The 63,159-nt window shown below is 44.3% G+C and overlaps 1 protein-coding gene across 2 annotated transcripts; it reads left to right on the top strand.

Annotated features, from left to right (window-relative positions):
• Positions 1 to 7,849: 7,849 nt before the first annotated feature.
• On the top strand, positions 7,850 to 48,926 carry LOC112570971. 2 transcript variants are annotated; one of them, XM_025249732.1, is made up of 13 exons: positions 7,850 to 8,070; positions 16,635 to 16,810; positions 17,377 to 17,451; positions 21,586 to 21,740; positions 22,057 to 22,209; positions 23,970 to 24,227; positions 24,812 to 24,946; positions 25,264 to 25,416; positions 39,434 to 39,691; positions 40,100 to 40,221; positions 41,438 to 41,534; positions 43,823 to 43,984; positions 47,931 to 48,926. In XM_025249732.1, exons 3-13 carry the CDS (start codon positions 17,387 to 17,389, stop codon positions 48,128 to 48,130), a joined length of 1,758 nt encoding a protein of 585 aa, XP_025105517.1. In that variant the 5' UTR covers positions 7,850 to 8,070; positions 16,635 to 16,810; positions 17,377 to 17,386; the 3' UTR covers positions 48,131 to 48,926. The 2 variants fall into 2 exon arrangements, with proteins under 2 accessions (XP_025105517.1, XP_025105516.1); XM_025249731.1 differs by having other exon boundaries at positions 21,574 to 21,740.
• Positions 48,927 to 63,159: the final 14,233 nt, after the last annotated feature.

The following is a 63,159-nucleotide window of genomic DNA, read 5'->3' as shown; positions in this document are numbered from 1 at the left end:
CACTCTGTCTGTCTGTCTGTCTGTCCTTACTTACTTTTTCCATCTTTCGATTCCTTTATATCTTTTTCTTCACTCGTCACACACTCTTTACTCTTACTATACAGTTTTCAAGAAAAGAATATTTCTATAACCTGTACAACCAAACTCGTCCTTGCTGAAGTTTAATGAGGTGTGCAGTTGTTGTACTGGTCTTTATGTTTATCTCACTTCTACTTGTTTCCTCTACAAACACGTGACTTTGATACACGGGAAGAAAGAAACTCAGAGGTTCGTTAGTCGGTTCTTCCTCTGGCCACCGGGGTGCCGGCCACCCTCCAAGGTGCCTAAAATAATTAATAAATGGGGATAGAGTTTTTTATTTGACTGATTAATGATGACAGCACCAGTGATGCCTCATGTGTCACCCCACCAGTGACCCCAGTGACCCCAGTGGAGGCAAACCTTCGGAAGCGTGACGTCAGCGACCTTGACATTCCGCGCTAAGCCAACCTCCGCTTCACTGTTTGCCATGAAACTTGTTGTGGGGCTACTTCTACATCTTGTAAACACTATCAAGGGCTGCATACAGCTAATTGCGACAATAAAATAACTCAAGGCCTACAACTGATGACAGGTAAATGTAAAATAAACGAGGGCCAACACAACAAAGACGATGTTAAAGTTCAAGTAGGTGACAGTAGTCATCATCGCGAGCATCGTCTCTGTGGCGTAGTGGTTACCAACGAAGTCTTTAGATTGACAGCTGGTGGGTTCATGCCTTAGATGTTTGTTTGTTTGTTTGTTTGGTGTTTTGCTTTGGGATATTTTTTGCATTTTTCTTTTCATACAGTTCACATTTCTAATATATGTTATTCTTTCTGTATTCTCTTATTGCTATAGTTGTAATGGCCTTAGAAAAGTTCCAGATAGGATGAACCTGATGTGTTGTTGAATACAATGAGTGTTTTCTTATCTGTTGCTCTCAAGCTAGTGTATGAATGAGGAGCAGGAGTGCAAGTGGAGTTTTGTTTGCATGCCTGAGTGAGGAGAGCGAGAGAGATGCCAGAAAACATGTGAGTGCAGGAGAGAGACAAAAAGCAAGAGAATAGGAGAATGTTATTGTTATAGATGAGAGAGAGGGACTGAGGAAACCAGAGTTCCACCCCCAGCCCAAAAAACACCTTGACGCCCAACCTTGTGGACAGGTGTTACTGTGCCTCAACCCTAAAAATAAGAGATTTTATGGAGAGTCATCAAGCAAAAAGTGAATGCCTGGGGTTTGCACATTGAGATGCCCTGAATGCAAAGACCAATGAAGAGTTGAAATGTAAATATTTACAAAAATAGCTTTGTTCAGTCAAAAGTTGTATTAATTCTTTACATCATTAAACGATAACCCAGTTGACGCATTATGATTGAAAGCAAGTGACTATTTAGTACACACACACCTAGCTCCTCCCGATGGAAGAGTTCATTGCATTTATAAAGTGTCTACACCAGCGGTTCTCAACCTGTGGGGAACGACGTGCCTTCAAGGGGGGCGCGGAGGTGGTCATTTTTTAAAAGTTTCTTAAACCGGTATTAGTGAAATTAGTTTATATTGTGTAACCGAGTGGTGAGGGCGATCAAACTCCAAATCTCTTCTCCCTATTCAAGTATACTGTCTCGGCAATGCAGTGACTTCTCACTTCCAAAACTCAAAACACAATCCCCCTCTCAACAATTAAGCCTCCAATCTCCCTCCTCTCGCCTTTTGCCCTCTCTCTTCCCCAATCTCTCATCGCTGACTCCCCTCTCCCTCTCCAGTCACACCTCTCTCTTTTTTTAAAAAAAACATCTAAAAGGCACGCATTCAGGAAACGTCCATCATTCACACCCTTTCGCCCTCGCACGTGCTCAGTCCTAGTACTCTAGGTCCCTGACAGAAGGCCATGACCAGACAGTGCGGGGTGGGGGCTTAAGAACGACCGATGGCTGCTGCTAATGGCATATTTATCGGACATATTTGAGAAGCTGAACGTTGTGAATACTTCTATGCAAGGGAAAGACACCACCATGTTACAAACAACTGACAAGATGAATGCTTTCGTCCAAAAAATTTCGTTGTGGACGCAAAAGATACGCCAGGAAAATATTTTTGATATGTTTCCGTGCTTGTGTAAGTGCAAGGCTGACAACTTGAATCTTGATCAGGGGAAGAATGTAATTATCGCCCATCTAAACGGACTGCAAGAAAGGTTTCAGCATTACTTCACTGAAATTGATGTGACTAAATACGATTGGATTCGTAATCCATTTCTGGCTGATCCTAGCACAAGCGGGTTGTCCACGGAAGAAGAAGAGCAGCTCATCGACCTTTCGAGTGACCAATCCCTGAAAATGGTCTTCCAAACAACACCAGTGCCAACATTCTGGATTAGTGTCAACGGTGAATATCCTCTCCTTTCTGAGAAAGCAATGAAAGGTTGGTGATGAGCACAGACAATTTCAGGAAAAGTGGGAAGAGCAATATTTCTTTGTTGAGCACAGAAGCAGCCCAACGTGTCTTATTTGCACAGAGAAAGTTGCAGTGCACAAAGAATACAATGACATGCTGAGGAGTATGCAAAATAGCAGGGAGATGAGAGAGTCGACCGGGTTGCTAATCTTAAAACATATCTACTGAGGCAACAAAATTTCTTTAAGAAAGCAACCAAAGAGAATGACGCAGCAGTCGAAGCTAGCTACGTGGTTAGTGAGATGATTGCTAAAGCAGGAAAGCCATTCAAAGAAGGTGAATTTTTAAAAATGTGCATATTACATGCTGCAAGTATTGTCTGTCCAGAAAAGAAAGGTCAGTTTAGCAACATCAGCCTTTCTGCCAACACCGTAGCAGAGCGCATTTCTGACCTGTCAAGTGACATTTATGATCAACTGTGTGAGAAAGCAAAATGTTTCAGTGTATACTCAGTCGCTCTTGATGAGACCACAGACATCACCGACATTGCCCAACTCGCAGTCTTTGTCCGCGGTGTTGATGACACTTTTGAAGTCATAGAGGAGTTGCTCACAGTGATTCCAATGCATGGCCAGACCACAGCTCAGGAGATATTTCACCAGCTGTGTGATGCCATTGAGAATGCCGGTTTGCCTTGGAGGAGGTTTGTTGAAGCAACAACTGATGGAGCACCATCAGTGACAGGAAGGAAAAATGGACTGGTGGCACTTGTTCCAAAAAAACTGGAAAAGGAAGGTGTGGAGGAGGCCATTGCTCTGCACTGCATTATTCATCAGCAGAACTTTTGCAGCAAATGCCTAAAGTTTGACAATGTGATGTCTTTCGTTGTGAAATGTATCAACCAAATCAGATCCAGGGCTTAAAGCACAGAAGGTTTCGTGCTTTTTTAGAGGAAATGGAGTCAGAATATGGGGATGTGCTCTACTTCACCGAGGTACATTGGCTCAGCAGGGGAAACATATTGAAGAGATTTTTTTGAGTTGAGAGCCGAAGTGAAAGCCTTCATGGAGAAAGATGGGGTTGCTGTTCCTGTGCTAAGTGATTCAAAATGGCTCATGGACTTAGCTTTTTTGGTTGATATGACACATGAGCTTAACGTACTGAACAAGAAGCTACAAGGTCAGGGGCAACTTGTCAGTGCTGCCTATGACAACGTGAGAGCATTCTCTACAAAACTTATGTTATGGAAAGCCCAGCTTTCTCAGACAAACCTTTGCCATTTCCCAGCATGCAAGGCACTCATGGATGCGGGCACACCGTTCAGTGGTGAAGAGTATGTGGATGTCATTTTGAAGCTACAGGAGGAATTCAATCACAGATTTGCAGACTTCAAGACGCACAGAACCACATTTCAAATTTTTGCGGACCCCTTCTCCTTTGATGTGCAAGATGCTTCTCCTGTGCTTCAAATGGAGCTCATTGACCTGCAGTGCAACTCTGAACTCAAAGCCAAGTTCAGGGAGGTGAGTGGAAAAGCAGACAAGCTCGGGCAATTTTTGAGAGAATTGCCCCCTAGCTTCCCTGAGCTTTCCCGAATGTTCAAGCGGATCATGTGTCTTTTTGGGAGCACATACTTGTGCGAAAAGCTTTACTCTACCTGGAACTTCAATAAGTCCAAGTACAGATCCAGACTTACTGATGAGCATCTTCAAGCCGTACTGAGGGTCTCAACTGCTTCCTCCCTTAAGCCAAATGTAGCTCGGCTATGCGAGAGTAAGGGCTGACACATCTCTAGCAGCAAGAAGTAGGCAGAAGTAGCCATGTTCAAAACAGTTTATGTTCAATGTTCCATTCATGTTCAGAAAGTTAAATGTTAAAGAAATGCTAATACAGACATTTGAATCTGAATAATAATAATTACATTTCTCTGGTCAGCAACTATATTTTCTTCAGTCTTCTATATCTGCTGTATTATTATTATATTTTCATTTTCAATTTATTTATTTATTACTGATTTTTTTACTGATTTATTTTTTCTTATGAATTTGTTAATTTATTTTTATTTTTTAACACAAAAATAAGATGAAAAAATAAGACATTTGATAACATTGGAATGCTTTTGTAAGAGCTTTTCTTGTGGAAAACCTGATCCGGCCCGGCTTCATCCAGACTCTGCCTCCAGTGGCCCCCGGGTAAATTGAGTTTGAGACCCCTGGTATATACACTGGCGGGCGGCGTATCTTTTTTTCTTGAACAGTGAAGCAGCTTCGGAAGCCTTCGGAAGCGTGACGTCAGCGACCTTGCACACTTCCCTTCCAAGCCAACCTCCGCTTCACTCTTTGACAGCTATGAAACTTGTTCTGGGGACTAATTCTACAACTTTTAAATACTTTGAAGGGTGACATAAAGTGAATTGTGACAGGCAAAATAGCTCAAGGCCTTAAACTGATGACAGGTCAAGGTACAATCAATGAGGGCCCATCCAACACAAGCGAGACGATGTTTCTACAAGTACGTTAGATTACAAAGCTTCGCCTCTGTAGTCTAGTGGTTAGGTATGAGGCGTGATGTTTGAGAGTAGGTGTGTTCGAAAACTTGGGTGGTGATCGTTTTTATTTTGCTTTGGAATGTTTTTCGTTCTCTAATATGATCAATTTTCTATCAAGCCTTTCATTAAAACCTGTTGATTGCCCAGAAAAGTCATGTAATCTAGCTGCGTATAGTCTTAAAAGTGATATAATGTTCTCAACTGTTCTTTACTCAATTTTGTTGAAGATTCAACAGCATTAAATAATTGCTGATGAACCACTATGGTATTCCGCCTAAATTCATAAATAAATAAATTTTACTTTCATAAGTTTTAGATTCAGAAATATAAGTATCACATCAAACGAAAAACATTCCAAAGCAAAATAAAAACGATCGCCACCCCAAGTTTCGAACACACCTACTCTCAAACATCAGGCCTGACACCTAACCACTAGACTACAGAGGCGATGCTTACTAAGCTTTGCAATCTAACGTACTTGTAGAAACATCGTCTCGCTTGTGTTGGATGGGCCATCATTCAGGCCGCGGAGGTTGGCTTAGAAGGGAAGTGTGCAAGGTCGCTGACGTCACGCTTCCGAAGGCTTCCGAAGTCCCGAAGGCTTCCGAAGCTGCTTCACTGTTCAAGAAAAAAAGATACGCGGCCTGGCCATCGAGGGAGTACCTAGGGTGGAGGCCGGCGAGCAGGGACTCACGTGACCAAGGTCTACCCGGACGGGAGAACCGAGGGGGGGACAGCTGGTCCAGAGGGAGAGAGGGAGGGTCACCGCTGTAGCGGCACGCGGGCCAGAGAGGGCGGGCTGCCGCCAGCGAGCACCTTGAGCGGACATTCGACTTGCCACCCAGCAGTGCGTGCGGGTGGTTTGTCTTCCCTTGTTGTTTTGTTGTTTTTTTTTCTTTGCCTACTGTAACATGCCTGTGCACAGGGCAACTCTTTTATTGTGAATTATTTTTGATGCTTGCCTCCTATTAGTGTTATTTTATGTTTAGTTAATAAACCTGTCTGTTTTGTAAACTTTGTCATCGTTGTTGTGTGGTCTGCACTCAGCCTGTGGTTCGAATGGTATGTCAGCAAGCCGTCTCCGGCCGAGCGGAGGAGGTTGCGCGTTCGTCTCCGGCTGTGCGAGCGGACCCTCGGGCGCGCATCTTCCGGCGGCTAGGGGGCGGTGACGCGACAAGGATAACAAGAAAACGTCGAGTCACATGGAGCGAACACAAGAATAAAATTCCTTCACTCGATGGTTCTATTCATTTTCTTTCTTTCACGGGAAACAAAGTTCGGGCATAGAAAGTCAGGGGCAGTAACTCCCCAGTTTATTACATTGTGAAATCGCCTCCCCTGAATGAACTGTCAGAGGTGACAGCGTTTTTATCGCTGTCGTCTGTAATACATATCAAGACATAAGGTCAATGTAGAGAAAGTATCAATATGTTTGGCTTCTTTTCACTGTTCAGAGTAGGAGAACAAAAATCAAGAAAAAATCATTTTCATAAACACACACACAAACACACACAAACACACACACACAAACACACACACACATAAACACACACACAAACACACACACAAACACACACACACAAAACACACATAAACACACAAACACACACACAAACACACACACAAACACACACACACAAACACACACACACAAACACACATAAACACACAAACACACACACAAACACACACACAAACACACACACACAAACACACACACACAAACACACATACACACACAAACACACACACAAACACACACACACACACACACACACACACACACACACAAGTACTTCATGCATTGGTGCCCGTGTGTTTGGATCATCTGTATGTATTTGTGCCTGCGCGCGCGTGTGTGTGTGTGATACACAGAGTTTGAATTAAATTTTCTAGGTTTTCAGTGTGTTTGTGTGTGTGTATAACTTATTTTAGCCACTCTGTGGTCTGGAGAAGACGATGCAGTACATACAGTGAGTGAACTCTTGTCACGCTGCCCAGTGCACTTTGACCTCACGTGGTGGTGTGATGATGTCAGTGCTGTTAGCTTGTCTGTTGACACCTAGCGGCTGGCTCTGTGCCTGACCTCAAAGACCTGTTGACAGACAAGTCATGCACCTGTACATGTACCAGCAAGTTCATTTTAAAATAACAAATGAAGTATTTATACAAGGTTTGCTTTGAACGATCTAATGACTATTAATTTAACGTACAAAACAAAGTATGTTGTCCTGCATGTTTATTATTTTCAACATGGCTACTACTGTGATAACAAGCCTTCAAAATATAAATAAAGAGATTAAATAAGATGTTAACACAAGCAATGTCTGTAAATACCTAATCACATGTCATACTAAGCTGCCTTACAGTTTGTGTTTTACACCTGAGATACCTGGCTACACAACAACACCATAATCATCGTGTAAACTAGAGAAGTAAGGATGAGTTTCATGAGATGTTCTGTCCTCACCCACAGCTAGCTGCCAGGGCAGAACTCTGTGTCTCAGACATTCTCATATCCTGAAATTGTTGTCTGTGTTTGTGTGTGTTCCTGTTTGTTAGTGTGTGTGAGAGAGAGTAAACTGAGGAAGGAAATGTGTTTTATGCATTTATGTGCGTGCCTGTCTGCATATATTTGTGTGTTTGTGTGTTTGTGTGATTAAGTGTTCAGTAAGTGGAAAACAGAGAATTCACTCCGGTATTTTCTGTAGGCAGGTTGCCCAGTCCATTGTGTTCTCCGGTGATGATGTTTTCACTGTCGTCCACGTCTGTTGACACCTGAGCCCGCTGCCTGACCTCACTGACCTGTAGACACGTGAACATCATGCATTGGAGCCTCCTGTATTTTAGGTATGTGTGGGGAGGGGCTTGGATACTCATGTGAGCATCGCTGTCTTCATTCCTGTACTTCATGTATGTGTGGAGGAGGAGCTTGCATCCTGATGTTGCCAGCATCGCTGCTGTCGTTGGTTCTTCACTCGCTCCTGGTATATCTCCCTCTCCACACGTGCAGACTACCAGCAGTTGTCAACCTCTCCTCGTCTCAGACGCTGCTTTCCTCGGGACATCCTGCCACTAACAGCATTCTCACAAAGACCATCTCCGGGTGAGTTATTTTAATCATGATGTGTTTAATCTGTGGTTAATTATTGACTCACATTGTTTTGATGTAAATGTCAGTTATTTTAGTAACTGTCTTCCCTCTCAAGGTGACTTTACTTAGTCTCCAGGTTTTATCTGAAGAGGATTTATTTTAGAGACTCTATCGTCGACCTAAAGACATTTTGTTATTTTATGTTTGACCGATGGGTGAGATATTTAAATCACTGTGTGTTCAAAGTAAAGTAAGTTATTTCTGTCATCAAGCTTCTCCCACATTAAGTTCGGTTAGTACATGTACACGGCATATCCCTGTCAAAGGTCGCCTGTTACCTGAGCAAAAGGAAATAGTTACAAGAGGTCGCCAGCAAGTCATCATCTACACCTGGGGCCATAGTCACATCGCACCGCCATTTTCCTCGTCGCTAACCTCTAGCCCAGTGGTTCTCAAAGTGTGGTCCACTAGTGGTCCGTGGGCATAAGTCAGGTGGTCCGCAGCTGACAGTCGTCATATGTCAGCAAAGTGATGTTTAAAGTGATGCATTCCTCGCATTCACATTTTAATTACAAATAACTAGGTAATTTTATGTCAACTTATTACTATGCTACTGTCACAAAAAGACATTTAGTTTTAAATTGTAATGAAACAAATGCGGCAATTTAAATTTCAACTTCATAGTACAGACGGATTTTTAGGCCTTGGTGGTCCTCCATATTTTTTACTTAAGTAAAGTGGTCCGCGGTCCGAAATACTTTGAGAACCACTGCTCTAGCCACCCACCCCCCTGCCCCCAGAGCTGGCCGGTCGCAAGGCGAGCGCCACGCGTGCGAGACATGTCCCCCGTGTGAGCGCAGGTCAGCAATCGGGCCCTCCACACCCCGACTTTGAGGGAATACCTAGGAACTCCACGTGTGCGCATGCGCGAACCAACTTCTACACAATGGGTCGTTTTTACTCACGTGATACACACGTTAGCAACGGGGCACTGTCCGCCATCTTCCTTCCCTAACGCTTCGCGTTTCTTCAGCGGCTCTATATCGGCTTGTGTCACGACACCGCTAGCGTCTCTCGAGCACACCAGCGGAGTCGGACAATTGCGTGCTCTTTCACTCAAATAAACAAAACGATTTTGCCTATACGAGTCTGCCTATGTTTATTAATAAAAAAATAAATAAATAAAAAACCCTATGAAAACACAGTCACTATAACAATGGCTATTCCTTTCGTCAAACACATTTACCAAGTCCACCGAACTCCTTGCACACTATTAAAACTCACTGTCTTGGCAATGTCTCCTCTAACACAATCACACAAAATCCTGTATCTATTACTATTCAAACTCACTGTCTTGGCAATGGCTCTTCTAGCACAATCACAAAAATCCACGGAATCTACTATTAAAACTCACTGTCTTGGCAATCAAACTTCGACTAACACAACCTCCAAACTAAAATGTACTCGATCTCTTACACACTAGTGAGACACACTGTCTAGCAAATGGCTCTCTACTCTTAAACAAGCGTCCACCTCTCTCCGAATCCTTTTCTCTTCTCCCTATTAAAACACACTGTCCCGGCAGTGGCTTCTCCCTTCAATAAGAAACACAATCCTCCTCCCCTTCATTAAGTGTCCAGTTTCACCTCCTCTCACTCATTGCTTGCTACCCCAATCTCTCCCTCTCCAGTCACACCTTTTCTTTCTTTCTTCTTTAACATCAAACAAGAACCTTTGCACATTCAAATGCATATTTATTAATTCTTTTCAGAAAATTTTTGTGTCTGCTGACAGAACATAACTTAAAAAAATCATTACAGGGTAAGAAGGAACATATCAAAATCCCAATCTAAATAACATCACTGATATGGATTACTAAGAACTATTGGTTAGGTAATCTAAAATCCACAAAGAAGCTCTGGTATCAATATTGCTCTGAATTAGCTTCTGAGGAAGCAAACGGCATTTACATTCAAATGACAATAACATTTGATTCAATTATACATGTTTAGTATCCTGTTAATAAGCAAAAAATATTAACAATATTCTGTCAACAGCAAATATATTGATCAACATCATACAAAGCATGACATCTCCAGCAAAGAACAAATTCTATATTGTTCACAGTTTCACATCAACTTACCAAGTAACTTATCTGATCAGTTGGATATCGTCATGCTATTATAAATAAAGTGCGAAAGAAAAAGAACTACAGTAAGGTAATTGTGCATTTTATATTTGAGAATAACTTCTGTGGTAATGTAAACATATACAGATTGCAAGCATGCATTCTGAAAATAAAAGCTGATTTCAAACTAAAAAATTGCACTATAGCTACTCAATAGGCACTATGGATTTATGTAAATTTACAATGCAGCAACAAAGCCGAACTATTTTGTCTATGACTGGATTATCATCACCAGGCTTTGTTGCCATCAGGTCAATAGGCACTTTAGACTGCAAAATTCCAAACTTTCTGCGAACAAAGCCTATAACTCTCTCAACATGAATTCGTACAGAGGCTATTTTTCTCGAATTTTCAACTTGTAGTGGGGGAAGTTGCTTTTTCCCATGGGTAAAATCTGGAATTATTAATTTAGCTTGATAAAAAAGAACTTCATCTTCAATGTTGAAACCTCTGTCGGCCATAATTACATCTCCTGGTAACAAGTTGGACAACAGAGAAGTATTTTCAATGATGTGTTTGTCTGAAGCCCTGCCACCAAATGCATCTGAAATGTAGCTGATTGAACCTTGTGGTGTGATCCCAATCAGATATTTGGCAGAATGATATTTTTTACAGTTGGAATAAACTTGGATCTGATTGGTTTGGCCCGAGGGTTTCTGTGCTTCAAGTTCAAAACAGTCAACAATAACAGCAACTTTATCTTTAAAGTTTTCTCTAAAGCACATAGGCATAGACAGTTTCAGAGCTTCTCTTGAAGGCCAGTGCAACAAAAAAGACAACCGTGCTACAAGTACATCAAGAGTTCTATGAAAACTCCTTTGCACAGTTGACACGGATACTTTCAGCTGATATCCTATATCCTGGAATTGGTAGTTCAGTCTGATCTTAATTAAACACAGCAAAAACTCTTGCTCTTTGGACAGTGACTGTGTTTGATTAGACATGTATGGCTCTACCGTTCTGAAAATAAGGTCCATTACTGCCAATGAAGGAAGTCCCGTGTAGAATGGAACTTTAGCTTCATCTTCAACATACACCTGTCTTTCATAAATAGAACAATGTTGTCTGTTTTTAACTGAATCAAGAAGTCTGGTCTCAGAGTCCTGCATGATTGCATCCATATTTAGTCCAGTCAAATCTGTTTGAGTGTTCTGATCATTTGAACATGAATCTTCTATGCCACCATGTAAACTTTCTTTGCAAGCACTTGAGCAACCAAAATCTGTTTGAGTGTTCTGATCATTTGAACATGAATCTTCTATGTCACCATGTAAACTTTCTTCGCAAGCACTTGAGCAACCAAAATCACTTTCACATAATTTTTCTTCCTGGCTTGTCTCACTGCTGATTGATTTTCGCTTTTTGCTTGCAGTATGTAGAGTAGGGACAGATGCATTACTTCTTTTGCGAGACACAAGCCTCAAATACCTGTTTTTCGAAGTCTCAGCTTCTGAGCAAGTACTTGATCGCTCATGTCCCAAGTGGAGAGTGGGAAGCCAGGAAGGGCTGTTCCGGAAATTCACATATGCTGGCTTTCCTAGACACAAGAATAAAACAACCCATGAATTACATCTTTGTGATATTAACTACAAAAAAATAAAAATAATCAGCACTGAAAGAAAATAAACCAAATACACGTCTAAAAAGAAAAATAATGAAGTAGAAATAACATTTTTTTATCCTCTCTCTCTATAGCTATAGTTTATTAGTCGTGGTCATGCATAATGCAAGTCTTGTTTTGATGTTCACTCAAATCACGTGAACGGTCACACACCTACAATGAAGAAAATATTTATCACAATGTGTACAACATGCAGAACAACGTTAAATACTTTAGCAATTTCGAAAGCGTCTGGTTTCTTACCGCCAACAAAGTGTTTCGAACAGATAAGTATTTTGTTCCACTTCTCTTCTGTTGTAATATCCTTTCGGTAAACGGCTGCCTTCCACAGACGACGTCGTTCTTCTGTAAGTTTTCTTGTTTCGTCAACTTGGTTCAAAATAATTTTGGGTATCCTATGAAAAGATACATCTAGAGCAGGGGTGGGCAATTAATTTTCCCAAAGGGCCGCATGAGAAATTGGGATGAGTTTAGAGGGCCGGACTAATATAGTTAACTCAGTTTTACTCAATACTGTATATTTAGTATATATATTGGCGGGCGGACCAGCTGGCGGGCCGGTCAGAGACAGGAGGCGGGCCGGATCCGGCCCGCGGGCCGGCCTTTGCCCAGGTCTGATCTAGAGGAACATTTCGTTTACTGCAAGGCTTGTTTCCGCATCCTTTTATACCGCAGACGACCATGATAACCGATCAGTTGCCAGCAAGCTTCCGTAACCACTGCTTTAGTAGGGTAAGAAAAATGGCCGCTGAAGCAGCTCTCAAAAACTGATGACGTCACGTGAAAACCACCCATTGGGTTTTCCCCAACAATCGGAGGACAGTAACATCGTTTCACATCGCTCTTGACGACAAGCTGAACTACGCTGCATTTAGTGTGTATGGTATATAAGTATTATGTTCTAGTAAAATCCATTTGATATGTTTCCCTGATTTTCAAGGGTTTTTTTTTTTTTTTTTTTTTTTTTTTTTTTTAAATAATATTTGAGAAGAAATCCAAATGAGTGTCATGACAGTGATTAGCAGGCGTCTTAATGACTGACAAGAACCGAGTGTTTGTGAGTAGTCTAGTAGATAAAATGACAAGTGGTACTGCACACCTTTGTTTATTTGTGCCGTTAGAATTCAGCTGAAATAGGCCACACATGTCTATGTTTATGTCTGTCAGCAATAGATGGGAAGAGAAGATAATATACCATACACACTAAATGCAGCGTATTTCAGCTTGTCGTCAAGAGCGATGTGAAACGATGTTACTGTCCTCCTCCGATTGTTGGGGAAAACCCGCGCGTCCTACAAGCTTGTTCGCGCATGCGCACACGTGGAGTTCCCTAGGTTCCCTCAAGGTCGGGGTGTGGAGGGCCCGATTGCTGACCTGCGCTTACACGGGGGACATGTCTCGCACGCGTGGCGCTCGCCTGGCGACCGGCCAGCTCTCGGGGGGGGGGGGGGGCTAGAGGTTAGCGACGAGGAAAATGGTGACGCGAAGTTAGGCGTGGACTGTAAGGCGGGTACTGTTAGTGGACACAATGGCCAGTAGTGACCACCAGGAGCCAGTAGAAATCCGGGGGGCTGGTGCAGGTTTAATAGCCGGGTGATGACCACTAGGGTCTGTTGAGACAGGAGAGGGCTTCCGGTACTGTTAGAGCGGATGACCGCCGGACACTATCACAAGCCACGTGGGTCAGTGCATGATTCTTGGCGGTTTTACAATGTTTTCTTATACAAAGAGGCCTTGATTTCTGTCTCTGACACATTCCTGAATATCTTGGTACATGCTTTTTATTATCCTCTATAATTTACTATGCATACTTGGTTGTGATAACTCTGGTAGTAATAATGCTTGTTGCACATTATTGTAGGCTTTCTGACAGTCTATGAATGCTACTTATAGCTTCATATTCTGGGATAATTGGTTCTCTACTGCCGCATAGTGTAACGTTTTGTTGGAGGGTGCGTTTCATACGAATGCGAACGTGCATAACATCTACATGTAGAAACACGCTCGCCGCACTCTTACTCTTTTTCATACAAAAAGACCGACCAACGGTTAACACATTTAATGTTTTAAAAAGGGGAAAGAAAAAATAATGGTGATTAGAAAAAATTGATTGTAATAAGAAAGAAGAAAATGAAACAGATCTATAGCCTACTGTTTCCCGTCTGTGAAAAGTTAATAAATTTTCCCCGACATTCGACACTCCACTTCCGGTAATCAGATGCCACCAGTCAGAAGATTCAGTGTCCACACACACACATTGTCGATACAGAAGTCCACCGAACTTAAGTCCACGATCGTTAAGTCCACGCCGGGGAATTGTCGTCACGGATGTAGGAGATGTTCCTTCGAACTGTTGACTGGCGAATAATATCCGAGGCAACTTCAGTAGAGGATATGACGGTTGGGCTCTACCTTACGGTAGGTGTCGTGCTGCAGTGGAGGGTCTGTCCTCGTACACAGGTTTCCACTGTATATTCACGGAAGCATTCACTCCCATGTCTCGTTGCTGAGTACCCCGACCGTCACATGCAAGAGACCAATGTCCCGAGGTCTTCACCTCAAGCTGATTTTTCCTTCTGCTCTCAAGGACCGACGCTCATTCACCAGATTCAGCTTTTACCGGTTTCATCAAACAGCTGCTGGTACTGGAGCACTGTACACTCTGTCACAGAGAGGGTTAACGCACCTCTGAAGTCAGTTGCCGAAGTCGACACACTTCTCAGGCAGGGTCACTGTGAAGAACTTGGACAGCCATGAGCCGACCTCCGACAACTTTACTCCACAAAAACCACATGCGAAAGACCAGGACGCTGATGTCCCTCCCCAGAAGTATCCAGCCAAAAACGCTGAGCTGGCATCTAGATCTTTCTGCGGAAAACGCTGAGCTCGCATCTAGATCGTTCTGTCAACACGCTTCCATTCGTCATACGTCAGTGTAAAGATTCGCGATTCAGGCGAATCTAATTAGATTCATATTATTTTTAATTCTCCTTGATGTCAGGGGAGGGAAGTCGCGCGGAGGCCGCGTCAGCTCTAATTCTTTTTACGTCATGGATGAAGTGACGTAAGTAAGCTCGACACAGCGTAACTAGGACGACGGTAGTCAATGGAGGGAGAAGCCATGCCTGAACATTGGACTCATGATTGGTCGGCACAGTCTCCAAGAAAGACTGTGAACAGGTCGTCCTAGTTACCTGGTCGCGAAGGACCTGATTGGTCAAGAGCTCGGAAGAGAACGAGTTAACTTAGGAGATCTAACGTTTCTAGGAACAGTCGAGACCAAGCAGTGAGAGAGTACAGAGCTCCGTGGAGAGTGATCAGTGTGTGTTAACTGCCTTCAACGTATATCCAACGTTCTTCAGTGGGAGGTTATCATTTGTATTCCGAGTTGTGGTGTAGTAATTAATCCCACTGTAATACATCCGCTTCGCCGATACAAGTGATGTGGCTTTAATGTGGCTTTTAGATTCACGAACTTCGTGAAATAATTCGTCGGATATAACCTGCTGGTCCAGTCAGTCATCTCGCCAGGCCGTCTGATAACTGTCGGAGGGGGTTGACGCTGAGGGAGTAGTGTTCTTTATTTTGTTTCATCCACATCTCATCGTTAATTAATTTCATAAACATTAAATGCGTTAATCGTTGGCCGGACCTTTTTGCTGAAAAAGGTGAAAGAGTGCGGCGAGCGTGGTTTACATGCAGATGTTTACACGCGCTCGCAGACACATTCAACACACTCTTTCCTAAAACGTTACAGTCAGAACCCCCATTAGGTGAGGTAGAGAAAAAAAATCCGCGCGAAAATTGCGTCAGCATTCCCGCGTCATTGAATCACAGACAACACCCAACTAGAACAAAACACAAAAAAACACTCGCCTGAATCGCGAATCGTTACACATAGAATGTGAAAATAGGATATACCGACACAAACCTGCTTGTGCTTCATTGTTCCTGTCAAGGCTTCCTTCCTCTAAGAAACAGACTTAAACTTAACAAATGCAGTTTCATGTACAAAATACTGACGGGTAAACAGTGTCATACACTCTCTTTACTATTTTCCTCCAAGAACACTACAACTTCTCCTAAACTTACTCTTTCCATTTCTAGACTAGACCTTTTTAAATCAAGTTTGAAAAACTCAGGGAGCGTGCTGTGGAACAGCCTCCCTCTCCGTCTTAGGCAAATGACTTTCATAAACTTCTACCTCAGCAAATTCAAGAAAATTGATGAGGCCTCTAGAGATACTTCCTAACTCTAGGAAATCTTGTAAACATGTTTTTTTCGTAACCACCACTTTTGTACATATTCAGCTTCCACTTACCTTACCTTAATCTCATAATACTTATAACTACTTCAGTTAGTTAGTGCTTTCCCTGTAAAGGGCGGGGGCTAAATGGAAAATGTATTTTCTTACTTTTTTTGCCTCACATTAATAAGGAATTACCATTGTCATTGTCATTTAATTGGCTGCTTTCTGTCCACTGGGTTAATATTTTATTTAGAGAGCATGTAAAGGCTTTACCTAAATGTATTAGTAAGAGAGATACCTGGGTAGTTACCTGACTGGTTGTTGTCACCTTTGTTGTATAGTGGGATAGTAATAGACTGAGTTCATTCCTTGGGTCATAGAATTGAACAGTTGAGCAAGGGAGTAATAACTGGGGATGCAGCGTCTAATATATTATTGACAATACCATCTGGGCATGCTGATTAACAGCTTTTAACTAATTGCCTCTTTGACCTTTTCTGTGATCTGATTGTCCACAGGTTGGACATACAGGTGCTTTGGACTACTGGTACTTTCACAAGGGTTATCTTGACCATCGACATCCATCATCCCTTTATTTAGTATTGTTTGGAAGTGCTTTACTCACCATCTTCACTGATTTGGTCCACTACAGGCTGTCTTCTGTATCTCCTCATCACCTCCCAGAAGGCCTTTGGTTTGTTGACTGCATTTTCTAGAGACTTGATTTTTAATTGATTGAAGTTTTGTTTCTTTACTGTTAGCAGATTTCTATCAGCTTTTCTTTCTCTGCTAGAAGCTGTTCTGTCTTCCTGCATTTTCTTCTTTCTACACTTTCTTAGACACTACTCGTCACTTTTTGTCTGTACACACTTAATGAAATAATGTATCAAAGGGAGAAGCATACCTACTGTGTTGTAACAAGTTACATTACTAACCGTTTCTCTTATTTATTAGCTTCCTATCACTTGAATAGGCTGTCTTTCCTATAAACCTTTGTTGATTACTATTTGTTGTCACCTTTGACACTGTCTGTTGTCCTTCATGTGTTCATGCATGCCAGACACACTAACCTAGTTTTAGTCTTAAGCTTTGAGTGATCGCTTCCTTTTGTGTATGTTTCTACGAGTGATACTTCAAAATTATTTTATTATGACATTTTTTATATTCTAAGTCGTAAATATTTTGCTGATTTAAATTAATATAATAAATACTATACGAGAAAGACTCACTCAACTTCATGCTGCTGCATGTGCTTAACAGGTGGATACAAATGATGCGATTCTTCTTATTTCTCCTTTTGGTGTCTCCTTGTCTCCTGACGAAGAAGACAGGAAGGTAAACCATGTTGACTCCTCTTGGCTTTTGGCTTACAATACATGTAAAGGGTTTGCCAATCAGCTTTTTATGTAGTCAGTAAAAAAATGAAATACGTGATCGTTTGTCAGTCGTCTAAATAATGTGTAAATAATGACAAACATTAAAGTAAGAATTGTTGTTTTAGTGACATGTTTCACAATAGTCTATTGTCTCACACTGCCGGCTTCACTTCCCGGAGTGTCCGGTCTTTCTGTTTGTTTGTCTTTATGTATGTTAACATTGAATGTCTTACTTGAGGTCTCGTGTGATGTCTGATGTGCTATGTCATGGTAACACTGGCAGACAATTTCATGAAAAGGATTAATGAAGATGTGTTGTAGTGCGTGATATTGAGGGCATACAGTCGCCAGCCAAATGTCTAATGAGCATCAGTCCCTAAGGCAGCGGTTCTCAACCTGTGGGGCGCGCCCCCCCTGGGGGGGGGTGCGAAGGTGGTCCTTTTTTAAGTTTCTTATACCGGTATTAGTGAAATTAGCTTAGATTGTGTAACCGAGTGGTGAGGGCGATCAAACTCCAAATCTCTTCTCCCTATTCAAGTACACTGTCTCGGCAATGCAGTGACTTCTCACTTCCAAAACTCAAAACACAATCCCCCTCTCAACAAGTCAGCCTCCAATCTCCCTCCTCTCGCCTTTTGCCTTCTCTCTCCCCCAATCTCTCATCGCTGACTCCCCTCTCCCTCTCCAGTCACACCTCTCTCTTTTTTAAAAAAAAAAAATCTAAAAGGCAGCATTCAGGAAAAGTCCATCATTCACACCCTTTCGCCCTCGCACGTGCTCAGTCCTAGTACTCTAGGTCCCTGACAGAAGGCCATGACCAGACAGTGCGGGTGGGGGCTGAAGAATGACCGATGGCTGCTGCTAATGGCATATTTATCGGACATATTTGAGAAGCTGAACGTTGTGAATACTTCTCTGGAAGGGAAAGACACCACCATGTTACAAACAAATGACAAGATGAATGCTTTCGTCCGAAAAATTTCGTTGTGGACGCAAAAGATACGCCAAGAAAATATTTTTGATATGTTTCCGTGCTTGTGTAAGTGCAAGGCTGACAACTTGAATCTTGATCAGGTGAAGAATGTAATTATTGCCCATCTAAACGGACTATTTAACACCAATGTGAAGGCAGTCCTACTGTATGGCTCTGAAACTTGGAGAGTGACAAACACCATCAACAACAAGCTCCAGACCTTTACCAACCGATGCCTTCTCCATATTTTGAGAATAAGATGGCCTGAGAGGATCTCCAACAGCAGCCTGTGGACAAGAACCAACCAGAATGCCACTAGTCAAGACATCAAAAAGCGCAAGTGGGGCTGGATAGGACACACCCTGCGCAAACCAGCTGACACCATTGCCATGCAGGCACTTGACTGGAACCCGCAGGGGAAGAGGAGAGTTGGGAGGCCAAAACAGACTTGGAGAAGATCAGTAGAGAGCGAGGCAAAGGCTGCCGGAACCACATGGGCCCAACTGAGGGGGGCTGCCCAAAACCGGGTCCGCTGGCGAGGTGTTGTTGCGGCCCTATGCTCCTCGAGGAGTAGCAAGGAATGATGATGATGATGAAACGGACTGCAAGAAAGGTTTCAGCATTACTTCGCTGAAATTGATGTGACTAAATACGATTGGATTTGTAATCCATTTCTGGCTGATCCTAGCACAAGCGGGTTGTCCACGGAAGAAGAAGAGCAGCTCATCGACCTTTCGAGTGACCAATCCCTGAAAATGGTCTTCCAAACAACACCAGTGCCAACATTCTGGATTAGCATCAACGGTGAATATCCTCTCCTTTCTGAGAAAGCAATGAAAGTTCTTCTGCCATTTTCAGCTTCGTATATGTGTGAGCAAGGATTTTCAGCATTGGCAGCACTGAAGTATCAATACAGAAATCGTGTGGACGCAGAGGCTGAGCTGCGAATAGCAGTGGGTACGAACATCGCACACAGGGTCGCTTCTCAATTCAACAGCAAGCAGGCTCAACCTTCTCATTAATCAAAGTGAGTGTCCAATAAAATAATATTTATTAGCACCGCAGAATTTGCTTTAGTAAAATTTCATTAACAGTTATACTTCTTGCAGATACGAACTTTGTTCTTCCGTTGTTGAATTGTATTGATTTCCTCGACGCGGCGTTCGAGGTTAGCTAAGCAACCCCCCCCCCTCCTCCACCGACCTACCTGGCTAAGAGGGGGGGGGGCGGCCGTACCTTTCTTTGTCAGGGGGGGGGGGCGTCACAAGTAAAAGGTTGAGAACCGCTGCCCGGTACACGGACGTTTTGCAGACCGGCGTTTCGCCGCCGGACATTTCGGCGCGGGGCACTTCATTTCGGCATTTCACGCGGGACCTTTAGCCGAAGTCAAGTGTGTGACGACCCTTAGCTCACACATTTCTCTCGCCATTGTATCAATGTATCAGTGAACTCTCTCTCACTATCCCTATCATGTGAACCGTTAGCTCACACATTTCTCTCGCCATTGTATCAATGTTTTTTCTCAAAGCTGTTGCCCATAATCTGTGACAATCAAAGTGAACTGTCTGTGAAGTCTGTGTGTAAAATTTGTTTGAAATAAAGAATTGTTGTGTAATCTAGTAGTTACTTTCATTCTTTGAGAAGTAAGTAAGCTCTGTCTCTCTCTCTGACATAATGCGGCAAAACGTCCGACTCCGAAACGTCCGGCGGCGAAACGTCCGCACACGCCGCTGCCGTAAGGTGTAATAAAGAATTGCAACTGCAGTACAGTGGTACCTCGACATACGAGTGCCCTGACATACGAGTGTTTTGAGATACGAGCCGCCGAGCGAGCGATATTTTGCTTCGAGATAAGAGCAAGATTTGAGATACGAGGAATCGCACACTACACCGCTGCACACGACCCCAACATGCGGGGCGGATGTTGGGGTCGTGTGCAGCGTCTAACAGTTTCTCCCACCTCAGACTAGACCTCAGTCTGTGTGCTTGTTTCCCTCGTTTTCGAAGCATATTTGATAAGTTGGGTTCGCGTTTTTTTGCTTTTTGTACATTTACAAAACATTATCCCATTTATTTTTGTAACCATGGGTCCGAAGAAGAAGATGATGTCTATTGAATTAAAGCGCGAAATCGTAGAAAAACATGAGCAAGGTGTGCGAGTAACTGACTTGGCGAGGATGTACGGGTGTAGCACATCAACGATATGTTCTGAGCTTAAACAGGAGTTGATGAAGGGTACAACGCCAGCTAGGGGCGTTACAATAATTTCTAAGCTCCGGACTTCTCTCCATGAAAAGATGGAGAAACTATTGACTGTGTGGGTGACAGAGAAGCAGCTTCAAGGAGGAACCTTAACACAAAGCATCATGTGTGAGAAGGCACGAGCGATTTACGGTGATTTGCTGAAGCAGATCCCACACACTTCCACAAACGAAGAATTTAATATGTTTTTATAGAATATGTATTTGTTATTCATAAATAAATGTTTCTTCTTGTAAATACACTTTTTCTTATTCAAAAAACACTTAACAAAAACAACTGAGGTGGTGTTTTGGGAGCTGGAACGGATTAATGGCATTTCAATGAATTTCAATGGGGAAAATTGCTTTGAGATACGAGCAATTTGACATACGAGCAAGGTTACGGAACGAATTAAACTCGTATGTCGAGGTACCACTGTAGTTGGGGCGCTAGTGAGGTGGTCCTGCACAGGTCAACTCCTTGATGTTCTTTAGTCAGTTCTTCCTCTGGCAACACTGGCATCGACCCCTCTAATGTACCTTGAAGGACAGAGTTTGACAGAGAGTCGTGTCGGGTCACGTGGCCAGACCTCACCAGCTCACGTGACTTGACTATTGCAAGAAGAGCTTCCTGCTGTCCTACGAGTGCTGCAACCGAGATTCCTACCAAGTCATCATTTGTATGTTCCCTTATTGGTCTCCAAGAAAAAACTTAAAACAAACACCACACACACACACACATCTGATGTGGGTACTTTGACGTAATGGATCTGAGGAGGTGCTAGTTTTTAGGGGGAGTGTGGCGGTTGTGTTAAAATAAAAACAAAAGTAAATAATTAACATTGAATTAATAATAACTTTTCAAAAGTACAAATTCTAGATGCCAAGGCGAAGCCTGCGATGTAAGGACCTGGCACAATGTAAACTGCACGACAGACGACGACTGCAACCAGACCCACGCCGCGTGCTATCAACATCTGTGTCGGTGTGAAGCTGGCTACTTCTACACAACACCTTACGATATTTGCTCTGGCAGTGAGTAGACAATGGTTCTGTGTGGTGTGCTTGACCGCAAGAAACTCGATTTGTTGTCGGCTTGTTACAGTTAGGGATGGAAGAGCTTTTCTATGATTTTCGCATTCTTAAAGGAATAAATTGTAAAACAATATAGTCGTATTTAGACAGACTGAATAAAAGGAAGAAAGCATGAAAGGAAACACGTGGGTCAAAAACAAATTAGAAATGTATTCACTTGATTATGGATGTTGTTGGAAATGCGTCAAAATGTAGAACAATTCACTTCAACTTAAACAGTCTGTAAATAATTGCTGACCACAGTTGTTTATATTAGCTTGCAGACCAGACGAGTTGCAGGACAGCTTTACAGAGTATCCTGACAGCGCTCTACTACGACACTACCTTGAACGCCGGGATGGACTCAGTCTGGAAGACTGCAAGGACAGGTGCCAGGATGACAAGCGTTGCCTCACCTTTGATTTCAGAGGTTAGTATGGAAAAAAGCCTTGAAACATTGGTATACTAACATGATGCTAGAGATGGCAGGTGACTGTGCACTCTACAACTGCTAAAGTCTGCTTCACGTGTCCTGCGCTGTGTTCTATTAATAGCACGCTTTATCCACAAAAATCAACGGAAACCTCGTAAAACATGGGAACAATGTTGAAATATGTTGTCTCTGTATATTTCTACCATTAGTACACGCCTACATAAAGACTACAACAAACATTTAGGAGCAAACTTAACGCGCCATAATCTACAAACATGTTTGAATGCAAAAGATACTGAATACATTTAGTTAGGATAAAACAAAGTGTGTGAAATTGAATGAATTATAAAATTGCTAATGTGCTAATTAATACTTGATAGTTGCTTGCTTTCTTTAGGAAGAAAGTGTAAAGGTAAAATCACAGTGAACCCACGACTATCTAGTTATTACTGCAGTGAGTGTGAATGTACTACACCACATATACAGAGATAAACTCCTGTGTTTACTACACACTTCCACTTTCATTACGACTGAATACAAGTCACAAATTGAAGAAAAGCTCAATCGTCCACCAATGAACTTGTTTTCTTTGGTGTACTGGCCTAAAATGATGCTCAAACATTTGCAGGTGAACTGGCATAAAGACATACATAGCAATGGTATGAACCGATGCTAATATCAATTGCTACCTGCACAGTTTGTGGTACTCAGCCCTCCACACAATGACTTACTTTGACTTCTTCAGGTCACGGAATGTTTACTTCGTGTACAGCTAAACAATACAACTCTTCTATTCTACTTCCGCACCTGTCCATCATGGAATCTGTTCACTTTGCACTGAAGACACACCTCACCTTGAGCAATACTGACACAGTCCACATCATGCTTGTCCTTTGTCAACCACTCCTTTCTCCCTCCTCGTCCTCCTCTGCTGACTACCGACACTCTCAGTTCTTGTTCTCTGATTTCTCCTCGCGTTTCCTACATTAGTTTTTATGAGTCATCAGTCAGTGTTCATCCTTCTGTTCGTTTGCTGTCTGTGTCTCCTTCTTCTGTCAATCGTTAGGAGCAGGCTCCTTAGGAGCGTGAGTATGAGCTATGGACAACACACATTTATTATTATTATTTATTCTTATTTTAGCCACCTTGCAACTAACGTTTGTCTATCTTGGCACTCCTTGCATACAGTTGTTGTTGCAAGAACATTGAATGACAAGTGGTTTAGGTAAACAACAAACAAGTATCGTGACTTTTTAAAGTCTTTAACTCAAATACAGCGATGTAGAAATATATAGAACTTGGAGAGTGGCTATCTTGTCACACTTATATCATATTTATAAAGAGAATGCTATCTAGGAAACTACTCTGTCATCTGTGGGAAAGTGGATTGTCATCGCTAATGATAGATAAGTGCCAGACCTCCTCAGCTCGCCCTGCAGCTCTGACACTGACAACAAGACATCCAGGACTCTAGCATCAGGACCATGGACTGACAACACTGAGGGAGCACAACAGGAATGGAGAAAACATTCCACTTTATAATTATTGTCAAACTAGTGTGTGACAGGCATGCTCCTAGCAAGACAACAGTAAACAATAACAAATATACAACTACGTACCGCACCTTTTGCTGAAAAGCTTTCAGTAACAGAATAACATTTAGTGAAATGTTCACATAACTTGCTTTCACTCTTCTGTGTTCAAAATGTTTTGCATCATGTTCAGTTATGTCTCTGTCTCTCTACCTTCTGTGCCAGTCCATGGAGGTCTGTGTCGGCTTCATAATGTCACCGCTCATGAGTCTCCCTCACACTGGTATCCTAAGACGAGTACAGGCTGGACCCACTACCAGAGATCCTGCAACTCCACTTTGGCCACACACCATACCTGGTACAACTTACTGTGTAACACAAATGTGGATTGTCCAGACCCACACAGCGATTGTTTGTCACACAGATGCCTGTGTGGTTCGAGCTTCAAGTTCAATGAAACCGAGAAGGAGTGTGTTGTTACAAGTAAGTGAGAATCAGTAGAATGATGAGTAGTACTCAGCTTGTCCCACAAGTTGTCTACCGTCATTTTGTCTGTTTCTTACAGTAAAGATACTCTAGTAAGTTGTTTACAGTAATTATTTTCATCAAACAACTTTCATCTCAACGTCTACATCATATTTCGGATTTACAAAGTTTAGCATTCAGTTTTTATTTATGTGCATGAGCTAATGGTTTTCTTCCTTTCTAATAATTGTAAGATGGCAATTAACCTCAGATACATTGGGTTAATCACTTTAAGGGTTAATGCACTAGTGCACCACAGAGGGGAATGTATGGATGAAGAACATCACAGCTGCCACTACCACATATCTTTGTTGTCTACTCTACGTGCAAGTCGTTACTAACTGTCACTTTATTACTTTATAACAAACCTGATTTTAAAGATTAGAGGAGGAAGTGGTATGAAGATGAGGAAGCAGAAGTGACATTAAGGAGGAGGAATAAGAATATGTACACGTGGCAGTCAGATACTGGTAGACACAGAGCTAGAATTATGGGATGGCTAGTGTTACCGGCGGTCAGCAAGTGTGACTGTCTTGTATCAGCGCTGAGCAAGTGGCACAATAAAAGCTGCACGACAGACGACGACTGCAACCAGCCCCACGCCGCGTGCTATCAACACCTGTGTCGGTGTGAAGCTGGCTACTTCTACACCACACCTTACGATATTTGCTCTGGCAGTGAGTAGACAATGGTTCTGTGTGGTGTGCTTGACAGCAAGTAACTCGACTTTGTTGTCGGCTTGTTACAGTTAGGGACGGCAGAGCGTTTCTGTGATTTTCGCATTCTTAAAGGAATAAATTGTAAAACAACATAGCCGGATTTAGATAGACTGAATAAAAGGAAGAAAGAATGAAAGAAAAGACGTACGTCGAATAAAAATTAGAAATTTATTCACTTGGTCATGGATGTTGTTCGAAATGCGTCAAAATGTAGAACAATTCACTTCAAATTAAACAGTCTGTAAATAATTGCTTACCACAGTTGTTTATATTAGCTTGCAGAGCAGGCGAGTTGCAGGACAGCTTTACAGAGTATCCTGACAGCGCTCTACTACGACACTACCTTGAACGCCGGGATGGACTCAGTCTGGAAGACTGCAAGGACAGGTGCCAGGATGACAAGCGTTGCCTCACCTTCGATTTCAGAGGTTAGTATGGAAAAAAGCCTTGAAACATTGGTATACTAACATGATGCTAGAGATGGCAGGTGACTGTGCACTCTACAACTGCTAAAGTCTGCTTCACGTGTCCTGCGCTGTGTTCTATTAATAGCACGCTTTATCCACAAAAATCAACGGAAACCTCGTAAAACATGGGAACAATGTTGAAATATGTTGTCTGTGTATATTTTTACCATTAGTAGACGCCTACATAAAGACTACAACAAACATTTAGGAGCAAACTTAACGCGCCATAATCTACAAACATGTTTGAATGCAAAAGATACTGAATACATTTAGTTAGGATAAAACAAAGTGTGTGAAATTGAATGAATTATAAAATTGCTAATGTGCTAATTAATACTTGATAGTTGCTTGCTTTCTTAAGGAAGAAAGTGTAAAGGTAAAATCACAGTGAACCCACGACTATCTAGTTATTACTGCAGTGAGTGTGAATGTACTACACCACATATACAGAGATAAACTCCTGTGTTTACTACACACTTCCACTTTCATTACGACTGAATACAAGTCACAAATTGAAGAAAAGCTCAATCGTCCACCAATGAACTTGTTTTCTTTGGTGTACTGGCCTGAAATTATGTTCAAACAGTTGCAGGTGCACTAGAATAAAGACATACATAACAATGGTATGAACCGATGCTAATATCAATTGCTACCTGCACAGTCTGTGGTACTCAGCCCTCCACACAATGACTTACTTTGACTTCTTCAGGTCCCGGAATGTTTACTTCGTGTGCAGCTAAACAATACAACTCTTCTATTCTACCTCCGCACCTGTCCATCATGGAATCTGTCCACTTTGCACTGAAGACACACCTCACCTTGAGCAATACTAACACAGTCCACATCATGCTTGTCCTTTGTCAACCACTCCTTTCTCCCTCCTCGTCCTCCTCTGCTGACTACCGACACTCTCAGTTCTTGTTCTCTGATTTCTCCTCGCGTTTCCTACATTAGTTTTTATGAGTCATCAGTCAGTGTTCATCCTTCTGTTCGTTTGCTGTCTGTGTCTCCTTCTTCTGTCAATCGTTAGGAGCAGGCTCCTTAGGAGCGTGAGTATGAGCTATGGACAACACACATTTATTATTATTATTTATTCTTATTTTAGCCACCTTGCAACTAACGTTTGTCTATCTTGGTACTCCTTGCATACAGTTGTTGTTGCAAGAACATTGAATGACAAGTGGTTTAGGTAAACAACAAACAAGTATCGTGACTTTTTAAAGTCTTTAACTCAAATACAGCGATGTAGAAATATATAGAACTTGGAGAGTGGCTATCTTGTCACACTTATATCATATTTATAAAGAGAATGCTATCTAGGAAACTACTCTGTCATCTGTGGGAAAGTGGATTGTCATCGCTAATGATAGATAAGTGCCAGACCTCCTCAGCTCGCCCTGCAGCTCTGACACTGACAACAAGACATCCAGGACTCTAGCATCAGGACCATGGACTGACAACACTGAGGGAGCACAACAGGAATGGAGAAAACATTCCACTTTATAATTATTGAGAAAGTGTATTAAGAAAGTGTAAAGGTCAAATCACAGTGAACCCACGACTATCTAGTTATTACTGCAGTGAGTGTGAATGTACTACACCACATATACAGAGATAAACTCCTGTGTTTACTACACACTTCCACTTTAATTAGGACTGAATACAAGTCAGAAATGGAAGAATAGCTCAATCTTCCACCAATCAACTTCCATTCTTTGGTATACAGTGGAACCTCGGTTAACGAACTTAATCCGTTCTGGAAAGCTGTTCGTTATCCGAAACAATTTTTTCCATAAGAAATAAAGGAAATAGATTTAATTGGTTCCCAGCCCCTGTTGACTCGCTAATATTTGAAAGTTACAGGCTATACAGGTATTTGTTTTAATGAGAACAGTTATAATGCAATATAAATGGAGTTAAATAAACATAAAAACATTAACAAAAGCATTTAAACATCAGAAAACTTGTCGTTTTCACGGCGTGGGTGGATGGAGGTGTGGGGAGGAAGGGGTGGAATTACTGCTTGGATTCCCCCTCCATGAGCACACGTGACATTATAAAATCGGGGGTGACTTCCCTTTTCTGTCGCTTTGAGGCTAAAGAAAAAAACTTGTCCAGTGTCTGCTCCTTCTATCTTTTTGTAAAACTCTGCGGTAATACGACATCACATATCCGACAGACGCATGCCACCTTCATACTTTGAAATCATTTCCTTTTACAATTCATTTGTTGGCCGCTTCCTTGTCATTACCTCACTACTATTAATCTTGATCTTCTTTTGAGCCATGATTGAGGATCAGGGCCGCCGAGAGCCAGCCCGGGCCCCGGGACAGACCTCTCCGGGCCCCTTGTACTTGTAATCGTTAATTATTTTCCCAGTATATAATGTATAAAAAAAACCCACTGACCAAGACCGGGCCCCCTTGACAGCCGCGGGCCCGGGTACACCAGACCCCCCTGTCCCCCCCTCTCGTCAGGCCTGTTGAGGATTATCTTATTAAAATAAAGCACAAAAATCACTAAATAAGAAGAATGCGCATAGATAAGGAACGGCTGATCGTAACTGTGTCTCGAGCGCGAATGATGACATGCTGGTCGGTCACGTGTGGTTCACGTGGCTGTTCGTTATCCGAAATTTTGTTCGCTATCCGAGACAAACTTTTCACGAAATTTTTGTTCGTTAACCGAAATATTCGCTATTCGAGGCGTTCGCTAACCGAGGTTCCACTGTACTGGCCTGAAATGATGTTTAAACATTTGCAGGTGCACTAGCATAGAGAAATAAATAACAAAGGTATGAACCGATGCTAATATCAATTGCTACCTGAACAGTTTGTGGTACTCAGCCCTCCACACAAAGACTTACTTTGACTTCTTCAGGTTACGGAATGTTTACTTCGTGTACAGCTAAACAATACAACTCTTCTATTCTACCTCCGCACCTGTCCATCATGGAATCTGTTCACTTTGCACTGAAGACACACCTCACCTTGAGCAATACTTACACAGTCCACATCATGCTCGTCCTTTGTCAACCACTCCTTTCTCCCTCCTCGTCCTTCTCTGCTGACTACCGACACTCTCAGTTCTTGTTCTCTGATTTCTCCTCGTGTTTCCTACATTAGTTTATATGAGTCATCAGTGGTGTTCATACTTCTGTTCGTTTGCTGTCTGTGTCTCCTTCTTCTGTCAATCGTTAGGACCAGGCTCCTTAGGAGCGTGAGTATGAGCTATGCACAACATTGAAACACCAAGAGACCCGTCATAGTTACAACCTTATTTCTTTGAGTGCTGCGATGACGCTCTTTGGTCTCGTCGGTACTCCATGATCCTCAGATGCCGGTTAACGAATTTTCGATACTGCATGCGATCGGTCGCCCGGGAGTTCAGGTCTCCCAATGGATTTCCCGTCCATTCCAGCACGTTTGTAAGCCAAAGCTTCTTTTGTTTCCCTACTCGCCTCTTGCCCCTAACGCTACCCTGCATTGCTAACTTTGGTATGCCGTCATGCCTAATGACATGGCCGAACCATCGCAACTTGTGGCGTTTCACGGTAGAGAGTAGTGGTTCCTGGTATCCCACCAGACTTTGGACTAGGTCTCGTACGAACTTGTTCGTTTTCTCTTCCCTATAAGAGATATGGAGCAATCTCCTATAGCAGTGATGCACAACCTTTTTCGGCCTGCGGGCCATATTCCCTTCCGACACGTGTGTCGCGGGCCGCTTCACCGCAAAAATTACAAAAAAAAAAAAAAAATAGAACATACCATTTTTATTAGAAAAAAGTTGTACTTAGTGCGATATTTGAAGCTGCTTTTCCGAAACCAACTTCTGAATGTCTGGCTGCATCGAAGAAACACCAAGTCTGAGCACTGAATCGAAATGTTCGTCCGCGAGGCGATGACGTAAGATGGGTTTCGCCCGTTTCATCACTGAAAACGTTTGTTTACACACATAAGTACTTGTAAACATCGTGATCATCCTTAACGCTTGTTTTCGGAGATTTGGAAAAGTTTCTGCAGGCAACACTGCGTAGAAAGCAATTGTCTGCATCGCTCGAAATTTGTCAAGCAGGGCTGTCTGGCTTTGCAAGTCAATCAGTTCCAGTTGCAGGTCTGTCGGGGCACTTGACACATCTGCCGCAAATGGATTTTCGAAGAGACGTATTTCATCCTTCAAATCATGAAAATCCTTAAATCTTTCATTGAAATTATCCTTCAAGAGCCCCAAAAGTTCTATTATTCTTTCTTTGGGGAAAGACATATGTTGCTGCTGATCCTGACGTAGAGATGTACACGTTGGGAAGTGGACAAGCTCCATCCTTCCCGCCTGCTGAATGAAGAGTAGTAATTTCGCTTGGAATGCTGTTATGTCCGCATACACATGCGAAATCAACTTGTCTTTCCCTTGTGGTTTGGTGTTGAGTTCATTCAGATGTCACGTGATGTCGCATAAAATCGCCAAATCCCACAGCCACGAGGGGTCGTTCAGCTGAGGCACTTGCTTTGATTTCTCCGTCATAAAAATGTCAATCTCATGTCTGAAATCAAAAACCGTTTAAGTACCTTTCCTCGGCTTAACCAGCGGACTTCACTGTGAAAGAGAACGTCTTCATATTCGCATTCTATTTCTGTCAAAAATTCCTTGAAAGTTCTGTGGTTCAACGCCTGTGATCTGATGAAGTTTACAGTGATGACCACAATCTTCATCACATGGTCCACATTCAACACCTTGCCATAGAGATTTTGTTGGTGAATAATGCTATGAAGCCGCAGAGGCTCGGTTCCATTAGACTCGACGACTTTTCTAATAACCTTTGCTGCCAGTCCGCTGTGGCATCCAACCATACTTCTGGCACCATCGGTAGTCACTCCCACTAATTTTTCCCAAGGAAGAGCAAGACCCTCTGTTACGCCTGAAACTTCTTTGAATAGGTCTTCGCCAGTGGTGCCCCCGTGCATGCCCCTCATGGCCGCTAACTCTTCTGTAAGTTCAAAATCGCTGTTTGTACCGCGAATAAATACCAAGAGTTGAGCGGTGTCGGATGAGTCAGTTGACTCGTCAGCAGCAATAGAAAACATTTCGAAACGTGCTGCTTTGTTCCTTAGTTTTGACTGGAGATGTTTCCCCATATCTTCCACTCGCTGTGCAATTGTCGTGCGAGAAAGGCTGACGGCTTCAAATGCATTCTTCTTTTCAGGACACAGTTCCTCCACCACTGCTTCAAGCACTTGTTTACGCATTCGCCGTCGGAAAATGGCTTCACATCTCTGCTCAAAATGTGAGCAACTCGGTAGCTTGCAATTGCCGCCGCATCATTTTCTTGTCTTTTCTTGCTAAATATTCTCGTCAAGCCTCCAATTTCTTGACGTAACTTAGCAATCTTTTCTGCGTGGCTCGAACCAAGGATGCCGCTATACTTGTTTTTGTGCTTTGTTTCATAGTGCCGTTTAATGTTGTGTTCCTTAAAAACAGCCACACTTTCTTTGCAAATCAAACACGCTGGCTAGCTATCATGTTGTATAAAAAAGTACAGATCTGTCCACTTTTCTTGGAAGTTTCTGCACTCAGAGTCAACTCTTCGTTTCTTCGGCTCTCCCATTTCACCGGCGCACAACTGTCACCCGCCACGACTAAAGGACATTTTAGTACTATGTCACAAACCTGCTGTGTTATTTTCTTTAAATTTTTTTTTTTTAGCTAGGAAGGGGATAGGAAATTGGAAAGGGGGAGATTGGAAGTGTCGACAGTCTGAGGCGGGCAGCGCCATACGGGGATGGCCGGCTGATCTGTGTTTAATTAAGTTTGGTGTTGATAGGTTGTTTTGTTGGAAGAACAAAGGAAAAGAGTGTAGTATTGTTTTGGATGTGTGTGGTGTGACTGGTTTTTTTCTTGACGGGAGAGGAGCGGACGGGTTTTCTATTGCAAACAAGTCTTGAAGGACTTGTGGTGTAGTCCTGAATTTGCTACTTATCTAAAGATTGGTTTTGTTTTTCTCTCCAGGTTTTCTTTGTGTTTTTATTTCACTTTTGGTTAATTGTTCTTCGTCTACTCGCCTTCTCCGCCTGGGGTTCCTGACCAGCGCTGAGTTGAAAATAATTTCAAGAAGATTCCTCGTCTGAAAGGCACTGTAGAGTGCAGGTGACATACTAGAGGCCCCGAAAGGTGTTGAGGGTCAATTTTGTGCAGTTTGACTTTTCTTTAAAAATGGATTCCTTGGTTATTGAACTAACAGGAAAATACACTGCTATGTTAAACTAAAAGTGAGAAATTGTCTTAAAATACATTTTAATCGAGGTACCCCCAGGCGATCAGTCCTGATTTCCACAGGAAAATGACGAAATTCAAACGCTGTTTTGGTATTGTTTCCCTGTAAGAACCCCACTGTTTTTATACCTTGCTAGAAAGCCCGGAGTCTGTATTTTCAATCTGTTTGAAACGACTGATTCAAGTATTAACCAATCAAAAGACCACTAATCCCTGTGGAATGCGGCGTCCCTCGTTCTCAAACACTGGTTTCCTCCCAAGACGAAAATCAAGAATGAAATCTATCAAAAGATTGAGAGACGCCCCTACGTAGGGATAAATACTTCTTCTTCCCTTTTTTTCGTTTTTTTTAATTTTTTTTTTTTTTTTTGGGGGGGGGTATTTTTTTTTCATTATTATTACTAACATGCCGATTTCCTGTACTGTGGGCAGAAGCTTCGCGGGCCGGACGGCACTGCTTCGCGGGCCGGATATGGCCCGCGGGCCGTAGGTTGTGCATCCCTGTCCTATAGCATTTCATTTCGAACGCTGCTATCTTCTTTTCCTGCTCCGATAGCAGCGTCCAGGTCTCGCAGCCGTACGTTAAGACCGGGATGACCAGAGACTTGTAGATTGGAAACTTCGTAGTGAACGAGATCATTCCACTATTCCATATTTTGTTTAGTCTCGTCATCGCCGCGGTCGCGGCTTGCAGCCTGGCATGAACATCGTTCGCACTTGACCCGTCTTCCGACATGATGGAACCCAAGTATTTGAAGGTCTGAACCTGCTCTAGAGTTTTCCCGTTCAGTTTTATGTCAACCTCTGCTGGACTGATGGCGTTTACCAGAACTTTACTCTTTTCCGTGCTGACGTGCATCCCATATTGGTTTGCGCATGTGTTGACGCGATTGGTAAGGTCCTGCAATTCCTCGCTGCTGCCTGCAATTAGGGCTATATCATCTGCAAAGCGTAGGTTGCTAAGCGGTCTCCATCCTATCGACACTGAGGGTTCATGGCCTTCCAATGCGTTGCGCATTACCTTCTCGAAGTAGATGTTGAACAACACCGGCGAAAGAGGGCAGCCCTGGCGGACGCCTACGGTCATGGGGAAGGGCTCCCCCACTTTGTTGTGCAACCGAACGGAACTCGTAGATCCATCATAGAGGCCTATGATAGTCCGGATCAGACCCTCGTCCACCTGGAATGATCGAAGGGTGTCCCACAGTCCCTTGTGCCAGACCCGGTCGAAAGCCTTCTTGAAATCCACAAAGTTTTGGTATATTGGAAACCCATGCTGCATATGCTTTTCCACCATGACTCTGAGGCTAAAGATTTGCTCAATCGTACTGCGGCCGGCCCGGAATCCGGCTTGTTCTTCCGCTAGGATCGACTCTGCTGCTGCTGTGAGTCAACGGTGGAGCACACCCAGCATAACCTTGCTGGCATGACAGATCAGGCTTATCGTTCGGTAATTCTCGCACTTGGAACTGTTTCCGGACTTTGGTAGCGGTACAACGACAGACCGCAACCACTCCTTCGGCCACTGCTTTGTCCGCCAGATTTCGCGACATATCTTCGTCAGCATATCCGTCAGCTCTTCGCCTCCACCCTTTATGAGTTCCGCGGGGATGTTATCGATGCCAGCCTCCTTCCTCGGCTGCATATCTTTTATTGCTGCTTCCACCTCTGCTCTTAGGACCTGTAAGTCCGGAATTTCCTCTGCAGGTGGTCTCACCCCTTCGAGCACGGTCTCATCTTTCTCGATAGGGGCGTTGTACAGCTCTTTGCAATACTCTGTGAAACGATTGAAGGTTTGTTCCTTTCCTCTGACAAGCTTTCCCTGCTTGTCCTCAATCTTTGTCACACCCTTCCGCGGACCCTCTTGGGTAAGAGTTTTCACTGCTGCGAATGCTTTCCGATAGTCGCCCCACTTGATTCCATCATCGATTTCGTCACACTTTGCGTTCAGCCACGCTTCCCTCGCGGCTGCTATGTTTTTCTGCACTTTCCGGTGCACTTTCCTGTATGCCGCGTCTGCCTCAGGGCTGCTTCGCCTTTTTGTCTTCAAGGTTTTCCTCAGCTCACAAAGTCTGAGAACTTTCTTTGTGATCCATGGTACCTTGGTTGGCGGTTTCCTCCCCAGAACTTTATCTGCCGAGAAGTGCAGGACCTGTTTGACGTGTTCCGCTAGGGTGTCCACGTCAAATTCGTCGTCTGGTAGATTGAGGGCCGAGAATCTCCCTCCTACTTCGACGCGAAAGGCTGCCGCAATTGCAGGATTCTCAAGTTTCTCCGTGTACTATCTTATGCGTTGGTTGTTCTCTCGTCTTCGCTGTGAAACTTTCAAGCGCAGGGAAGCCATCACGAGTTTATGGTCTGACCCGATATCCGCACCGGGGTATACTCGTGTCCCTGCCTGCAGTAAGCTTGAACGACAGCTCTGAGGGATCAACACATAGTCGATCTGGTTCTTGACCGCGCCATCGGTGAAGACCAGGTCGCCAGCCGTGAGGGTTTGTGGGGAAACATCGTGTTAGATAGAACCAGTCGATGGGCCCCGGCGAACTCTAGCAGACGCCTTCCGCGGTCGTTGGTCGTTCCTAGACCGAATCGACCCACGGTGCCGGCCAATTCGTTGAAAGCGTCTGGGCCAACTATGGCGTTCCAATCTCCTACCACCGCCAGAAAGTCTCTCTTTGGGATCCCCCTCATCACTTCCTCCAGCTGTTCATAGAACACCTCCACCTCGTTGTCCCCTCGATCGGTGTGAGGTGCATGTACTATGATGACTGAGACGTTCCGTGGCTTGGCCTCAATGCGGATGGTTGCGAGTCTGCTCGAGATGGGCTCCCAACTTAAGACTGCCGCTGCTGCTCTTTCGTGGACGAGAAAGCCAACGCCTAGTTGTCTTTTCTCACTACCATTATAGAATAGCTTGTGGCCGAAGGGAGTTTCCTTCTCTCCTGAGCTCGTCCACCGCATCTCCGCCAGCCCGATTACGTCCCAGACGTACCGTTCCAACTCTAGACAGAGTTTGTGCACTTGGCCACACTTCTGGAGCGTTCGAACGTTCCACGTACCAATTACTATTCTTTTCAACAAGTTAAGTGCACTTACCTGCTGAGTGGGTCTGTTCACACTCAATTTCTCTTTCCCTTCATGCTGGAGGGCGATGGGCTCGCCTTGGGTCCCTTTCTTCTTTCTGGTCCGAACCACTTTCTGCCATCGGTTGCGCATCCGACGCCCCAGGCGTTTGTCTTGTCCCGTTGTCCCTTGGACTTTACTTGTTTCTTCGCCTGCGTTTGAGGTCTTCCGTCTCCGTGTTGGCAGGCGCCAACGGAGATGGCCGACCTTTTTATCCTGGGCGACGTCGGTGCCAGTATGAATTTCGTTTATCTGAGAACTGATCATGAGAGTTTAACGGGCTGTTACGTAGTGGTGGTGCCCACTCCTCTCCACTCCGGTTTGTTATTCGGGGTTTTCTCCCCTAGCCTGACTAAGGCGAGAGAGTGCAGGTCTAACTAATTTCTAACTAAGACATTATGTACAGTATTTACACTATTCACAGTCTTCACAGTATTCATGTTATTCACATTCTTTACATTATTTACACTATTTACAAGAGGCGGGCCAGCGGTACATGGGTACAGGAATGGGTGAAGGGGGCATCCTGCCCGGACCTTCCTTTGCGGGGCTTCGGCTTACGGCTGCCCTCTCAGCCTGCAAGTATCGAAAGGGGCTGCCGGCGATGCTGTGCTTGGCATGTGCTCACAGTCGCGGCCGATCTCAGCTGGCAGTTCGAACGTCCGAGGCCTCGAGGTGTCTCCTTCCCGGGGCCCCTCCGTCAATTCCTTTGAGTTTCAGCTTTGTGACCAAATTTCCTCTTGGACCTCAGATGTTGGTTCTCTGATGTTGTACACAGAGCACCTGCGGATCGCTAGTTGGCATCGTTTATGGTCAGAACTACGACGGTATCTGATCGTCTTCGAACCTCTGACTTTCGTTCTTGACTAATGAAAACATACATGGCAAATGCTTTTGCAGTTGTTCGTCTTGCGATGATCCAAGAATTTCACCTCTAACACCGCAATGCTTCACCACCTACACAGGAAGTTGCACCTAGTGCCGTCCCCGAGATGCTCTTGTGGAGAGGCAGACCAGACTGTAGAACACATCCTACAGGACTGTAGGAATCTCCGTACCCTGAGGAAAGAGACGTGGCCACAGTCGGAGACCCTGCACAACAAGCTGTACGGGCCGGTGGAGTCTCTGCAGAAGACCACCGATTTCATATCAAGAGCTGGTCTCCAAGTGTGAAAGAGGCGAACGACAAAAAAAAAAAAAAAACACCGCAATACGGATGCCCCCGTCTGTCCCTCTTAATCATTACCTCGTGTTCCGAAAACCAGCAAAATAGAACCGAGGTCCTATTCCATTATTCCACGCGCCATTATTCAGGCTGACGAGCCTGCTTTGAACACTCTAATTTCTTCAAAGTAAACGTTCCGGCCGCCCATAACGCTCAGCGAAGAGCACCATGGACGGAGAGACCGGAGATAAACGGAGGATGGGACGCCGAAAGACGAACGCGACCCCGCGAAGAGCCGCGCCCGTCCCGGCTTCGCGCAGTGACCGTCGCGAGACGGACCGCACGCCCATGCCTGAGATCCAACTACGAGCTTTTTAATCGCAACAACTTTAATATACGCTATTGGAGCTGGAATTACCGCGGCTGCTGGCACCAGACTTGCCCTCCAATAGATCCTCGTTAAAGGGTTTAAAGTGTACTCATTCCAATTACGGAGCCTCAAAAGAGTTCCGTATTGTTATTTTTCGTCACTACCTCCCCGAGCTGGGAGTGGGTAAGTTGCGCGCCTGCTGCCTTCCTTGGATGTGGTAGCCGTTTCTCATGCTCCCTCTCCGGAATCGAACCCTGATTCCCCGTTACCCGTAGTCAACATGGTAGGCCTATCACGTACCATCGACATTTGATAGGGCAGACATTTGAAAGATGCGTCGCCGGCTCGAGGCCATGCGATCGGCACAAAGTTATCCAGAGTCACCAAAAGGGACGGGGCCGAAACCCCGACTGGTTTTGAACTAATAAAAGCGCTCTTTCCCGGCTTTGACACCGGGTCGGAGCTGGTTTGCATGTATTAGCTCTAGAATTGCCACAGTTATCCAAGTAGAAATGGATCATCTAAGGAACCTCGACTGATTTAATGAGCCATTCGCGGTTTCACCGTACGAGGGTGTGAACTTAGACATGCATGGCTTAATCTTTGAGACAAGCATATGACTACTGGCAGGATCAACCAGAATGCTGTTATGGGTTTACACGTAACCGACTCCCACGAAGCAGTCGCCGCGGAGGCCGCGGGTTCTGCGTCCGTGGCAGTGCATTTCGTTCGGTAGTAAGCGCCAAAAGGGGCGCTTTGCTTTTCAGCTCTTGCAAACCATATCACCACGTGCTGAGCGTTCACCCGATCGACACGGGCGCGCTCTTTCACTCGAGACACAGTCAAGCGTTATTCGAAACGCCGACGCGGCTGGCCGAAAGGAGCACGACGACACGAACCCTTCTCTCTGCTCAACCAGCCCGCGCCTGAGCCGTGGGAAACGCGACAGCGAGAGCCGCGAATCGCCAGCGAGCCAACCCGTACCACACCTTCTTCGGTCCGCTGCGAAACCGGCTCGCCGGATGGCGGGACGCAGACAACGATCGCTTTCGACCGAGGGCGTCGCACGCCGAGCGAGCGCTCATTTGCCGATACAAAATCCAAAACTGGGTGAGCACTACATGGCTAATAGTAACCTTTATCTGTTGCCATGTTGCCTTTCTCGCACCTTTCGGCACGCCTTCTCCCCATCCGTGTCTCCTTCTTCTGTCAATCGTTAGGACCAGGCTCCTTAGGAGCGTGAGTATGAGCTATGGACAACACACATTTATTATTATTATTATTATTTATTCTTTCTTTAGCCACCTTGCAACTAACGTTTGTCTATCTTGGCACTCCTTGCATACAGTTGTTGTTGCAAGAACATTGAATGACAAGTGGTTTAGGTAAACAACAAACAAGTATCGTGACTTTTTAAAGTCTTTAACTCAAATACAGCGATGTAGAAATATATAGAACTTGGAGAGTGGCTATCTTGTCACACTTATATCATATTTATAAAGAGAATGCTATCTAGGAAACTACTCTGTCATCTGTGGGAAAGTGGATTCTCATCGCTAATGATAGATAAGTGCCAGACCTCCTCAGCTCGCCCTGCAGCTCTGACACTGACAACAAGACATCCAGGACTCTAGCATCAGGACCATGAACTGACAACACTGGGGGAGCACAACAGGAATGGAGAAAACATTCCACTTTATAATTATTGTCAAACTAGTGTGTGACAGGCAAGCTCCTAGCAAGACTATGTCGCGTGTCAGCGATTGTGCTGTCATCCTTGTATTCCTCCCATACTGAGCTCGGCCCATCGTCAGGTGTTGTCTTCACGCTTGTGTCCCCTCTTTGTCTTACGTCTTGCGCGCGCGCACAGCTTCCTTGATGCGTCATTTTACTTTTTCCTTCTTTGACGTCATGGGTAGTCGTCATCAAGTCACAGACGGTGCTGGACCGTGGCCATGACAGTCAAAGTTGTTCATTTGTGTCGACCGATCTGCCACAAGCCGCTTTGGGTGAGTAGAGACCCATTCTGTCGGGTTCCACACCATTCTAGTCTGTAAGGGCCTTTGGGTGGCGGTGGAAGTGCAAGTGAGAGAATCCTTTAATGTTCAAAGCCATAGTCCGATGGTCAGATATATGTGTCGGTGTGAAAATATTGTTTTAGAAATTGAGCAGTTTCGGGACACGCCTGTTGATTGTAAGAATTGGTTTATCTACAGGCTTATTTTTCGTTCTTCTTCACTCTTCCGCCTGTTGTTGTTTTTCGCTCTTCCTTCGTGTCACCGTGTCTTCACATCCTTTGTTCGCATTGCTGTCCGTCATCGTGTCGAGCGTCCACCCTGCACCATCATCATCATCTCATCGGCGCGTGAACTCGCGACTCTGCTGCACCAGTGTGTGGAAAGGCTTTGGACTGAACACCTAGAGCAGGAATCTTCGAGCAGGAGCTTTCGTGGCCAGTGGCCGGCCCACATCATCGCATCTGGACGAGAAGACAGAGGGGTGGGGGTACGTCTTTAGAGCGGCAAGCAAGGCCAGAGGGCGGGCTGCCGTCTGTGGACATCTTCAACGGACTTCTAAACTGTCACCCTGCAGTGCATACGGGTGATGTATTGTATATACGGTGACAGATTAGCCTGTGCACAGGGCAGCTGATTTGTCTTATTTTAATTTATCTATTTTTTGTTTGTTGGATTGTTCGCGCTGATCTATATTTGTTCACGTGAGAGTTTGGAATGTTTGATTTTTGATTCCTATCAGTATTATTTTTGTGGCTAATAAATTAGTTTTGTTTGTTACGTGAATTTTGTCTTTGTCATTTCTGTGTATGGTCTGCGCTCAGTTGAAGTTCGACTGGCTTCGTCGCGGTCACGCGACAGACAACAGTAAACAATCACAAATATACAACTACGTACCTCGCCTTTTGCTGAAAACCTTTCAGTAACACAATAACCTTTCGGGAAATGTTCACATAACTTGCTTTCACTCTTCTGTGTTCAAAATGTTTTGCATCATGTTCAGTTATGTCTCTGTCTCTCTACCTTCTGTTCCAGCCCATGGAGGTCTGTGTCGGCTTCATAATGTCACCGCTCGCGAGTCTCCCTCACACTGGTATCCTAAGACGAGTGAAGGCTGGACCCACTACCAGAGATCCTGCAACTCCACTTTGGCCACACACCATACCTGGTACAACTTAGTGTGTAACACGACACTGGACTGTCCTCACCCACGCAGCGATTGTGTGTCAGGACGATGTTTATGTCGTTCAGGCTTCAAGTTCAATGAAACTGAGAAGAAGTGTGTTGTTAAGAGTAAGTGAGAAGCAGTAGAATGATGAGTAGTACTCAGCTTGTCCCACACGTTGTCTACCGTCATTTTGTCTGTTTCTTACAGTAAAGATACTCTAGTAAGTTGTTTACAGTAATTATTTTCATCAAACAACTCTCATCTTAATGTTGACATAATATTTCGGATTTACAAAGTTTAGCATTCAGTGTTTATTCATGTCCATGGTTTTCTTCCTTTCTGTGTGCTGTAAGCACATATAAACAGTTTGCCCGAGGGATTCAGTCTTTACCTTGACTGTTGTATGAGTAGCTATTGAAGTTGTCATGGTTATTGCCTACTTGTCCTCCATTGTTTCCGTCATTGTACGAAGTTCCACTGCGCTCTTTATAACAATTGCTTACGAGTGGAATGATTTGTTTGTGTACAAATAGGGACATGTGCAGACTGGAATGACAAAGGAGCAAAGAGTGGTATTTACACCATTGTGCAACACAAACACAACATGCCTCGGACAGTGTGGTGTGATATGGACACTGCGGGCGGCGGCTGGCTGGTACGTGTGGTCGTGTTTGTCAGTGTGTACGACTCAGGTAGCATCTCTCCTGCACACTGTATCCTGTTTGCAACAGTGCGACACCACTTATACCCAGGGTCACATCCTTACAGCTCATAGTTTAGATCAGTGATGCACAACCTTTTTCGGCCTGCGGGCCATATCCATTTCGGACAGCCGTGTCGCGGGCCACTTCACCGCAAAAATACAAAAAAGAAAAAAAAAATAGAGGAGATACCATTTTTATTAGAAACAAGTTGTACTTACCATTAATTATGTACTCATGAGTGGGATATTTGAAGTTGTTTACCCGAAACCAACTTCTGAATGTCCGGCCTCATCATAGAGACACCAAGTCGGAGTACTGAACTGAAATGTTCGGCCATCGAAAAAAAGATTGAGAGACGCCCCTACGTGGGGATAAATACTTCTTCTTCCCTTTTTTCGGTTTTTTTTTTTTTTCGGGTTTTTTTTTTCGGGTTTTTTTGGGTTTTTTTTTTTTTATTACTAACATGCCAATTTCCTGCACTGTGGGCAGAAGTTTTGCGGGCCGGATGGCACCGCGTCGGGGGCCGGATATGGTCTGCGGGCCGTAGGTTGGGCATCCCTGGTTTAGATGAATAATTTTTCTTTGATATCTTTCGACATTTACAACACGAAGCAGGAGAGGATGCTTGTCCACCTTCTGTTTCCAACAGTTTGTCTATCTCACTGGTAGACTCCGTGGGTTGAGGGTGGTTCTAGGCAGGCCGACATCTAGTGTGTTGGTGTGCGTGTGTCGGTTGTTTGTAGTCGCAAGCTTTAACCCCTTGCATCCATTCCTGCTTCAGGATCAGCGACTGTAGGTTTGATAAGGAGTTGAAAAAAAATACTTTTTGTAATCGCGGCGTGTATCATGCATTTGTTATGTTTATTATGTTGCCATATAATTGATCACAGCCAGTTGATGTCACACATTTACAGCCAGGAAAGTGTACATTGTGTTCACATGACTGTCACTATATACTACACTATGTACTACACTATACACTACACTATGTACTACAGTGTTGACATTATAATCATGTCCACAGCTAATAAAGTTCTAAGTTGTTATATTTTGTCAATTTTGACTCATCCTTTGTCAACTCATTAAACTGTAATTAGTGTTGAATCCTGTCGATCATGCTGCGCTTTGTTACCATAGTAACGACCTGTGAACTTGTGTCATGTGCAGGTGTTCCAGAGACGTAGGGACTTCACAGTTGACTTCAACCGGAGCTTTACAGAATATGAAAACGGTTTTGGTGATCTCTCTGGAGATTTCTGGCTGGGTAAGATGTTGACATATCTCTTTCATTCTCTGGCATTATCCCTCCTCCTGCATAATTGTAATCTCAACATTTGTTTTTACATTCAAAGTCAGGCTGTAATCAGTATTGTGTTTTATTGTGTTGTTTGTGTGATGTCTACTGGTTAATACACAGGTTGCTGTTTCTGTTGTTCTATTATATTTGTGTCCTACGATGCTTATTGCTCACTATTTTGTTTACTACAGTGATACCTCGGTTCTCGAACATAATTCGTTCCGGGAGGACGGTCGAGAACCAAATTGTTCGAGAACCGAAGCAATGAAACCCATAGGAAATAATGGAAACTGGATTAATTCGTTCCAAGCCCCAGAAAATGCCTATTTACTGGCCTAATTTGTATATAATATGTAGAAAAACATGAGTCTCAACAAGAAATAAGAAATAAAAGTGTATTTATTAAAACAAAAAAAATAAATAAAATGTTTTGTACAGTACAGTACAGTAAATTGTGTTTCATTTACTGTACCTGTACCAAACTTTATGGCAGGAGGGAATGAATGTGGAGGGAGGAGGGAAGGGGGATGGTTATTGTTTTGAAGGGGAGTCCTCTTCAATAAAAACAGAGGGTAACTGCTCTTCGGGTGTTTCTGTTCTCTGTATCTTTTGCTGAGGAGAATCAGAATCTTGCTCTGCAGCTGCTTGTCTGATTTCTTTACGGAAGAATTTGTCAATTGTTTGCTGTTTTTTTTCTCCTTTGCAAAATTTTGCGGAAAGTGGACATAACATTGTCATTAAAAATGTTAACTGCTCTATTTGCTACCACTTTGCTACCACTTTACCAGGTTCAACAAAATTTGCGATTTCTGCCCATTTTGCACACATTTCATGACTCTCTCTCTCTGCACTCACACTGATGACGCAAGCAAGGCTCGCTGGGCAGAATGAACGCCATTCGGCTCAACTCGGCTCATCTCGGACGTTCGGATGTTCGAGTTCCAAATATTTGTTCGGATTCCAAGACAAAATTTTCTCGAATTTCCTGGTCGAATACCGATTTGGTCGAAAGTCAAGGCGTTCGAGAACCGAGGTATCACTGTATTTCCTTAGCATGCTTTGTTTTCTGTGATAATGATGATGCTAGTAATGGAATGAATGCATGGCTGATGATCCTGTAGTGTCTCAGTTGCCAAAGTCTTAAATAGAAGGAAACACGAAGGTTGCGAGGAAATGCATCCCTGTGGCATATCATGTGGTTTGTTTTTGTTTTGTTTTTTTATTTTTTATTTATTTATTTTTTTGTTTTCTGTAGGATTATCTGATTGCAGTGTATGGATAGGTTCAGATCTTTATTAATGCACAGTAGCTAAAACATTTCGTGTAGTTGTATTACAGTCTATAATATTGTTTTGTTGTGAATAAGGATATAGTGTGTAAAAATGTCCTTCGACCTGTCTATTTATCTATATTTGTCTACATGTAGTCTGTGAAAATGGTCTTATCACCACTTGTGTATATGTGTCATAATCATAGTTTCATACCATTTTAAAGATAGATCACTTTGTACGTAGATACAAGTCTATATACATGTATCTGAGTTTGCACCTGTGTGTGTCTGTGTACTGACACCTTACCACCCTAGTCTCTCTGTGTGTGTACTGACACATTACCACCCTAGTCTGTGTGTCTGTGTACTGACACATTACCACCCTAGTCTGTGTGTCTGTGTACTGACAATTTACCACCTAGTCTGTTCCTCTCTTCTCTGTGTCCTACACTAGACCAACAAACTCTCAGTTTTCTACTCAGGTCACACTACTTGACATGTCCTCCCTCTCCTCGCCTTGTGCCGACATCTGAAGTCTTCAAATACTTCCTTAAAACCTTTCTCTTTCAGAAAATATTTTCAAATCAGGAGTACAGCTCTACCCACTAATTAATTCTTCCTCCAGTGCTGGTGTTATCTGTTGTACAGTTTATGTTCATGTATGCTTCCTGATGTTTTTCCTAATGTTTCTGTATGGTTGACTGTACATTTGTTGTTTGTATAGACCGCATGGACCTCGTACTTACATGGAGAATACACTTTATTATTGGTAGTAATAACAACAGCGCTAAAACCTCAGTAAGTTTGTGGTTTACCTTTTTGTCATCTGATGTCTAGTAATAATGTAACATTTTAATAACATCGTAGGACAGGTAATGACCAGCGACACTTCTGTGTTCATGACAACTCTTGAGCAAGATCAACACAAATATTTCACTGCTGGACTTGTCTGTTGACATGAGGTCATTGCCTTGTCTTGTCTCAGGCCTGTTCACTCTTGAGGCAGTGCTAGCTTATGAACCTATGCGCTTGAGAGTGGACATCATAGATGAGAGTGGACAGAGTCACTACGCTGAGTATCGGTTCAGCATGTGGGGTCCTTGGTTTAACTACGAACTTCGCGTGTTCGACTACACGGGTGACGCAGGTACGTACGTGACCACTGAACAGTAAGAAAGTGTGAGACGCAGGTTAGCTGGCAGGCTGCCTGTCTGGCTGGTTAACAAATAAGTGGATTATGACATTTGTGAGTATCTGCGTGCATGTGTGCGAGGGTGACAGCGCCTCCTATCGCGTGCGTTTCCTTTGATGTAACTTGGAAAACCAAGTGTCATGATCAGGGAAAAGAGACTTCCGCGGGTTTATTTCTTGTCTGGGTTTTGTCTTATTTTATTTTATTTTTTTATTTATTTTTTTTTTTTGGGGGGGGGTTGGGGTTTAGGAGGTTCTTGAAGGCTGTATTGTGAAGTCCTGACCAGACTTGTTTAAAGAGTAATTTCATTATGTACAATCGTGTTTAGTGAGCTTTAGTCATTGTGTTGTTTTTTAATCTGTGTTGTACCTGTCAGGCTTTGACTGGATGCAAATTATTAATAATTATTGTGAAATGTGAGCCGCCACGAAGAAATGAGTCAAGTCGGAAATCTGAGATTTTACAAATTGCATATTTTCAAATGTTCAGGGTTTAGCTCTTTATTTGACACAAAGTTATTCTTCTAGTCCTCAAATCGACTTATAAAGGTTTGAAGCGTGGAAGTCCGGTGGTCCCCTTAATGAGAAAAGCGGGTTCAAAGATTTCAGCAAACCCACAATGTTTCTCCTTAGCATCGGACACTTTTCATTGTTGACACTGTGCTACACTCTGGATGATGATAACATACGACGCGCTACATCATTTCAGGTAATAAACATACATAGACATGAATATGTGCGTGCTTTGAGAACCTTTACCTTAGCAAAATAAACAGACATGGAAGACAACTGTCATTTGCTGTCTCCCCAAGTCATGACCGTTGACCTGTGCCAGTCCCACAATGCCACACCAGTACCGTTCTAACATACGGAGGAAACCTTTCATATTCCTCTCTATACTTTATCTCTTGTTTACTTTCATTCTAAAAGTTAGGATGAACTTTTTATATCCTACTGTAAACTTTACAGTCATTTTAGTTTAATTATTTATCTCTCTATTCCTCTTCGTGCATCAGGTTGCACACAAGGCTTCAACCAGAGTCCGCCACCGATGTCGATCGGCTGAAACCCGCTCCAGGTGACCCATGTCCTGCCCTTTCCTTTCATCTTCCTTTCCACCGTTCTTCTCCAAGTTTCCTTTGGGCGGCCTCGTTTTCTTCGGCCGTCTGGAGTCCATCGTAGGGCGACTGTGGAGAGGTCTGCTGTCTGCTGGCGGAGCACATGTCCAATCCATCGCCAACGCCTTCGTTGAACCTGCGTGGTGATGGACTTGGTTTCAGTTCTTCGTTCTTCGTTGTTGATGGTGTTTCGCCAAAAGATGTTAAGTATGCGCCTGAGGCATCTGTTTTGGAAGACGCCAAGCTTGTTACTGATGGTTTTGGTCGTCTTCCATGATTGTGATCCGTAAAGGAGGGTGCTGATCACATTTGACTTGAAGATTCTCAGCTTGATCTTCTGACTGATGTTTGTTGCCTTCCATGTGCTCCTGAGTGAGGCGAAGGCGTGGCTGGCTTTCACCAGTCGGGCTCGAATCTCCACCTCCACATCCCCGGTGTTTGCCATTTTGAACCCAAGATAGTTGAAACTGTCAACTTCATCAATCTCTTCTCCATTTAGTTTGATGCTATCTTGGACTCTGGCGTTCACTCTAATACTTTTTGTTTTCTTTGTGCTGACCTTCAAGCCAAGGTTTCCAGCTGTTTCTGAGAAGGCCTTTGTTTTTTCCTGCATGTCTTGGTGGCGGTGTGACAGCAGGGCAATGTCATCAGCAAAGTCCAAGTCTTCCAGCATTGTTGTTGCTGTCATCGTCATGGTCCATCTGAGCCCTCTCCTCTCACTGTCGGTGGAAGTCTTCATGATCCAGTCCATGGCTAGGATGAAGAGGAACGGCGACAGAACACAGCCCTGCTTCACCCCAGTACTGCCATTGAAGGGGTCTGTGAGCTCCGTGTCACAGACAACCTGGGATTTGAAATCGCTGTACAGCATTGCAATGACCTGAACAAGTTTTGCAGGACTCCGTAATGCCTCAGGATCTTCCATAAGGACTCGTCGTGGATGCTGTCAAAAGCCTTCTCCAGGTCGATGAAATTGATGTACAGCGGTGTGTTCCACTCGTTGCTCTGCTCGAGAATCTGTCGCAGAATGAAGATGTGTTCGGAGCAGGATCGTCCAGGGCGAAATCCTGCTTGCTGTGGTCGGAGGTCTTTCACAAGAGTTGCCGTCAGTCTTGACAAAACAATCTTGCTGAAGACCTTGCTGGTGAGGGAAAGAAGTGTTATGCCCCTCCAATTATTGCAGTCTCCAAGATCTCCTTTCTTGGGTAACTTGAAGATGAGCCCTGTCTTCCAGGCATCAGGGAACTGCCCTGATTCCCAAACTTGCCTGAAGATTTCAGTCAGTATGGGAGCTGTCACATTCACATCTGCTTTCAACATCTCTGCTGTTATTCCATCTGCTCCTGGTGCTTTGCCGCTCTTCGTTGTCTTGATTGCTGCTGTCACTTCTTCCAGCACTGCAGTTTTCCTGCCACCGACTCGACCACATTACCGTTGTTTAGCTGTTTGTTTATCTTGTACAGTGTCTTCAGGTCATTTTTTCTTTCTGCTATTTCACCTTCATCTGCCAGTTTCTCTGTGCAGTCTCTTTTGTCGGTTTTTGTCATCCTCTTTACCTCTTTATTTCGTTTTGTATATCTTTGTCTGTGTGGTTCCTTCAGATGTTCGGATCTAGTGCTTTTGCATAATGATTTTTTGTTTGGCTGAATTTCTGTCGTCTATCTTCTTCCATGTCTCTTCTCTGATCCACTGTTCTTTCTTCTTCCGTTGGAAGCCCAGTATTTTCTGTCCTGTTTCTTGTAAGACTCGATTGAAGTCGTCTAAGGTCATCTCTTGTTGGTCTCCTAGTGCCTGGAACCTGTTCTTTACTTCCATAGCAAAGGTGCGTTTGGTGGCTGGAGCATCCTTGTCTTCTGCCTCAGTCTTCTGTTGGTGCATAGCAAGCTAGCACTGTCAGCTTGGTGTACTTTGAATGGAATCTTGCTTTCAAAAGCCTGGTCCATACGGCTTCCATTCCAGCAGTGCCTTTTCAGTTTTCTTGTTGAGGAGTAGAGCTACTCCTTCAGAGTGCTGAGCGTCTGATCGTCCTGAGAACAAGATGGTATGTCCTGACACTAGTCTCCTCTTTCAAGTGCCGGTCCATCTGACCTCACTGACTCCCAGGATGTCCAAGTTGTAGTTGTCAAACTCCTTGACTAATTGGAGCATCCTGCCAGTCTGGTACAAGGTCTGTACGTTCCAGCACCCCACCCTCAACTTTTGCCTCGGCTTGAGTAAATCAACTGTCGGGGTTTGGCTGTCGTCCGTCATTAGTCCAGTCTCCTGGTGTGCTTCATTACCATCGCCATGTATGACGAGTTCTCTGTTGTTAGTTTCGGTAAAAGGCGTTTTTTACATGGTGGGGTTGTTAGCCCTACCACAACCTACTGTACCGCTAGGTGAGGTGTCCACTTAGTCGCCTCTTACGACATGTCTGGCTGGATGGCAGGGACCCTGTTCTTACGATGCTCGCTAGGCAAGCATACCCCGGGGTCCCACAGGGGAGAGTTAGTTATACTCATTCATTTTTACATATTTTAGCTGAGGCATTCTTCTGTTTAAAAACTGTTCTCTTCACTCTTATGTTCTTGATGATATGGTGGGTTCAGCATCATTAGAAATTTAAAAAAAAACTCGTTTCGTATTTGATTGTGTTGCGTGGTGTTTGGCTTTGTTATGAGGAACGACACAGAAATAACATTTAATAATAAAAGTTTCTGTAGATGTTTGGTAGTGATAATACATTTGTGATTAGGACTTTGTGTGTGTAATAGTATGTAACTGTGTGTGTTTGTGTGTTTACAGGAGATGTGTTGCTACCTAGTGACGGTAAAGTGTTTTCAACCTATGACCGAGACCCGACCGGCTGTGTCAGGACACGTCACAGCGCCTGGTGGTACCCGGATGACTGTGGCAGCACTTACCTCAACAGCCCTGATGCATACGGCAATGCTTGGGGTGACTTCAGCAACCTGCAGTTCTCGGAGATGAAGCTGAAGCCATAAGACTGAACATCTATATATACACCGCCACCCTTGTGATCTCACAGATGAAGACGAAGCCAGACTAACACCATCTTGTCTCCTGTACCCACTGCTTACACCGCCAGTCGACTGTTCACTGTTCACTACAGGTTCCACTGATGATGTGAGCTCAGTGTACATTAATCTTTCTCAATAGTCTAGCATCTGACCCTAGTACAGACTACTGTACTTTAATTGTTTCTTTGAGTATATTGCCTGGTGATACTATTATACACGTGTTGTATTATTTCTTTCACATTTGGGTTTGGTTGGATAAACTAACATGTTTACAAACGTAAAGTCTAAGTTTAATTAATTAATTCAGCATTTAATTGTGCCTAGGTTGTAGTACACGTGTCATGAACTATATATTAGCTATACACCTAATAGTTTATAGTAAATGTGTCATGAACTATATATTAGCTATACACCTAATAGTTTATAGTAAATGTGTCATGAACTGTATATTAGCTATACACCTAATAGTTAATGGAATGTTGCCAGTTGACACAGGGTATTACTCGGTATTATTTCCCATTTAAACTAATGATAAGGGTAGTTGATACATCACATCTCTTACTTAACTGTATAAACAAATAAACTATTTTAATATTTGTTCTACACTGAAGAGCTAGCAAGGCGCTAGTAAAGTTGCGACACACACCTGACGACACCTGTGTAGAACTTGTAGACTATTGTGGCTGTAGTAGCTACCGTAGACTAGTGTGTGTGTGTGGCTGTAGTAGCTACCGTAGACTAGTGTGTGGCTGTAGTAGGTACCGTAGACTAGTGTGTGTGGCTGTAGTAGCTACCGTAGACTAGTGTGTGTGGTTGTAGTAGCTACTGTAGACGAGTGTGTGTGTGGCTGTAGTAGCTACTGTAGACTAGTGTGTGTGGCTGTAGTAGCTACCGTAGACTAGTGTGTGTGGTTGTAGTAGCTACTGTAGACGAGTGTGTGTGGCTGTAGTAGCTACCATAGACTAGTGTGTGGCTGTAGTAGTTACCATAGACTAGTGTGTGTGGCTGTAGTAGGTACCGTAGACTAGTGTGTGTGGCTGTAGTAGCTACCATAGACTAGTGTGTGGCTGTAGTAGCTACCGTAGACTAGTGTTAGTAGCTGTAGTAGCTACTGTAGACGTGTGTGTGGCTGTAGTAGCTACTGTAGACTAGTGTGTGTGGCTGTAGTAGCTACCGTAGACTAGTGTGTGTGGCTGAAGTAGCTACCGTAGACTAGTGTGTGGCTGTAGTAGGTACCGTAGACTAGTGTGTGTGGCTGTAGTAGCTACCGTAGACTAGTGTGTGTGGTTGTAGTAGCTACTGTAGACGAGTGTGTGTGTGGCTGTAGTAGCTACTGTAGGCTAGTGTGGCTGTAGTAGCTACTGTAGACTAGTGTGTGTGGCTGTAGTAGGTACCGTAGACTAGTGTGTGTGGCTGTAGTAGCTACCATAGACTAGTGTGTGTGGCTGTAGTAGCTACTGTAGACTAGTGTGTGTGGCTATAGTAGCTACTGTAGACTAGTGTGTGTGGTTGTAGTAGCTACTGTAGACGAGTGTGTGTGGCTGTAGTAGCTACCGTAGACTAGTGTGTGGCTGTAGTAGCTACTGTAGACTAGTGTGTGTGCTGTAGTAGCTACTGTAGACTAGTGTGTGTGGCTGTAGTAGCTACTGTAGACTAGTGTGTGTGGCTGTAGTAGCTACTGTAGACTAGTGTGTGTGGCTGTAGTAGCTACCGTAGACTAGTGTGTGTGGCTGTAGTAGCTACCGTAGACTAGTGTGTGTGGCTGTAGTAGCTACCGTAGACTAGTGTGTGTGGCTGTAGTAGCTACTGTAGACTAGTGTGTGTGGCTGTAGTAGCTACCGTAGACTAGTGTGTGTGGCTGTAGTAGCTACTGTAGACTAGTGTGTGTGGCTGTAGTAGCTACCGTAGACTAGTGTGTGGCTGTAGTAGCTACCGTAGACTAGTAGCTGTAGTAGCTACCATAGACTAGTGTGTGTGGCTGTAGTAGCTATTGCCTGCACTGCCTTGCTGCTGACTATTGTATTCTAAAATGTCACGTGACACTTTGCTTAATAAGTATTTGTCCTAAACTGAAGCGATCTCATGTTGTTTATTTGAAAGAGTGCGCATGTCCGCGGCAAGTTCCTGACACTCTGTCTGTCTGTCTGTCTGTCTGTCTGTCTGTCTGTCTGTCTGTGCTTACTCACTTTTTCCATCTTTCGATTCCTTTATATCTTTTTCTTCACTCGTCACACACTCTTTACTCTTACTATACAGTTTTCAAGAAAAGAATATTTCTATAACCTGTACAACCAAACTCGTCCTTGCTGAAGTTTACTGAGGTGTGCAGTTGTTGTACTGGTCTTTATGTTTATCTCACTTCTACTTGTTTCCTCTACAAACACGTGACTTTGATACACAGGATGAAAGAAACTCAGAGGTTCGTTAGTCGGTTCTTCCTCTGGTCACCGGGATGCCGGCCACCCTCCAAGGTGCCTGGAGGGACAGTCTTCGACAGGGTGTCGTGCCGTGTACACACGCTTCCCTTACACACTGATCACAGTTCATTAAACATGTTTGTAAACATTCGCTGAGATTATAGGGGAGTTCAATAAACACATCTGTCATCATTTAGCAACATCACTGTGGATTTCTAGGGCACAAGAACATTCTCTAATGTTCTACAGCAGGGAGGACTAGTGTTTAGTTGAAGGAAAGTATTTTAAACATCAGTGAAGTTGTCCAGCGTGCACTCCATGTTCCAGCTTGCTATAACCCTTCGGTTATCATTCGCAGTTTGGAAATGTGGCCCTCACAGATAACCTTTGACCTGGTTGATAATGAGTACTGTCACCTTACTGCCAATCGCAAGAGGGAAGAGGCCTGGCCTGTTACAGAGAATATAATTGTGCTGCCATAGCAACTCAGATGGTGAGGAGACACGAGCTGAAGTGTCTGGAGCTCGTCAAGTGACCGGAACACAATGCTTCAAAGATTTCTACCCCGGGTGGCAAAGACCATCAAGAGCTTGCTCGGCGTACGAGACACCTAACCAATAGAAATCACTAATGTGTCCTAATGTAAAAAGCACAACAAAGTAAAATAATAAAGGTCCTAAATGAAAGAAGCAAACCTCACAGTTGATAGTGTGACAAAATAATTGCATTCATCTCGCCACGTTCAAACTTGCACATTCAATAGACGGGTGTCTAAAATAATTAATAAATGGGGATAGAATTTGAATTGACTGATTAATGATGACAGCACCAGTGATGCCTCATGTGTCACCCCACCAGTGACCCCAGTGACCCCAGTGGAGGCAAACCTTCGGAAGCATGACGTCAGCGACCTTGACATTCCGCGCTAAGCCAACCTCCGCTTCACTGTTTGCCATGAAACTTGTTGTGGGGCTACTTCTACATCTTGTAAACACTATCAAGGTTCATACAGCTAATTGCTACAATAAAATAACTCAAGGCCTACAACTGATGACAGGTAAAGGTAAAATAAACGAGGGCCAACACAACACAGATGATGTTAAAGTTCAAGTAGGTGACAGTAGTCATCATCGCGATCATCGTCTCTGTGGCGTAGTGGTTACCAACGAAGTCTTTAGACTGACAGTAGGTGGGTTCATGCCTTAGATACATATTTTTGTTTGTTTGTTTTTGGAGTTTTGCTTTGGGATGTTTTCTGCATTTTTCTTCTCACACAGTTCACATCCCTAACATGTATTATTATTTCTGTCTTCTCTTCTGTATAGTTGTAATGACCTTAGAAAAGTTCCAGATAGGATGAACCTGATGTGTAGTTGCTCTCAAGCTAGTGTATGAATGAGGAGCAGAAGTGCAAGTGGAGTTTGCATGCCTGTGTGAGGAGAGCGAGAGAGATGAAAGAAAACATGTGAGTGCAGGAGAGAGACAAAAAGCAAGAGAACAGGAGAATGTTATTGTTATAGATTAGAGAGAGGGACTGAGGAAACCAGAGTTCCACCCCCACCAAAAAAAAAACCCTGACGCCCAACCTTGTGGACAGGTGTTACTGTGACTCAACCCTAAAAAAAAGATATTTTATGGAGAGTCATCAAGCAAAAAAAGTAAATTCCTGGGGTTTGAACATTGAGGCAGGCCTGACGAGAGGGGGGACAGGGGGGTCTGGTGTACCCGGGCCCGCGGCTGTCAAGGGGGCCCGGCCTTGGTCAGTGGATTTTTTTTCTTCTTCTCCTTTTCTTTTTCTTTTAAAGAAAGGTCTAAGGACAGAACACCCAAGCATTACACATGCAGAAGTTGAGTTTGAGTGTAGATATTGAGATTCGAATTGTAAACATACATTATATACTGGGAAAATAATTTACGATTACAAGTACAAGGGGCCCGGAGAGGTCTGTCCCGGGGCCCGGGCTGGCTCTCGGCGGCCCTGCATTGAGGTGCTGTCACGTACCCGCATTCGGCAGTCGAACATTGTGCATTCTTGCCAAGGATAAACACGAGATCACTTCAGGTTGGGACGTCCATTTAATATTACACACGAAAAACTTCAAACATCATATCCATACATATGCAAGCACTTACGGTTACTGTTCGCCAAGGTCACCTCATCGAACATAAAAAGGTCCGACGTATCACAGTCCACAATGAGCGTACAGGTGCCACGCACTGTCGAACACACTAATACACATATTCCATTGAGATATCCGTAGCTGGCACACCCCAAGCTACACGAAGAATATACTCCAAAGATATCCGTAGCTGGCACACTCCAAGCTACACCAAGAATATACTCCAAAGATATCCGTAGCTGGCACACCCCAAGCTACACCAAGCTACACCAAGAATATACTCCAAACAGCGAGTCCGGACGCTGGGGTCGCGGAACAGCGCTGCTTTGCGTCGACGGACGGAACCCCGCCCCGGACGCCCGACTCAGGATGAAACAAGCAGAGGGAGGCTCTCGGGCCTGGCAGTTGCTAGGGACTTCACTGGTACACCTTAGTGGGTCCCTCCAAAAGTTCCTGTAACTCGGTGTTTAATTAGTCTAGCGAATTTATAACTTATACTATCATATACTGAGCCATAACGTCAAGTGAAACATATTTACTTTTAGAAATTAAGTCACCTTTGTAAACAATTTAGAAATGCTACTTTATATTTAGAACTTCAGCAAATGTTTATTCTATTACCTTGTCTAGGCAAGGAACTTAAACACTGATTCCCGGTCTCTGTAACACATACAGCCAGACCATCCGTCTCGGCGGTTTCGTTGGGAATGCTAACTCGCGGTTCACTCAGCCAGAGTTGAAATGTAAATATGTGCAAATATAGCTTTGTTCAGTCAAAAGTTGTATTAAATTCTTTACATCATTAAACGATAACCCAGATGATGCATTATGATTGAAAGCAATTTACTATTTAGTACACACACCTAGCTCCTCCCGATGGAAGAGTTCATTGCATTTATAAAGTGTCTACACACATGCCAGGGTAACCGAGTGGTTGGTGGGGGGTCGTATGATAACGACAGCACACGTGCAGCATTCAGACAAAAGCAGAAGAGATAATAATAATTAGTCAGCAGGAGTGCGACCCTTTATTACACAGACTAGAACAATGGCCACGACTGCTCCACATCGCCAGCGGCGCTAACAGTCCGGCTGTCCCCTACTGACCCCTACTGTCCCCTACTGTCACCTGTCTGCTTTCTCTCAACCGCCGTCGTCTGCTCTCTCGTCTCAGCTCTGCCCTTTATACCTCTGGGACGAGGTAAACTTTGCGATGCTCCGATACGGTCGGGCCCATTAGGAGTTTTAACCCTAGCCAATCACTGCTGAGCATCCTCTTTCGCCCTGTCTCAGCAGATCCCGCCTAAAACAGTCATCCGCTGGCCCCGCCAAAACTAACAACAACTCCGGACTACCAGCCCTCTACATATAGACAGTTAACTGTGTTGTGTAGACACAACTAATTACCTATCTTGTATAGACACAGCTAACCTATGTTATATAAACACAGCTAGCTGTATTACGTAGACACGACTAACCTTTGTTGTATAGACACAGCTAACCTATGTTATATAAACACAGCTAGCTGTAGTATGTAGACAACTAATTACCTATGATGTATATATAGACACAGGTGACAATGTTATGTAGACACAGCTAATTACCTATGTTGTATAGACAGCTACCTGTAGTATGTAGACACAGCTAATTACCTATGTTGTATAGACAGCTACCTGTAGTATGTAGACACAGCTAATTACCTATGTTGTATAGACAGCTAACTATGGTATGTAGACACAGCTAATCTAGGAGAGCAACAAGCGATGAGAGCGACACAGGATGTGCGAAGTTTGTCGACTACGAGATCCGCTGGTCAGGTGTCGGCAAAGTGTGACAACTGGTGAATTGTCGTCCTTCCTCCAGAGACACCTGCGTCCACAGGTAGAGGGCGCCATTTTTCAGTGGGAGTATAAGTGACTGTGAACGCTCAAGAGGTCGAGTCCCCGGACGACAGCGTGTGGATGTTTTGTGAGCGGAAGTTGTGAGCAGAGCTCAGTGCTCGTCAGTCCACTGCAGCCACAGTACCCGTCAGCACGCGCCACAAGAGTTGGTATGGTAGCCACTTCAGGCTGCCTACTGTAGACAAAAGTACGATCCATCTATCCACTGCATGTACCACGTGATCACCAATTTAGCTGGACAGCGGCCAGCTGTGGATGTTCTTGAAGCTGTTGACCTCCTGGAGCTGCATTCCGTTCATGTAGATGTCTACTGTGCCGCGCCTTGCCTGATGGTGTGGACCCTGACTTTACTCTTGTCAATACGGGTAGACACTCGCACTGTTCGTCAGTCTGTTTATGGGGACTTGCAATTGGCTGTTGCTGCTCCCCATCCGTCAATGTCTTCTGAAAACACGGGTTGGGCAGTGGCCTGCAGTGGACACGGTTGTGTGGTTGTCAACAGTTTCTCGCAGGATGTTCTCCAGAAAGTCGGACGAGGCTCCGGGTTGTCTTGACGAACGCCCACAACTGTCTGACAGAAGTCTCTCACCTGCACTCACTGAGGTCATCTACAACATTTTGGTGGTCTGAACGAGGCTGTCTTCCTCGTTGAATTTGTTTGTCACATGCCTTACACTCCTTCACACTATCTATCTAGGACCATCACTATTTCTTCCCGGACATCCTTCAGCAGCTCAGCTGACACCTTGTCGACCCCACGGGACTTCCCTCCCTTCAGGTTGTCTATGGGATCTTGACCTCTTCCTTCGAGGTGGTAGGTCTTAAGTTAGCAGACTGTCCCTATAGCCGGCATAGACTGTTTCTATACAGCCGGCATACACTGTCCTATACACCAGGCATAGACTGTCCTATACACCCGGCATACACTGTCCGTATACATCTGGTACATACTTTAGATATGAACCATAGACCCCATACATACCCCACTTTCTATGTATACAGCCCAGTGTTTGTAGAGGGTAGAGGTCGTACAGCTCCTCCCTTTCTCACGCCTGCCTTCAACTGCCCACCCGTGGTTACTGGCTACTGGCTACTAGACCTACTGTAACACCAAAAGTTGCAAAGATGTCTGAGCCACTCTGCGAGACCAGGACCAGACAGCGCGGGGTGGGGTGACCACGGGGACAGGGACAACGAGACCATGAGAAAATAAATGGGGGGGGGGATGTTTTTGGTCTGTAAGGTAGAGTGGAGAGACGGAAGGCCAGCCGCCGAGTGAAGATCTGAATACAACCTACGGTGATGCGGCAATTCCATGTTCGTTGTGTTCTTGTACCACTAGCCCACCCCTATCTAGCATCAGGGACAGACGTGTTGGGTACAGCACAGGAGCAATAAAGCGATTGCTGCTCTGGATATTTCACTAGAAGTTCACTGGGGTGGGAAGGAGGCGATCGTCGTGAAGATTTTATTGCTCAAACATTTACAGAGACAGCACAGAGATGAGGGTAGCCGATGTCTTTCACCCGGGCACACTTGTAGTTCTCTACCCAGATTTCACCCGAAAAATAGAAAAACTCGTATTTTATTTAAAGCTCTCGTAAAGTTCAAACATCACCTGGGTCTATAGACAATTTAATGTGTTGAATAGAAAAAGGAAAGCCGATGGGGCAACAACCGGTTATGTTCCATTTTCTGAAATAGTTGTACTTGGAGGTTTGGTAAAATCACTTTGAAAAACAACAGGTTGTCGGATTTCCCCCCTAAAAGCACAGTCATCTTCCCTAGCCTCTCTCTCGTATCAACCCTCGTGTGTTTCCGCCCACACGTCCCCCACAAACCGAAGAAGATGGAGGTTGAGGTCGCTGTCCTCGCTTCACCTCGCGTATGGTCTCACATCGTATTTCCTCCTGAGATGCTGCCACCACGGATGCCTACAACTTGATAAACAGTTATTTACTGTAAATCGCCCCCGGAAGTAGGGTCATGCAGCAGAGTTACTGCGCTTGCTGTTGACGTAGCGAAGGTTTGAGAGGAGGAACGTGCGGGCGACGTGTCTCGTGAACTCTAGTCGCCTGCTGCCTGTTGACCTCAAACTGAGCTTCCAGAAGCTTCTGACTTACTGTGCGCAACAACGAACTGCAAGGCATCCTTGGAGTGAGAGAGCGGATATATGAGATGTAAACCATCACTGGCATATATATATAGTCGTGTGAGATGGAGAAATATTTTACAGCATATACTTATGGAACGGAGACTGTCACGGACAGGTTCTAGCCCTGGAATGAACATCATCCCTGACAGAACACAGTCCTGGGAATGGAGACTATCACAATCTGGGTCAAAGCCAACGGTGGGGTCAAAAATGTTCTTCATGGCCTGACAACAGCTTAAGAAGGTCAGCAGCTCCAAGTGCCCTCTTCGAAGATGGCAGCTGCATGACAAATGTACCACCAGGCTTTGGACAGGGACAGTAGTGTGCTTCACAGGCTCGGGTGCAGCATTACCACCAGGCTGGCCACCATGTACCCGCTGTACAAGTTCCTCAGTCTCTCTCTTGCTTAGTGGATGCGAGATGTCAACCATGCTGCAGACATCAGAGGCTGTTGAAACTGTTGGGAAAGTGCCGCCTGAACTTAAAATGAGTGAAAACGCACGGAGCATGCTCGACTTTCTACTCCCATGAACCGGTACAACATTCTCAGACCCTAATCGTCATCCTTGAGAAAGGCTCACAAAACGAGCTGAAGGGCGCACAAACGAGTGAGAGTTTGAGATTCATGACGCGTAGGGAAGACGCGTACTGCAACGGGTAGGGCCCGCCTCTAAGCGTACCCGTTGTGAGAAAGCGATTGCGATTAAGCGACGGGAGCGCGAATGCACGGGGAAGTAACTGCATAGACAATTTTTTTGTCTCTGAAAGTAAAATAAAAATATGCAAATGCTAGTAGTGACCAGGGATAACCAGTACAATTTAATTTCAAAATTTCTCAGCATTTCATTCCTGACCCACTATAATTCCTAAGAATAATAAACTATTACACAATCAAAACTTGTTAAATGAAAATGCTACAAAAGATGAAATTGCTTATGGTTACTGCTTAAATTATGGCATAACTGTAATAGTATATACAGAACAACATAACAAAATAATATATATACATAATTAAAAAACATAAATATTACAACTGTATAATAAATAAAAAATTAATAACATAAAGAAATAATTTTTGCCTATGGTATGAAATATTTCTTCAAGAGTTATAGATAGTTGTTCCTATTGCTCTATAATAGTACTAAGAAATATTTAACGGTTATTTTTGGGATAGATAACTAATGATGAAGAAAATTATAATTATTATCTTTAACAGTTTTATCTCATCATTAAATAACTTTACACGAAAAGTGTCTGAGCAAGTCTTGTACATACGATTGAATAGACATAAACCAGCGATTGCAGGCATGGTCGTTTTTCGCTGCTTTAACTTCATAAACAAGCAGCTTTGTTTGATTTCCAGCATATATTATGATTGCAGAAGATTTAAATATTATAAACAGTTGAAATTATATTGACTATCCTTGCAAAAAAAGCTGAAATAAAGCGAACAATGTACACGTTCTGGTCACAACCGCTAGGCTCCAATCTACCCGTCGCGCCGTGTAGCTGTACGGCTGGCTGTGGCAGAAGTGATGACGTAGCACGCAAGTTCCTGTGACGCTACACGTTGCCGTCCCCGTACGCGGCGCGCCAGCGCTGAGTCTCAAACTCTAATGACTGAGCCTTGCCAGACGTGCAATCAAAAACGAGGTTTTGTCCAGCAGCTTCCATCCAGCCCTCAGCCCTCAGCTACCGACATTTTAGTAGCTAACTGGGAAAAAAATCATCTGGCAGCAGTCCAGTAACACAAGTTCGTGGTTAATGAGACTGTCACGTGCTGTCACGTGCTGTCACATGCGGTCACGTGCTGTCACGCTGCAGTAGACGTGAAGACGTCTGCTCTCGTCCTCTCAGTGCCTACGATCAACGTCGTGTGCACGGCCACAGCCACAGGAACAGTTCTCTGTACCCACTGTTCTCTGTACCCGCCTCCTACCCGCATTATTCGCTCACAGTCTCGGCTAGCCTTAACGGGCCTTTATTTTCTTCCATCGCAGGAGAGCTCCATCGTTAGCCTGATTAGCTGTCGTTTTGCGCGTCCTCGCCTCCGAGAGAAAAACTCGACTTGTCATTACAAATTATTTCTCAAGGAATCGCTAGAAAGGGCGAGGACGGCGATCACCGACTGCTGTGAAACTACTCAATCGTGAGTAGCGCTCACTCTCATGCTTGCCCCAGACATTCGGCAGTTGCTTGGCTTTCCAATCAGGAAATATTAGCACAAGCTGTTTTCCAAATTAAAAAAAAAGAGAAACAAAGAACTTCCAGTTTTTCTTTTATCTTTGGCTCAGAAATAAAACAAGTTCATTGGCTTGAACATTTCCACAAACTGTATGTCTTCACAAATATGAAACGAAATGAAAAAGCAGAAACAGTTACAGTAAAAAAATTGTTTACATGCCCTTGAGAAGAAGACTTACATGACATTTGTCTCAATGTGCCACTCGCAGACATTTGCTAAGTTGAGAGAGAAAAGAGACTTCCCCATAAATGAACGCGCATTCCTTTTTATATCAAATCATCTCAATTACAGAAATGGCGAGGTGTGTCGAATGTTATCACAGTAGTGTACTTAGTGTGATGTATGTACATATAGGTAGTACATGCATGTAGTGTACTTAGTGTGGGCTGTAGTGTACTTAGTGTACTTAGTGTGATGTATGTACAGGTAGTAAAGTGTTGCACAAATAAATTTATCCTAAAGAATTCCCATTGCCTCAGAGGTTAGTTTTGTCCAAGACTCTGGGCCCAGACGTGAACTGTCGCTTGTCCGGGATCCTAGAGACATGGCATAGGATCGTGAAGAAATAACAGACATCCTCAAGAACTACCTGGCTAACCCTCAGCATCACTGGGCGAAGGCTTTCCTCGATGTCAGGACCGGCCAAGATACGGTGTCCACCCTTCTGATGAAAGGTGTCGGCTGTGGTCCCACTGAAATAGCGAATAAGTTCTGGTGTTGACAACGTGCTATCAACGTGTTGACAACGTGTTGACAACGTGCTATCAACGTGTTGACAACGTGCTATCAACGTGCTGACAACGTGCTGACAACGTCTCAGCTAAACAGCTAAGGCAGCGAGGGGAAGAAATAATAAATAGTCTCACTGCCCTGCGCCATCGACATCAAAGTCATTTGACAGTCTGGCACAAGGGGTTGTGGCATGTGATGCCAACATTCACCATCTCGTTGAAGTCATATAAGTGCTTACAAGTGTAGGTACTTACACGAGCTCAGTGTCAACAGTGGACGGTCGGGTGAACATCGTTTTGGAGAATACCATGAGAGAAGAACTGTCCCACCATCACATCTCTACTGACATCAACCGTAGGACCATGTGCAACCTCTGCAGGTGACATTGACCCCATGACAGGCACCAAGTCCCTCGTGACTCCAATCCTGGTGTTTGCACGTGGAACGTGCTCAGCTTCCCGATGTCGAGAGGAGAGTGCAGGCTTTCTAGAACAAGTGCTGCTCCAAATCTCGCACAAGGAACATGAAGACAATGACTTTCCAGAGGTGGACAGGTGAAAAAACTACCCGGCAAACTTACAGGAGCGGACTAGTCGTTCCTGTTGACCTGTTGACCCCCTCAAGACCCGCTAGTGAGTCGCCAGCCGCCGTCTGCTCATTGTAATCCCTGCCACTAGTAGCAGTGGACTTGTACTGATTGTGCTTTGTAGTAAACCTGATGTTATGGCTGATGTTATGATGGCTGTGACATACCCTGTCCACTCTAACATTTGCCACTGCTGCTGTCGCGATCCTGATGATGTCTATTGTACAGCTGTCATCGTTGGAGAGGGTTGCTCCAAATTCTTAAAATTACTTATCTCACCGAGCCGTTGGCCGTGCATGTAGACCTCTGCTTTGTTTTTCGTTGCCATTGACAGCGACTTTACTTTTTGTAGTCTGTTCTCTGCCACCAGTTCCTCATCGGTGTTGCTGCTGCTGCAGCTCTCTGACCTTTAGCATGAGTGCGTGGGTCTTTGATGAATGACTGAGAGACATGGACTCACAGCTGGCTTTGGACAGAGGTGGGAGGACCGTCTTAAGTGTGGAGAGTCTGGGCACGACAAGACAGAATCAATCAGCAGGTCCCCTTTGCCTGCTACAGTTTCATGGGATTGGGATGAATGACAGCAAGAGTATTGTGATATGCAGCCCGGGTAGGCTCCTCCACCCATACCCGCAGTGATGCGCGTGGACATGTCACGTGCACACCAACCATCGCCATGGTGACTGCCGCGCCACCACGTACATGTTATTGCCTGCAGTTACATCGCCCTTCTCCTCTTCTTCGTCGCCCCTGGCAACTCTTTAGCCCTGACGAGCAGACGTGTGGGAAGAGGGCACGTAGGTCGCATGGGCCCGGTCTCACAAACAGCGCAAGCGCAGACTGTCTAGAGGCGATGACTTCCGGTCCTGGTCAGGTGCTGGATGCTCGCTGGCAAGTGATGGGTCGGTGGCGTGACGGCAGCTGAACGACTGTGATGCTACTTTCCACCCTCGTTGAGTAGACCTTCGCCTCGTCTGAAGTTTTCTTGATTGTGAGCGGCGGACCAGAAGGTCTTGACTGGCCCGGGATAACTCTTGTCTGGAGCTCACAGACCCAGCTGTGGTTGTCTGACCAAATACTCGCCTCTCACCCATGAAGTGAAAATCGGAAGAGCCTGGGTTCACGTCTCATCTCCGGACGGCGTTATGAGACCGTGGGTGAGGCCGTTTGTCACAGGGTTGGCTCAAGGGTTTCCTCACCATTGTATGGACCCCTCCCCCTTTCCCGTCCCCACCATAGTACACAACCAGCTGTACGTGCCAGCAGCTTCCCAGCAAATGAGCAAAGTAAGCAGCCAACCAACTCTACCCATGCGCGGAAATATTTAGTATCTCTTAAAAATGTTGAAAAGTGTTTGGACATTTGTCGGGAGAGTATAGGAAGATAATATGTTGATAAGGCAATGCTGGTGTGGACATTTGACGGGAGGATATACCAGGAGGAAATGTAGACCGTCCTCTAATTCTGCAGGGCAGTGTGTGGACTACCCGGGTAGTCAGGACACACCCAGCCTCACGGGCTTCACATCAGCTTGACATGGTCTCTGTCTCGTAGTCCACGTCTGTCATGGCGAAGTGTGGCGAGGTCAAGCGATTAGGAGACCCAGACAACATCCATCATAGAAAACAGAGGAAAATGATGAGGATTAGAAGAAACCTCTAGAAACATTTACAGCCAAAGACTCCAGTGCATGGCTGGGGCGTGCGGTTCGCCGGTGACAGACTTGTCTTTAAAAGTTTGTGACACCGAGAAAGAAAAGTGTTTTATAGACAAGAACTGGTAATAAATGTCAATAACGGAGAAATATTGAGATGACAACGTACAGGGAAGGAAGGAGAGCAGCAGCCCGAGTGGAATGGTGGGTAGGCGTGGTGCCCCCCACTCCAGCGTCTGTCAGAAGTGTGTGGACAGTGGAGGAAGGGTGGTGAGGGTGGAGAGACGGTCGATACAATGTGAACATGAACATTTCAACAGTCTGCGGTCGTCATAGAAACGAGAACCTGTGCTGCCATGTTGTCTGTTGTGATTAGTGTCATGCGGCTAGGCAACAAAAAGAGGAAAACAATGGCTACAGCACCTGCGCCTGACTCCGGAGTTGTGTCCTCTACGTGGTTTGATACCCGTGTAAAGTTGCAAACATCCAGTGGCTGACCCCTAGGGTCTGGACAGCGAGAAACCTCACACATATAGAGTGATCCCCAAACAAGTGCAGTACCTCATACCTACTCTACACCCTCCTTCGCCAATAATCCCTCGTCTACCTTTTTACGAGTAAAACTGACTGGCCCATGGATTAGTGTGACAGACACAGACAGACAGACACAGACCTTCTAGATGCTCATCATGTGTCCTAAACACTCAGGCTACTGTCGCCTGACGGCCATTGCCACACTTCTATCGTCCTTCAGTCAACGGACACCCGGCCCCGGCCCCGGGGTTTTATTTCCCACATTCCAGTCCTGGCTCGGCCACGCCTTCTTTCAGTACAAAAGAAAATTGTGTAATCACGAAATCTGAAGGCTCGCAGCTCCTCTTAGTTCGACATTTTCTTCCAGTCAAACCACATAAACACTGGGAGTCCGCCCACAGTAGCTGAGGCGTTAGACAGCTGCAAGTGAGACAGATACACAAAGTCACACACACTAACACAAAGTCAGACATCTTGACACAAAGTCACACACCCTAACATCACGTCACACACTAACACAAAGTCACACACCTTGACACAAAGTCACACACACTAACATACTTAAAGTCACACACCCTGACACAAAGTCACACACCTTGACACAAAGTCACACACCCTAACACAAAGTCACACACCTTGACACAAAGTC

The sequence above is a fragment of the Pomacea canaliculata genome, linkage group LG8 (genome assembly GCF_003073045.1).
Source record: "Pomacea canaliculata isolate SZHN2017 linkage group LG8, ASM307304v1, whole genome shotgun sequence".
Taxonomy (NCBI): Eukaryota; Metazoa; Mollusca; class Gastropoda; order Architaenioglossa; family Ampullariidae; genus Pomacea; species Pomacea canaliculata.
Note: the sequence above shows the minus strand (reverse complement) of the source record. Positions and strands in the feature narration are given on the sequence as shown.

What these genes read in the sequence shown, in the direction of transcription:
- LOC112570971 (XM_025249731.1), top strand. Translation starts at nt 17,387, where the DNA reads ATGATGCGATTCTTCTTATTTCTCCTTTTGGTGTCTCCTTGTCTCCTG. An exon ending in TTACGATATTTGCTCTGGCA is followed by an intron (nt 24,947 to 25,263) that starts GTGAGTAGACAA and finishes TGTTTATATTAG; the next exon opens with CTTGCAGAGCAGGCGAGTTG. An exon ending in GAAGAAGTGTGTTGTTAAGA is followed by an intron (nt 39,692 to 40,099) that starts GTAAGTGAGAAG and finishes GTGTACAAATAG; the next exon opens with GGACATGTGCAGACTGGAAT.